Here is a 65,386-nt window from a genome sequence, read left to right as displayed (position 1 = left end):
GCCGGGGCCTATTTGTGCCGTGAAGCAGTAATGTGTAAACATTATTGTGTTTCAGTCTGAAGGACGCCGTAGCTAGTGAAATTACTGAGCAAATGAGACTTAACATCTTATGTCTCAAGGTGACGAGCGCAATTGTTGAGCCGTTCAGAATTTTTGAGTTTTCCAAGAATAATTTTAATTTGAATTATAGTTTGCAGTAATTAATGTAATTAAATCAATTTTATTTATTCTATTGTTGGTAAATTGTTTTTTTTAACCTGTTATAAGTAAAAATTGTAAAATCATTTAATTATGTATGTATTGTAATTTAATATAATTTAATTGTTATTTACTTTTTAATTTATGACATAATCTTGATTTAATTTTTAAAACATAGAAGTTTTTCGCTTTTAATGTACTTATTTGCTTTTTACATAAGAATGTTATTTGCGCCAATAATTGAGGTAGCACTCAACTTGTATTTTTGTCTATATTTTTTTTTTCATGAATTAGTGTATACTACGTTGGCGCAATAAATAGATAAATCCTGAGCGGCACTGCATTGTAATAGGCAAGGCGTTTACCATCAGCTGAACGTCCTGCTCGTCTCGTCCCTTATTTTCATAAAGAAAAGTAGGAAGTTCAAAACGAACCATATTTACATAGATGCCAAAAAACACCATAAAATTTACTTAATTCGCTCAACGTACATCCTGAATGGACTTTACATCTCAATCATAAGTAACCAGCCGAATCGAATACCATGACATTACGTCGGAGTCTCACAATAAAAATGAGCGTGCGTGAAATTAGGCCTTTATAAGTTAGGGCTAAGTAAGCGGCGTAGCGTAGAGGCCGCGTGGCCTATTGTTCAAACATTGCTGATCAGTTTTTGTTGATTTTGTACGCGATTTTGGCCTGTGAATTAATCGTGTATGATGTTACGATTGGGTTTTATTTGAATTGTAATTTATTATTACAATTGAAATATGAATAATTAGTATTTATTTCTAGTAACTGTTAGTTATTGGTTTAATTAGGATGATACGATGAATGATTTATGATACTAAATACTATTCCGGTCTCGAAGCAATAGAGTTTGGGTCATTGACCCGTGGAGTTTACACTTATACATAATAGTATGTTTACGATGGTGTGAAGCGTTTTTATATGCTAGCGATGTATTTGGGGTTAAAAACGATTAAAATAACAGTTATTGAGATAGGAATAAGATTCATATATTGTATGCAGCACCTAATAAACTAATTTGTTATGTATATTTGCAGCCATTGTAAAATACTCTATTTGATTGAAAAGAGTGACCGTTGAGTTTCTTGTATGTTTCTCTCACGAGCTCTACTTTGTCCGAATATGTGGTAGATTCAGTAATTTAAAAGAATTATTTATAGCGACGATTGAAAGCACTTTAAACTTAATTGAATAAAGTTTATTTCACTTTGACTTTCAATGGTTTGATCATGTGGAGGATTACCTTCTTAACCCTGAATAGGGCGAATGGACATTTTAAACGGATTATTACGACAGCAAATTACAAATTGAACTAATAATTAGAATTTTCTATATCATTAAATGTAAATCGATAATGTGCACTTCAAAACGACTAGACTGATTTTAACTAAACTTAGATAAACTCAGCGAGTGGTTCTAGTTCTAAATTAAGTAGGGGTCGGATTTTTTTGGCAATGCATTATAGGATTGACCTACAGTAAATCGTGGTCAGGGTTGATTCGATACCAGAATATAAAATTGGAAAATCAAATTCTACTGTCACGTGTATGAACAAGAGAATAAGATAGAAGTAAAGTTCAAATTCAATATTTTTTATTCAAAATAAGAGATAAAAAACTTACAAAATGTATGATATACATACACGATCTACGAATCCAGTCCAATCCAAACGTAAAACCAAATAATATGCATTAATATTACATAACGTTTGTTTTACCCAGTAAGATACCGATTGGCACAAGAAAAACTAATTAAAAAATATATTAAAAAGTCTATACCACTTCTACTTTTTAATACCTACGTATAATTTAATATTTAATACTTACTTTTAAATCCTACTCATTATATCTCTTTACAAACTTTATACTTTTTGTGAAGTGATGGGTTAAGTAGTTAGTACACATAATAGTTGGCTATATAAAATAAGATATTAAACCGATTATAAAACTTTTACAGCCCTTTTTGCATTTAAAGCAAATAATGTTTACGATCGGCACATCTCACTAAAATCCGTTTAGAGAAGCTATTAACTTAGAAGTTATAACCACTATTTACTGACTTATTCTGTAAACTAAACGCCGGCTCACTAATTCGAACTTTCAAAGGTCATGATAATGCTGAAAACATGATTTTACGGTTTGATTGCTTATCAAGTAAATTTTCAAAAGCAATGTAAACTATATATACGATCTCAAATTACTTATTTGAGTAATAACAGTAATTATCAACTAACAATTAGTGAAGCCTATATATACTACTCTGCCACCGACGAATAAAAAATGACATATAAAAAGGCGCGAAATCCAAATCAACGAACGACCAAACATCACTGACAAGTTCGATATTCGAAAACTTAAAATCAGAATCCGAAATCACAGCGTTCGCGAGGTGTAGCTGTGTGCGTGGCTTGCCTGTGTGTGTAGGAACATAGAAGGGTGCGTGTAGACTGTACCTCCCGTAAGCTCCGCCTCTCTGATGCTCACACGGCTGAGTTGGAATCAGATCGCTCGGCCAGTCGTAAGCGAGCCGTGACATCGCGAACGGTTCGTGGCATCCGTACCCTTCAATATTGGGCATTCGATAATTCGCGGTACGATGCCCATGGTTTAGGAAGTCGAGTTTAAGAATAAGTACGCTCCATTAGATGCAAGTTTGGACTGTTTGTTTTGTGTTGTGCAGTTTGTGAGGCGACAACGGGCGCCTTAGGTATGTCCAGGAAATCTTACTTACTATATGCAATGTAACAGTTCTTGTGACATTGTTTGACACCATTGTCAGTACAGACTTATTGAATAAGCATTCACTAAAATCAAATCACACATTTGTATTCAGTATCTGATTGAATATTTACCGAGTTATATAGGTATTTACTTAAACGGAAAATTTAACGGAAGCTTTTCCTCTTCCTTTGCATTTAACTTAGCTCGTTTCTTAAATAAAATGATATTTATATTTTGAAAATTCTTAATATCATCCCTTTCCTAATCTTTCAAAATGTTAATTTCAAAAATGTGTAATAGGTGTGTAAGAGGCAATGACTTTCGCACTACTACATCTCATCTAAGCGCTACATTTTTCGAAATGGATCAATGTATAATGTTTAACTATTTTATGTGTGTCAATCCAAACTCCATTAAATTTTTGTTTGACTTAGATTTTGAAATTGGACGTTATAAATAGACGTTAAATACTAGATCCGACGGCAGTAGGTAATAAAATCAAATTTAAAAATGAAAAAAAAAAAAATCTAAAGCCTATTTTCATTATTGAGTATATGTACAAAATTACTTAATTTAATCTACTTATAACAATTTACAATTTGTAGGCTTGATATTTATGAAATATAAATACAATTCACGATATTATTTTTGTTTATATAATAACTTACATAAATCAAAATGTCTACATCTCACTAAAATCAGTTCACTAATTTAAATCAAAAACACCTTATAAACACAGTCTTAATAATACTGTATTCAATACATTCAAAATGGCCCCAAATGAAACTTGATACTTGTTACAAGTCTTATTATATTACAATGCAGTTAGATAAATATTTAATTTCTTTTGTTGGATAATTATTGTAATTGTAAACATTTGGGCGTATTGTTGATTTTTTGTAACAAAATTGCACCTACCTAGTTTTGTTCTCTTAATTTTTTTATTTTCTATCTCTTATATTTAATCTATTTGTAATAAGGAAAAACATTTTTACTTTTTCATATTCATTTATTTTAGTTTATTTCAAAATCAATAAGTAAACTAAATACGTATACTTTTATTTCTATAACTGATTAAATAAGAAAACACCGTAAAAATGTAACAGTTTAAATAATATAATTTATATTGTGTTAAGTAATATTTAAAAAAAAATTAAGTTTATCTTTGCCAAGAGTATCTAGTGGTTTGGCTAAAACGTCTATGTCTAAAATAGTTATAGTTCGACCTATAAATAGACCTATTTGTAGTTCCATCTTCATAAAAACAGATTATTGTGTATTCGAGTCGGCATTTTCTTCTGACGTACTCCATTTATGAATAGAGTCTTTTGTAAATTGTTAAATATGTTATGTCGTCAATAAATAGCGTTCTCATGTTCCTTTGTCAATAATTCTGCGGTAACCGATACTGTGCCACAAAAGATTGTACACTCTTCAATTTGTAGAACTTTTTGCCAAGTTTATCCATTTTTCTAATTAGTAATACTACTATCTTTTGCTTGTATTTCTTGCCTATTTTTTATTAGTTTTATCTGAATATGAACAGACGAATGAAGTTTTTGTAATATGTGTTATCACAAATAAGTTTATGGAAGAATAAAGTACGTAAATGGAAAAACATTATAATAAAACTTTTGTGACGAAAATAAATATAATAAATTCTAGTGTAGGTATTCTGTTTCCAAATTGATAATTTATGGTAACGAAAGAGGTTTTTAAGCAAGCAGTTTAAGTTAGCAAATTATACTCAGCATAATCTACGATCAGATAAAAAATCTATTAATTTTATTTCACTAATTTATCCAATAACTCCATAACTAAATTTGCTATATTAACAAGCATCTCAATAATGTCAAATGCGAGTGCGGTAAGACCCAAAATGTCTGTTGACACATTTTTTGTAGAATTTTTGCAATTGTCATAAATGTGTACAAAAGTAATAAAATCGATAAATTCTGTCGTCGATTGCCGTCGCCGACAATAAGCGCCGACACTCGTGTATTATTTACACTTGAAAAGCGTGTTGACAGGAGCATTATATCTCCCGGGGAGCACTTGGACATTTTTTGTTAATGACGTTTATGACAATGCAGAAACAAGCATTGAGACAAATTCTCACATACTGTCATTACACGGTCCTAATGTGTTTGGGGGAATTGATATGTTATGTCGCAAAATACTTGACGAAAATCATGCTCAAGTATTTTATTTGGTAACGCGACTATTACACATTTATAAAATGCCTTTTAAAGTATTAAAATGCGTATAATTGTAACTGTATGTTGAATAATGTACTTACCGATAAAATGTTACCTCTTTAACAAAAAAGTAACCTCTTAATAATAAGTTAAAAAACAATGTGTAAATAAAAAGCGCATTTCAACTGATGAATAGTGATCACCGCTGTTCAAAGTATGAAGCAACAGGGTAATTACTTTTATTAAATTAAATTTGAACTTAAAATAAAATAATGATCAATACTTAATTCAAACAAAGCAATAGGTATAACTATATTTACAACACTAACATGATAACATTAAATTAATACTATCAATGGGGAGAAGAAGTGTACCAAGAATACTGGTAGCATTTTCGCGTTGGCTATCTAGGCTGATCCGTTGACTGAAATAGCTGACAGCGCTCGGGTTTCCAGTAGCTGTATTGAGGCGCAAAGATAGTACTTAGTACATTCTCCGCGCCTGTGGGCCTTACCACTTGGCCTCGGTCTCGACACCAAACGGCACAAAGATCACTGAGACTGACATATTGTATGCATATAGATAATTTAAACTTAACATCAAAATAAAACACAAAACGAGTAAAATATAACCGAATGGTTACCATATAAAATTAATTATAAATTATTAAAGTTGTTCTTAATCTGTTAAAATATAATATGCATTTCCGTGCGGGGAGATAATTACCTACAGATAAGTGCGAAAAATATTTATAAAATAAATACGCTTAAGTTAAGTATATTCGAGAATGTTTAAATAAATATTTATTCTCAGAGTACATATTTCAGGTTAAATTCGCCTTAAACAAAAATGTTTTTAGATTAATAATCATTTGTTTTCAAAGCATTTGTAAATCGTAATTCATTGCCTGACGGAAAGTTTATTTGTAGGTTTGAAAATTGCGTCAAGAACAAACAGTGAACTGTTAAACATCGCCTACGTTTTAGAACAAAATGCCTAGTTCTATAACTTGACATATCTCTGGTTTTTTTTAAATCGTTCTTAACGTAAATAATGCAAATGATAGTTACAGATAAAAAACAAAAACTATTAGTCATATTAATTGTAGATTATGTAATTTTACTCAAATTATACGATTCTGTTATATTTTTATTATTATAAGGTTTAATAAAATTTTAATAAGCTTCATTGTTGATGGCTACTACATGCTAAGACAGTACCTATACAAGGAAAGTCTTGTGTCAAAGTTTTTAACTCATACCTCAATTACCAAGTCCATCTTATCTAAGACTAAATTATGAGTTTACATGCTGGTCTTATCCTCTTAACTTTTCCCTTCCATCAGATCCAATAGTAATATCCAACTTTGTTCCTCTCATCATACCAATTTTGACTTTTTTATTCTTGCAGAACATTCAAAGATATGTTAATTTAAATTCAAATATTTTTATTTAAACTAGGATATAAAATCACTTATTGAAAGTCAAACACTACCACCCATTCCAAAAGAATGCCTCAGTCCTGAGAAGAACGAGCGCAATAAAATCAGCGGCCTTTTTTTCGTAAAAGTAATACAATTAATACAAGGTAATATCGTACAATTAAACTTATTATTGAATAGTTTGAGGGCGGTCGCTCCATTTGCAATCTGTGTTATTAAGAAAGTCATTTATGTTATAGTAACGTTTACCACACAAATGCTTTTTAACAATAATTTTGAATATCGTAATACTTTTGTTTTGAACTTTTTCTGGGATCTTGTAAAAGCATATGTAGGAGTACATCGCCCCACAAAAGACTGACTAACTCGACTTAGCCAAGTTATTTACCCATTTCGTGTCTTGATTTTAGTTATTGTATGTACCAGGTTAACTTGTGACTCAGCCGTTGACTGTTGCAGAAAGTTAGACAGACTAGAAGTGATAATTTAAAACCGGTGAGGGTGATAATTTGATCACTGCAACAGTGATACCAGCTGATAGGCTTACGTGGCAGAAATAGTTGTGTTGGCAGTCTGCAACGAAATACAGTGTGAAAAATCCAAAAATTTAAGTATTAAATTCCATTTTAATCCGTTGAATGAAAACAAACTATCATTTTCAAATCTTCTTAAGGTTACCAAAACTCGCCTCCAGTGTTACGAACCAAAGTCTTAATAAAATTATAATCCGCAATGAACATAAAATAACACCTTCCTCTCAATAACTTTGACGAAGGCATTAAGGATTAAGATAGAGCCTTTTTAACGTTAAAAAGCTTTCGGTGTCTCGTGACTTTTTTGTCGGCGTTCACTTTATTGTCTTATGACAGTTTATATTTTGATATTTAGAACCGTTCAAATCTAAAGAAGAATTATGATAATGTAAGTTGGCTTAGATAAATATATTAGTACTAGCTTTTACCCGCGACTTCGTCCGCTTTGAACAGTTACTCTGGGCACTTTTTTATCTTTTAAAAAGGCATAAAGGCGTTTATTTTCTCAAAATCGATTCCTTTAGAATTATATTTGATGTCATTTCTAATATACTAGATACTACTACTTTTAGGACACTTCAAATAATACACATAACAGACTGCTATACAGCGCATATCCCTTGTCAGTGTGGACAGTATCTTTAATAGTATTTCAAAAATGCTCGAACAAATGCTTATAAATTATTTCTTATCAAGTGCCTAAATACAAGGTTTTATGGTTTTATCTTCGAATATGACGAATTTCCATAAAAACTACAATTTCAACGTCTCCATTTATTTTTTGCAATAACAGGTAGCCTATATCCTTTTTGAAGCTATAGTCTATCTCTGTACTAAATATTATCAAAATCGGCTCGGTGGTTTATACGTGAAAGCGTAACAAACAAACTTACATTCACATTTATAATATTAAGTAGGGATTGTATAATATTCAAAGTCAGACATCACTAGTTGTAATAAAAATGATTTAGTTCAATTCAAAAATCAATTATTCATTTTGTCTATTAATGACACTTATGAATGCTCAAATTATACGTCTTACTTTAAAAAAAGTTGAGTATTTTAAATCATCAGATAATAATGAGAGAATTGTTGAAATTATTGATAAAATTTTATAAAATGTATATGTACATATTTATAAATTCTAAGATAATAATCGTTTAACAATTTTTCTGAAAACAATGTAATAATTGAAAGTTTTATTACATATAAAAGAATTCTAGTAATAATCCTTCCTCAAACTCGCTAGTTTGTAATGCTAAGAATTTTCACTTTTGCAAAAAGTAAACTTTGTAAAGTCACTTTTAACTAAGCTTTTTTTAATGAATATAGAGAGCGTGGAAGATACCCGAAAGTGTGTAATTACCGCCGCCTACATTCTTTTGTACTATCAAAATAATTACAACACCGCTATCAATCTATAAAGTGGATCTAGATTCGCTCTACTTTTTAGTATCCATATTATATAAACCTGGACTCACCAAGGTTTTACGACAGTTTGTTTGTACGTAAGTAAGAAAATTTATACAGAACTTCACTTTGACCCCACATATCCAGAAAGTGGTACACTCTGTAATGACTCTATGTAATGAAAAATCTTATCGTGGGAATGAGTATTACTGGAAAGAAGATTGAATATTATCGCATCACTAGAACGGTTGGGACAGTTGGTAAGAGCGCTAGGACGGAACCCGAGAGGTCGTGGGTTCGAGTCCCGCATCGTTCATAAATTTCGGTTACAAATTTAATTTGTATAATTATTAATCCCAGAAGTGAGGAATATCACTTTAAAAACTACAAAATAATTTAGATTATTATCACAAAATTTTTGGCATATTCCGCTCTTCTACGCAAACGAAGCCGGGTTGGCTTGCTAGTAATACATGAACATTACACACGTCATCATTAGCTCTAGCTTCGTAGTTACGTATCATGGTAGAGAGAAGCGAAGATTTTGTATTGAAACCGTCACAATACGTGATTGATTCTTTGACCGACAAACGCTGAAGGTACAGACAGCAATGACAAAATATTTTATTTATTTGTAGAAAATTCCAATCTAATAATTTTTTGTGAATTAAAGATTGATTTAATTTTAAATAAGTGTTTTGATTTGTTAATATAATGACAGCAATTACAATATTTCAACTTAGTCTTTTCTGTAATTTTTTTTACAATAAAACGACGATCAAATTTGGAAAATGATGTGAAAAGACAAATTAATAATATATCTTGATTATATATTTATGACGATACAGACATATTGAAACCACATCTACTGAATTAAGTTAATGCTAAGTACTGGATTTATATTTGATTCACGATGATGCTGATAAAGACAAATTTAAAAATAATATAGTGATTTCTTATTTAACTATAACGAATTTATTAAGTTAAAAGGAATTCAAACGTAAAACGTAATCTACAATTAAACCATCTACAAGTTACAACATACTTATACCTGATCCATCCGTACTCTGTGCTAGACAATGATAGATAAATACTTAGTACAACATATGATCACAAGCACTAAGTACAAATATTAAGAAGTAACCTACTTAAGTTACCTAAGTGCTTCTAGAGAAGTAAGTACTTACAAAGATACTAATTTTCATCTTTAAATCCAAGTCCACATATAACAATCGACGACGAATAAAACTATTTAAAACGATAGTGTGAGGAAGATAAGTGAAGGAAAGGGGAGAGTTTTTACTGAAGTTTGTTCACCGTTGTTCTTTATATTATGTGGAAAAACAAAAAGACAATCCGACACCAATAACCCACTGAGAACATTATCTAGCAGCACAAATTAGCATAAAAAAATTAATAAAATTAACTTATCAGTAAATCTTAATAACCAATAAATTGACAATGAAAACTCTGTAAATTTAAATCATTACAATTTACCTTGTAATACAAATTACAAAACACCTAGAACTTAAATTACATTACCTACTTGTTATGCTATCAGTACACGTTTTGATAATAACAAATCGGCTGCTGTTTTTTGTGTGCTGTACTCGAAAGACATGCCGACAACCTCCGAATTTTGTTTGTGTTTCATTCAATTGTAATATGTCTTTATTGCATATCTATAATGTGTATATATTGTGCTACTAACAAAAACTTCTACTTAAATAAATTCTTTCTAAGTCTCATCTAAATATAAAGCATTCAGTACTCGTTATTGATATTTGTGTTTTCTTTTAATTTTCTCCTTATTTATATAAAAACAATTAAATGCGATTAAAATTAATTTAGTTATAACTAAAAACTTACATTATTTTTTTATTTGCAGCACTACATTCACGAGCAATTTAATTCTTCTAATTAACAGTGTTAACTGTACACATAAAACAAGCAGTAACTTATATTATGTTACAGTCAAAGACTGAAAACGGCCCCTGTTCAAAAAAACTATGGCCTTTATAAAAGCGCTCACGACGCGATGTGGCATTAACGGAATGAATTCTTCTTGCACCTCTCCGCAGTGGCGATTCGTCAAATTGGTTACTTTAATTTGAACGCAGCATCATCTAAAAATCCTACTTAGCGAAATTCATCATACCTATTGCTATATATGGTCACAACAAGCCTTTGTTCTATTGCCACAATGCGTCGTGAACGTTTTCATAAAAGCCATAATACGAAATTCGTCATTAAAACACGTAAGAGTTTCGGTCCTTGAATAGAACTTATGTAATGATATTTAATAACAGTAAACCGAATAAAACAATTAATAAAATGCCATCCTACCGAGTGACTATAATGCTTTATTCCACATACTAACATTTATTAAAACCAATGGTTGCGAGACAATTAAGGCACGCCAACGTTTGACAAAACACCACCGTATATAATCAAGTTAATTCCATCAACAACGTACACAGACAGAACGAAACATAAAACGATTTCGTACACATAAAGGTAGAAACATCAAACGTACATTATGACACTTGACAATTCAAAGAACGTAAGTACTGGCTCTAAAAACGCAACCATATCACTGTTAATTATGTATAGACTTTAACATGTGAAAGCGCCCTTTTCTGGTTTTATGTTTTTTTTTTTTAGAAAAACTCAGTGAAAAGGAAGATGCTTTGACGTTTGGTACTTAGCCGAGAGTGCTCGAATGTACGTTTTGTGTTGCGAGCGGTACGCACGTGCGTTCGGCGGTACGATACTTTGATGCTGTAACTAATACATTACTTCTTTGATTTATTATATCTATGTTTTCTTTTGTGTCAACCATCGTTGGACAAGTAGGCAACTCATTTGATGGAAAGAATATTACACATTTGTGTCTATTTATAAGGGTTGAACTATTGAATTTATATACTAATAATACTAAATTTTGCTCGTTACTGAGCCTGTGATTGTAAAACGAATTACTTCATATTAAAATTTTGGTTTGTCAGCAAAGTTCAATTCAAATCAATCCAACACAATTTTATAACCAAAAATTTTAATTAACTTTCAGGAATTTGAGATGATTTATTTTTGAAACGATTCATTTATATTAGCAATTAGTTATAACATCAACGTCATCAGTTAGTAATAATATCAAATATCATACAGGAACACGTCGATCAGTATCATAGTTATATGTGACAGAGCTAAAATATATAGTATACACACACACACACACACACACACACACATACAGGATCAGTTTGCGCTTCTATGGTTATTTTAAATTTGTAATTCTCTTTTGGCCATATTATTATTATTAACTACATATATTATAGACTTTTGTCACAGCGACTTTGTGTTAATGTGTTTAAAATAAAAAACATCTCAAAAATGCGTTTTCAACTTTTTATTAATTGTTTTGGTCAATAAAATACGAAATTACACATTTTTACAAATTTAGTCCAAAAAACAAACTAAAAAGCAATACTTAAGTAAAAAAGTAAAAAAAGAACATTACAAAAACTTCTAACAATAAATGAAAAAAAATTCGCTACGAGACGCTTAACAAGGATGGTGTGTAATCAGCAAATGACTAAAAACAAGAGTAATTCGATTCAGAAACAGTTTAAAAGTCCACAGATTTAAAAGATAAACTATTCCCGGATTCGATTACAGAATCTATTCGATTGACTAAAGAGCGAAACATTAGCGGCACCTGCACTCTATCGGGGAATCAAAGCTGCGACTAATGAGGTGTAACAAAACCCCCCAGACATACCGTCTTAGAAACTCGTTGAAAAACATCCACGAGTCGGGACTTATTGCGTGTACTTTTTACACGTTTTGCACTCGTTCCGTGAAAGTTTTCGGTACAGTTTAAAGTTGGCTTTGGAAGTTCAACTATGTTTCACGTTTCATAATTAAAAGTAGTCGGCTAAACGACTTCGTCTCGATAAAATTTCATACATTTTATTGTGCAATACTTCGTTTTAACAGCAAGGTTTTTAAACAACTTATATTAACTTCATCTGTAGTAGTAGTATCTAGTTATATTCACTTCAAACTGAAATTTCGTACACCTATCAAGGAGGAAATACAATGCAATATTTTCATTACATTTTGTATAAGCAACAACAAATAGGATAATTTAAATTATTAAGTAAAATTGTTATAAAAGTTACTAAAAAATAAAATTAATATACGAAAAAAATATGATTTATAAGTAAGAAATAATTATTTATTGAAAGGGAAAGCGATGTAAAGACTCCTTCCTGGTTCTGGACTCTTATAATAAAAAAAAAAACTGATTGGAAATTATATTGATAAATAACAAACCCTCCATATTTAAAAATAATTTTCTACTTTTTTATGGAATGGCTTAAAGTTGTTCTTGAAGCGTTTTTTTAGTGTCTGTTTTGTTTTTGCCGTTCCTGGGTTCCAAATACTTAACAATTTAAAACCAGTGTCTCGATTGTTTTTTTTTTATGTAGCCATATTTATTTCCATATTGTATTTTTCTTAAAAGTATAATAATATAAAACAGCCGATATGTACCCTATGTTCACTATGTTATTAATAATCGTATTATATCGTAAAGTTATTCTAAATTGAAAAGATTTTGTGTCTATCTTACCTTTGTTACTACAGAATTACATGACAGGGAAAAGTAATTTTAAACATGGAGTAACTTGACATTGCGTTTTTAATAAGACAGCAAATGTATATTTTAAAATATATGTATCAGCTAAAAGTCTATATAAAAACTACTATCTTCTCGCCTCGCGCTAAAAGCTATTTCGGTCAACGGATCAGCCTAGCTATCAAAAGCGGAAATTCTGTCAGTATTCTTGCTACACCCCGTAGTGATCGTTTTAATTTAATGTAATCATAGTATTGTAAATATAATTAAAAGATTTGTTTTGTTTGAATACATTTATTAAATCTACAATGAAACTTACAAAGTTGAATAAATTTATTAAATCTACAATGAAACTTACAAAGTTAATCTCGACAGTTTTAGTGCAAATTTGTAAAGTTATAATAATTAATGTCGATATGATTATATAATTAGGTAGAAATTTTGCCCAACCATATTAATAATTTTTAAATTTATTTTATTACAATTTTAAGTTAAAGCCCTTAAATACCACATAATTTAACCTTAAAATTGACTCGCTTAAATAAACAGTTAAAGCAGTTTGCATGCTAACGCTACTTTGACAAACATAAAAATACAACGGTTACTTCTCAAGGATAACTTAAAGATAAATTCATAGTTAAGTTTAACTAAGATTCATCTTTGATGACGTTGATATCTATTATAACCGCTATCTGATTTTGTTGTCATTTTTTTTAACCTTGAATCACAGGATGTTATTAAGGACTTATCTAATATTTATGATAATTATGGAGTCATCATCATCATCATCAGCCGGAAGACATCCACTGCTGTACAAAGGGCTCCTCCAAGGATCGCTATGACGATCGGTACTGCGCTGCCCTCATCCAACGTATTCCTGCGATCTTGACCAGATCGTCGGTCCATCTTATGGGGGGCCTACCAACACAACGTCTTCCAGTACGTGGTCGCCATTCGAGGACTTTACTGCCCCAACGGCCAGCTGTCCGTCGAGCTATGTGCCCTGCCCACTTCAGTGCCCACCTGGGAGTCGGGTGTATGCGTGATAAAAATTATCTATACATATAATAAAACAATCACAAACTAAAATCTGTACTTTGAATAAATTTTAAGGAATACTAGCTGTGTATTGTACGAACAATACTGAAGCCAAAACAGTAGCTGTTTTATGGATGAGGAGCATAAGGGGCACCTGATGGTAGGTGATCACCGCAGCCCAAGTCTCTTATAACATAAGGAATCACAAGAGTGTTACCAACCTTATAAAACGTCGAATATACCAACATATGAATTCATTTGTATACTGGGCAAAACGATAAACTACTGAATACATTTAATTCTTATTTTAAATGAATTAATTTGGTATCCACGCAAAAATAAATAAATGCCACACACGACTTATGTCGCGGAAGCTGCTATAAATACAACTTCGCAAGGTATTTATTTTTTACAAATACTTTTTTTATACGATATATATACTTCTAGAACATGATCCCAGATAATGTGCAAAACAAATTAATTGTATAAGCCGTAAGGTATTTAGTATTTCACGTTCGAGTGTTTCTGTTGCATCACTTTACATATATTGTAGTTAAAATGATTTGTAAAACGATGTCGCTGGTAAATATGATTTAAAGAGTGGCAATAAGTTTCTTGCCACTTCTTCTCATTAATGTTCAACCTTTTCTGAAGTGGCGGTAAATGTAAAAATAAGAAAACTTAAAATTCATAAGTGTCAGTTCCTTGACCTTCATGAATAGAATGATTTTGATTTGAGTTAGTTTGTTTTTGTGGGTAAAAACAACCCTTAATTTTAATAGAAACAAGTAATTAAGTCCAATATAAAATCACATTTTACACACCCCAGTGAATAAAGTTTCTAGAAAAACATCATACATCAAAAACGTCCTCAGGGACGCTAAAGGCATTACACGAAGTAGCAGGTACTCAGGATGTATTTGATCTTTTCAAGTTGCCAATCGAATCCCTCCGTGTCATAATAGCTGGGAGGTTCACCGAATTGAAGAACCTTTGGCTCACGTCAAAGTGAATGCGTGAAGTTCTTCTTTAGTAGTTTCACAGATGAAAAGATTGTAACGTTTTTAACTAATTGAAACTAAGCAAAAAAATGGAATATAAAATATGTACTTAGATAATTTGTACGTGGAAAAATAAATTGCGGTGAACTGTAAGCTTCTATTTGCGGCAACGTACGCACACTTAAACAAATGACTTACGTATCGTGAGTGTAAGACGTAGCTGTCATGTACACTAAAGTAATAAACCTGGCCTGTTCTCATGCGCTGCCTAACAGGGAGAGACTCTATCTAGACGTAAAAATGATCTAAGATAAAATAATTTGAAAACAAAGAAGACATAAAAGGCATTTATTTTCTCAAAAATTCCTTTCTTATATTTTTTGGTTGAATATTGAGAAAATGTACAAAACAAATGTGTTACGAAATTCAACAGAATTATTAAAACACGTTTGTGTGGTAAAGGTTATTATAATATAAATGACTTTCTTAGTAATACTACTGTTTGGAAATGGAGCGACCGCCCACAAGCTATTAAATAATAAATTTTATTGTAAGATATTACATTGCCACGATATTTTCATGAAAAAAAAAGAAACTCGCTGAGTTTCTTGCCTAGTTCTTCTCAGGTCTGATACATATATATGGGTGGTAGTTTAGACGTTCAATTAGATTGATTTTATCAAAAAAAAAATTTTTTAACTACAGTCCATTAATTTTTCCTTTACTTATATAAATTATCTTTTCTAAACATACAGAAAAACTGAATGTAATTCTGATTTGTGTAAAGGTATTATTTTTTCTCGTTTTCTTTTTTGAAGTGAATACTTCTTTAGCATCGTTGTGATTTGAAAGTCGATGAAACGAAAAACCGAGACATTAAAAAGACACAGACACATAAACTCATAAGATTTAACGTGAGAGAAAATGAGGTAGGAAGTATCATACAGTGTTTTGGTACCAGGCGATCATAGTTTAAGAACAGTTTGTCTTATGTATGACTATATAGCACAAGGAGAACTTAATTATGGCAGCGGTGATGGTAATGTCTTTCATAGCGGTTGAAATCGTGTGTCATCCTAGTAACATGTACCAGGACTTCATATGCAGTTTAGAGGTTCATGCACAGGCATGTTGTCATATTTTGTGGTACAGGCGTGTTGGATTTTGATGTTGTATTTATATATATATATATATAGTACAAGTTAGCAACATAAACGTGTCTTAAGACGTCAACATCGACCGATGTAGTACGAATATGATGTATCACAGCCAATCAACGTGTTATCGGTAGCTGCGATCGGTACTAGCGGTTCCTTTGTGGCCCGTCCGATGCTCGGATCCAGTTACGAGGCTGAACTTGTTTCTAATTAATATAATTAGCTTGCCATAGATATGTGAATACACAGATTGATTCCAATTCACTATGTATCGTTTAAGGTATTGAGTTGTTTTATTTTTTGTGGAAACTAAAGTTCTGCTATCGAATAGTAAGAATTTCGTGATAAACCTCGAAATTGAATTTGTAACTAAAACTTATGAAAGATGCGGGAGTCGAACAAGAGACCTCTCGGGTTCCGTCCAAGCGCTCTTCCAAGTGAACCAACAGTTCGAGTGGCGTATGTTACGTAAATTGGTATGTCTTGTTCAACTTTCAGGTTGTGGCTCGGACGAAAACCGAGAGGTCGCGAGTTTGAGTCCCGTATCATTCATGAATTTTTGGTTACAAATTTAATTAAATTAATCCCAGAAGTGAGGGCTATCACTTTAAAAGTAACATACCTCGAAAGTCGAAAGGTCACAGTCCCCTGAATAATTAATATTCTAAATCATTAACATGCAACACACACATTTTATCTTCAGGCCTCGGGGGTATTATCGCATTACGCTACGCTATAGGTTGCTTACTAAAGTAAATACTTACGACATGAATTGTCTTTGCTATGGGCGATGATAACATAACATCAAGGTGGCCCCTCTGCTCCTTCCGTCACTTATATCCATGATATTACGTATATTTTTCAACTTATAACTTCTTTTGGCGCGCCGTGCATTTTGAATGAGACTGGACCGTCATGCTCGGATATGTAACGTAAAATCCGACTTGAGTCAAGTAAGGGAGACTCGCTCAATGAGCATATGTATATTTCATATTATTAAGCTCGCATTATCTTATAATTCACTTCTGACGTGTAATTTTAAGTACACGTTTTTTTTCATAATTTTTTCAGTATAACATAATTATATACTTATGAGTACCATAACGGCGCCTTTTATCTCGTGAAGTAGTAATGTGTAAACATTATTGTGTTTCGGTCTGAAGGGCGCCGTACCTAGTGAAAGTACTGAGCAATAAGACTTAACCTTTTATGTCTCAAGGTGACGAGCGCAATTGTAGTGCAGCTCAGAATTTTTGGGTTTTTCAAGAATCCTGAGCGGCACTGCATCGTAATGGGCAGGACGTATTAATTACCAACAGCTGAACGTCCTGCTCGTCTCGTCCCTTAATTCCATAAAATGAAATTGCACAAATAACGCTAATTGTGCGATGTTTAATTTTCCCCCCGTACCCCTTCTCGCCAATGAGTTCCATAATTTGACTCGTGCGCATCCAGTGAGAACGATCAAAATCTGTCTATTATCGTAACCAATCTTGATCCATTATAATATTTTGATAGCTTGAGTAACTCTACCTGTCATTCTGTTACTTTTTCATAAGTAAACTATCCTAATGATTTTGATGAAAGTGAGAATGTGTGATTGTAATAATTTTTCAAAGTTCTAGGGTTAGATTATAACCGAAATCAACGTAGACGAGGGTAAAAACTTATTAAAAATTTAAGTAGGTAATTTTAAGTAACTGCGCTTTATACGTTGATCAAAATTTAATTCATTCAGAAACAAAATTCACTTATCCATTTAGGTCATATTATTCATACTATAACCAATTACTAACACTAAGGAAAAGTTGAGCTTTAATGAGAAAGAGTGACAATAAATATATTGCCGTTCTTATAAATCAAGATTAACACACTCCAAATAAATTTCGAACATCTTATAACCATTTGAAACCAATTCAAATCTGTTGACTGAGTAATATTAGCAAAGATTAAGACACTTTCATGAATAACATAACCCAAATAATATATTTAACTGTACACGAAAGCCGTTTACCACCATGACTCAACATCAAATAAAACTCAAACAGACAGATTGACGTACAGATCCTACTACTGTGCGGCCCCGCCCTGGGTGGTACTGCCACTATCGAACCATCACTTCATTACACCGATCATTATCGTATCACGAAACTATTCCTACTATGCAACAATAGATGGCGCTTTCCCCAACATTCAGCGTATCAAGCAATTATCCCTCTCTCCCTTTCACTCCATCAAAAGCCTTGATTGTAATTGATGAAACCTTCGATTTACATCTACAAAGTCATCTTTCTTTGCAGGTCACGAGGCTTCGCGGCGCAGAGACATTCGTTTTCACAGCACGCAATTTACAATGAGAATTTCTAGTCATTTATAGATAGATATACATTGTTATTAATAAATAGTTCTATTAACTTTATAAATTAAACAATTAGCCTTTTAATAATTAAAATATATTGATCTGTACAAATTTATAGATTGTTGTTATTTGTGGGTAGCTTGGGAAAAATTTGAGGGTTGTAATGATTTTATGGTAGTGTAGAGTAATTAATTGTGGGAGGTATTAGGGGGATATTTCCGGGGGGGTTGCTTGAAGGCTTCGGGGTGGCGTTACACGGGGGGTGGGGCCGGGCTGCGCCTGCGCCGGCGCACGCGGCCACCCTGGTGGGGGGGCTGGTGGCGCCGCCGCGGGAGCCCACCACGGCGGCAGAGGCCTTTTGGAAAATGCCACACAAAGGTAAGATTTCAATATTTTATTAAGCATGTTTTAAATAAAACACATTTCAAAGGATTAAGTCGCGTGTAATTAATACCTATTTGTAAAAACCCAGTCGAAATCAGGTTAAACCTTTCGGAAATTTGCCATATCAGATAAAAAAACAGGCAATTCAACTAAATTTTATATACGTACGTATAGATAAGTTATATATAATTCTAAAATCTATCTGGGCGTATAGAATAGAGATTTAGGGTCTACAAAAAATTCAAACATGTAAATACTGCAAAGAATCCGAAATAAATATCAAAGTCATCACAAATGCACCTACCAGTTAATTACACATGACTCGTAGAGCGTAGAGTGAGGATACACAACTCTGACATATGATGGACATACACGCAAATAACCTTGCTTAACAGGTCAGGAAGCAAATTAGTGGTAGAAAACTCAAAAGACATATGGAACTTCCTACAGTAAATAAAAACACCTTCGTCGTTGGAAAGACAGTTCCAAATAGTAGAAATCTTGAAGACATCTATCTCATCTAGCATAAGCACATTTCAATAAAATTTTTCAGTATTTTTCTCCAAAAACCGTCTTTCTACAGCAAATACCACCTCCTGGGCAACAAGTGGCGCTAAACTTAATAATCACAACTATGACAAATACTATTTCGACTCCTACCAACCGCGGTCTTCAAGGAAACGTGCACTGAAAAGGTCACGAAACATCCTGATAGCTTAAATAATAATAAAAAAGGAACTTAAATCACAGTTACAATTACACGCATTTTAATCCATTAACAAGTGTTTCATTTAAATGTTAATGGTTTGTGAAGCCGATCACAGTTTCAAAGGAGAAAAAATAAAGTAGTGAATTTTACATATTTTACATAATACCATCGACAATTAGTGTAAAATCGTCTTTAGTAGCATGGAATCTGTAACAGTAAACCTAGTAGGCACGCTACAAACTTCTGTGTACGCTAACAAGTCGCCAAGTTAGGAGCTACGAAGCGTTCAAGTTGACAACTTAGTTCGAAGACCGACCAGTTACAAAATACTTGCGTGGTCGACTCCTCTGTAGCTATTTATTACGAACAAAATTGTTCTTGTGTGAATTAAATTAGATTCAACTATACATTTAAAGCCTTAAACTTAGATAATTTATACGTCTAGATAGAGCCTCTTGCTGCTAGAGAACCGATGAAAACAGGCAAAATTTATTACTTTAGTGTGCGTGACAAGCTACGTCGTGCACTCGCGATTTGTGTGTCACTTTGTGTTAGTGTTGCTCAAAATAGAATTTAACTGTCATCCTCAATTGTTTTCAAAGCTTTCACAGCTGTCTATCTAGACGTATAAATTAAAAAAAAGATTTTAGGACATATACTTGTCTGTAGAGTTTGCTCAACGTAATTTATTTAATTTGTATAAAAAATTATAATATAACATAAAGTGCTTTACTATTCTAAAATGGAAAAAAAATTGCCTCTCAAAATGCAAAGTTCATTTATCTGACACTAGTTGTTACGCGCGATTTCGTCCGGATTTACCAGTGTATCCATATTAGTTGGTGTTTCAATGCTGCCACATAAAAGGCATAAAAGGCATTTATTTTCTCAAAATTGATTCCTTTAGAATTCTTTTTGATGTCATTTCTTATACTACTAGATACTACTACCGCTTCGGAAACAAATGGCGCTCTGAGAGAGAAGAAGCGGCGCAAGAAACTCTCCCAGCATTCTTCTTTTTGCGCTCTTTTCAATAAAAATATACAATATTGTACAGTCGCTATAAAATAATCACAATCTAGTCCCAGGCTGTCCGATCATTTAGATATTCAGCAGTGGAGTAATAGGATTTACGACAGAGCCATTTTTTTATAAAACATTTAAATTTATTTATAGATAATGCCTGAACAGTGGCTGGGACTTTATTGTAGAAGTGTATACATTTACCCTTAAAGCTATTATATATCTTATGACATCATCATATCACATACATAATAAACAAAACAATCATAATATATCTATCATCGTTAAGGCAGCGTCGGTAAGAAACCATTTCGTTTGACCATTTTTTCTCTGAATCACTTTGCAAATCCGACTATCACGAAAAAAAATTTACATTTTTCGGATTAATATATATAGCCTATAACACTCACAAATAATGTGACTTTCTATTGGTAACATAATTTTCAAAATCGATTCAGTAGATCCAGAGTTTACCCCCTACAACCGCACAAATTTTACCTCTTTATAATATTGGTATAGATTTTGATTATTGGCCATCTCTTGTTTGATATTGTTAAAAAAACAAAAAATTATTTATTTATTAATATGTAATACATGTTATTTCAGCACTTATACTCTATGTAAGCTTTCACTACGCCAAAATTTATAGTAGGTACTAGTTGTGATTAAAAATATTATTGTAAAATAATAATAAATTTCTGCACTTTTTTTTATGAAATAGGAGGACAAACGAGCGTACGGGTCACCTGTTGTTAAGTGATCACCGCCGCCCACAATCTCTTGCAACACCAGAGGAATCACAGGAGCGTTGCGGGCCTTTAAGGAAGGTGTACGCGCTTTTTTTGAAGGTACCCATGTCGTATCAAGGAAGTTCATTCCACAGCTTTGTAGAACGTGGAAGAAAGCTCCTTGAAAAGCGTACTGTGGAGGACCGCCAGACATCCAGATGGTGAGGATGATATCCTAACTTGTGGCGTGTCGTCGAAGGTGGAATTCGGCGGCAAGAATCAGGTTAAACAGCTCTTCGGAACACTCCCCATGATAAATGCGGTAGAAGACACACAATGAAGCGACTTCTCTACGCAACGCCAAGTGATCCAGCCGTCACAGAGCGCTGGGTCCCCCATAATTCGAGCTGCTCTACGTTGCACGCGGTCAAATGGATCGAGCTGATACTGGGGTGCGCCAGACCAGAGATGACAGCAATACTCCATGTGTGGCCGGACCTGCGCTTTGTAGAGCGCTAGTATGTGGGCCGGCTTGAAGTATTGCCGTGCTCTATTAAAGACGCCCAATTTCTTTGACTGCATCGCACTATCACTTAACAGTATAATATACTCGTGTAGATTATGCGGGATTATCTATGACAGGAACTCTATGTTTGTGACGTCAAGTTACCAGATACTTCAAAAAATCACTAATTATAAGTATTGTTGTATACTGAGGGCTGCTTGCAGGAACTAAGTATGACATGGTTCCATCGCTGTAACAACGTGTTTCAGTTTCTGTCTGTCTATAATTGGCTCTTTGATCAAGCTAATCTTCTAAACGGCTAATTTTTATAGTTGGAACGTTCACTCTCAGAAAGCTCTTGTAATAAAACGACGACTGACGATGACCTGTATAGCCGAGTGGTTAGCGATCCTACCTACAAAGCTGGAGGTCCCGGGTTCGAATCCCGGTAGGTGCAAGCATTTATATGATGAATATGGATGTTTGTTTCCGAGTCATGGATGGATAACACAGGCTATATATGCCTAATTTGGGGCAAGATAATTTGTATAAAAAGTGTGGCAATAAAAAAAAGTGTTATTATATTTATATATATAAATTTGTAAGTATTATTTTCAAAGTGATATAATATGTTAAACATTTTTGTAAGTACAATGAACCCTTTGTTTTAAGTATTATTAAAGCATTTATTTTATATGCTGTCATCAAGTTATTTTGTGGAATACCTTCCAGTTATTATTACACGCTTTTTAGCCTTTAAACTGTATGTTTATGAAATTGAAATTAAAAAAATATTTATTAATTAAGTTAATAAATGACACGTATGAATGTCAAAGTAATACATTTCACCATATAGCAACACTTCGGAAAAGTTGAGTTTTGATGAGAAGAAGTTGCAATAAAATCATTATCACTCTTTTTGTTGCTACAAAAATGCTGAAAAACAAGTTAATATGTAAATAATACCCAAAATCCTCAAAAGAGTTACGTGTACAATAGATGTAACGATCCGTTGTAAATAAATATATCTTTAATAATGTTTCATCGTGAAATATAAAAATATATTACCTTTTGAAAATATACTTAAGGTATTTTAATATCAGCGTACTACGCTCGAAGTAAGATAACAAAATTATCGTGCATAGAGCCAACCAAATGGAGCATGCGACATTCGTGTCACATTAACTCTAGATAGAGACAAATAGAGCAGAAAATGACCGGCAAGAGGGAGATGAACGGTGTTTTCTTTGTTCCATCGTTAAACTAATTTTAATGATTCAGTTCTATCTACGTCGGGTAATGGTTGAATTTTGTAAAACTAGTTTGAATATATTCCTGTAGTGTGGAAATGGAAATCTGTTTTAATGCTTACACACCGTTTATTTATTTTAAAAGTACGCCACTGAAATTACTAAAATACGTTTAAAACAAGGTATTAAGTATTCTGCAATATTTTGAAGTTGGTGTGCCAATTTAAATACGACATTCAGTACCTACATAAAAATTAAAATAATAATATTGACACACATTTAGAAAAATTTTCTTGCCAAGCTAGGCATAGCCTGTAAGTACCTACTATAACGATATATTCAATATATATAACTTCAAGCTCTGTTCCAAAAGGCTATATGGACCGTCATATAAAATAAATGTGTTTCTACTTTATAAACTGTTATAAAACAAACATATTTTAAAAATAAAAATTATAAAAAAGCAGTTAGATAAAAAGCCCTTCTAAGACTATACCATTTTTTATAAAGATAACTAAGTTAAAAAGAAAATTTGCTTAAATCCCTGATGATCAGCTTAAGGGCTGCTTAGCAGCTTCAAGTACAGTTAAGTTGGAATAAGTAATACAAAACATACAAACACTTAGCAGAGATTACAAAACGTTAAACAATGTATCGTCAATGTTCTTAAGTAATCAATTGTTTCTTTACCTTGACTTTATTTAGTTTTTGTGCCCAAAAGGGTAAAAGGGTTTATTAAAATACATCACTAGTCTTTAATGAATATTTTGTTTTGTTCTAGAAAATACAGAATTATAAAGTTTACATTTTGAAGTTATACTTATTAATGAAAATGTGTTAATGTCAACTAGTGATGTATGTATTAATAAGATTGTAAATTGAACACTTGTCAATGATTTGCTAATTTCGTGAGATAATCTTTTTGAAATTGTTTTTATGCTGTGTTAGCGATAATACACATCTATATAAGTATATAAAAAATTATACTGATGATTTTTAAATAGTTAATTAATAATAACAATAACTACAAATTTAGGTATTTTTGATGTGGTAGAGTTCTATAAAACAAACATCTGACACAAAGCCATTTTGCCACACTTAAACAAACCTCGCGTACAAAGTCGCGGGCATCCTACAGTATTGCATAAAACTATAAAGTTTTAACAGACAATAAACCAAGAATATGTAAAACGTTGACTATATCGCTGACAACAATGTCAATACAATAATAATTCTGAAGTTTTCCGAATGTCAGGCAGGCTTGCAAATAAACGCGTAAAAATAAAATGTCTATTTGTAAACATTTTGCATATTCTTGTTTTATTCACAAATATAAATTCATACCAAGTTTATTTACAGGGCCGTTAGTATCTTAGTGTAAAAGATATGCGATAGAAATAAGAAACGGTCGTTGTAACAAAAGTCATTCGTCAGGAACCTTTTAGTGAGAAATATGTCAACAGAAAGTGTTGCTTGCCATTTGTCAGTTTTTTGCGGATTATGGGCGTGGTGGGACGATGTTGCCATAAATTATGTCATGGCGAAACAAACGAGCTCGTATCATACACTACACAACTATCAGATATGTTTTGTAACAAAATTATACGAGGTTTTGTTGCTGGCAGCGATCTTTAATCCGATGCTTGCCCAATGTTGGCTTTACTGATTTTTCAATCGGTGAAGATAAAATAGTTCATATATTTTAAAAATATATTGAAAAACTAAGACTAAAATGTGATAATTTTTATTTTGCATGTATGTTCGTCACTCCCATAAGAACTTCAAATACCACAGCTCATAGAGTTATTGATCTTTTATGGACTCCTTCTTTAACTAAGCCTCATCCCTCAGCGCAAGTGCAACGTGATCAGAACTTTATTGCATTACGCTACGCCTTAGTTTTTTATGCTGACATTGAAAGTATATTGATTTAGTATTTAAAACAATACCAATGAGTTTCGCCTTAGGTCGTTTTGTGAGGTCTTTCAGATCATATTCAAAGTAATTAATCGATTTAGGTCAAACCGAAAAACCTAATATAAAGCCCTTAGATACCAGTGGGAGGCTCCTTTGTACAGGATGCCAGCTAGGTTATGGGTATCACAACGGCGCCTATTTCTGCCGTGAAGCAGTAATGTGTAAACATTACTGTGTTTTGGTCTGAAGGGCGCCGTAGCTAGTGAAATTACTGGGCAAATGAGACTTAACATCTTATGTCTCAAGGTGACGAGCGCAATTTGTTGTGCCGCTCAGAATTTTTGGGTTTTTCAAGAATCCTGAGCGGCACTACATTGTAATGGGCAGAGCGTATTAATTTCCATCAGCTGAACGTCATGCTCGTCTCGTCCCTTTTTTCATAAAAAAAAAGATAATTTATACATCTAGATAGAGCATCTTAGTTTTAGACAACAGGCCAGGTTTATTACTTTAGTGTGAGTGACAAGCTACGTCTTACGCTTACGTTAACAGTTTGCCGATATTTTTTTCAACGTATTCACAACTGTCATAGTCTAACTAGAAACTAAACATAAAATTTATTATCTTAGATAAAACCATGAAATACTCTTAAAAATATAAGAATTACCTTATTTATGTTTTGTTATTATAACAAAAATAAGAAAGAAACCGTTAACATTTCAAGTTCAAATTAAAATCTCTAATCTTGATTACATTATATTCTAAGTCGTGATAGCTTTAAGCCGTTTTCATTTTATTGATATGTATATAAAACTAATACAAACAAGATGCATTAAAATTAATAGCGACCCCATTTTGTAAACCGGATTCGATTCAAAATGGCGTTTATCTTCGTAATTTAACTTCCCCACTGATGACTCAAAAACAGATACAAAATAATAATAAGTAGGGCTGTCTGTGACACCAGGTGTCTCCGATCAGGGTTACCACCCTTATGTATTTTATTATGTACTACTTAAGCGTTTGATTAATGTTCAGTGATCCCTATTGTGATACGAATGCAAAAAACCGTTTAATGTTGCCAGCAAATATAGTACCTATTATTTTGTAATTTTTTTTTTTACTTTGGTTATAATTTATTTAATTTTTATTTATAATATACCATTTTCTAGTTTACATAATGCAGCTATGCACGTTAATATTATACGATTAAGAGCAGTTATTAAGTTAATTTCTGCAACTTTTACAATCGAAACAATATCAGTAGTATAATATTTAAAAGGAATTTATGAAGCAATATGTAAATTTCCTTAATTTTGTTAAAATTTCTATATATACAAGAAAATATACCGAATATATATTCATATTTAATATTTTCAGCACAGATCCAGTCCTAGATTAATCTTTTTGTTGTCAAACTGTGAAGAGCAAATTACCCGTTCCAGCTTCAATATTTAAAATACCGAAATTCAAACAGTTCCAACCACGTTCGTTTCTTGATAACTAATATAAATATAAAGTTGTTTAGAAAAATCACTAACTATATATTGAATAGTATAATGATACAAAAATATAGTTAAAATAATATATGTACATGTAAGAGATATATAAAGGAAAAAAATGATTCTGTTTATATCCGTTTTTGAAAATGAGTCAAGTCAACACATCATAATGCTCTCTGTTATGTATCCGTAAAATATAAAACTACACATAAATTTATAGAGTAGTGGCCATAAAAACGGGGATTAAAAATAAATCGCTCGAATAAATTTCACCTCTGAAATTAAAACGCGCCCTCGTGACACGCGCTCTACCGACAGATGCTGAAACTCCGGGACAAGTTATAAGCTGAAGCGGGATAATACAGTCTCATGACACGCCTTTTAATATACAAGTTTACACAAAAAATCATATTATCTTGATTTTATTTAGACTTTCTAAATCGAAGCTAGAAATGCTTGTTTTTATTATATTTCTTTTCAAAATAGCATAAAAGTATGTTATAATATGTGTATTTGTGTTTTTATCTATGTGTTTTTACTATTCTAGTATTCATGAGTTATATATGGTGTAAAGTTAAAAGCTTAGTCCAAGATGATATTATTGTATTAAAATTTTTTGGAAAATATTTGTACAATTTACTAATTACCACCACTTTAGAAGAGTTGAATTAATTAAAATTATGTGATGATAGAGTTTGGTAACTATTGCAAAATTTATAACTTAAATAAATTAATGTTCTTAGACTTAGTTTCTATTTAGCAATCAAAATTCCTTGCTAACCCTAATTAGTCTTGGATTCAGAGATAAGAAAGAGTTTCCTTGTATTCTAATTATCAATCTGAAGGTATCGTGGTATCTAACTGACTATAATTTTGTAGGATGGCCAAGCGTCGGCAAAATGACCGCCTGAATTTCCTTCGCTTCACTGCATGATCTTATCTCATTATTTCCACATGGTTGAGAAATATATCTGTGGTTTTTAATATCACCATAGATGTTCGACTCTGGCAGTTAATGCTTTGAGACACTATTGGTAGATCATCAAATTGTAAATACTTGGAAGCGTTTACTGATTTAAATACTGTACTTTTCACACGTGGTGATTGATATATATTATAATTATGTTTATGTATAAAATGATTTAAAGTTAACAACGTAAGATTTTTTTTATATTTCTATAAAATAGAGGAATCCGTTCAATTGAAACATTTAGAAAGTCAAAAAATCTGTAGTATTTTCTTATTTACTCAGATGACAATAATAATATGCTTAATTTCGATTTGATTATCGCATTGCATAAATATCTACTATATCGCTAATTTTCTTTCACTTAACCCTCTCACAGTGCATGTAGGGGCCACGTTTGGCCATTGTTCTTTTAACAGTCGTTTGCTTGTTAGTCCATGGACCACGGGCCATGGCTGACGACGAAAGGTACTCCAAGAGGTGCCAACAACAAGCCTGCTAAAATCACCGGTAATTGGGAATGTCAGTAATTATTACTGGGGTTGTTGGACTGAGAAGAGGTTGTTTAATCGTTCAATTTATTAACTTACGTGTAAGAATTTTTTAAGTAGAAAACTGCTTAGCTTGGAAATGAATTACGAATATAAAAATATCATTTTTATACTATTCAAAAAACAATACACGTCAAAGAAATTGGTCATGATTTTTTTCTGGTTATTTTTTTTTATTCTTAAGGCTTACCGCTGGAAAAAAATCCTATTACTAAGGTTTTTCATCATCTAAATATTCTGATTTTGACAATAAAGAGTATTTCTGACGCAAAACCCTTGCCTTTCATCTAGCAGTCGTCAGGTATGTTTTCGGTTCCAACCCATATGAACGTTTTTTCGTGAGAAAACTTACACACCGCTGCGAAGAAATTCCGAAGTTGTGTGTGAAGTTCGCCAACTGGCAGTGGGTTTACAAGGGAGCCTAGAACCTAGGGCGATGTCACGCAACATAGGCGCACAGTAAATGTTGAATTGCGGAAAATAGCCCGTAATTACCTTTACAATAGGTATGTTTTTCTATTTATTCACAGTAATGTTTGTAGGGCCACATGAAATAGTATATTATTTTTGAATGATATGTCTAGGATTCGTCCCATATTTTTTTGTATTCATCCGATGAAAACCGCTTAGTTCAAGTACCGCCTTAACGAAGTCAATTAATTTCTTCTTAGTTTTAATAATTTCATTAAGAAACATTTACCGTTTACTTTGAGTAAAGTTCTTAACATGTTAAAATTTCGTTGAAATTAATTGCACAATAAATTGCAAATGATTGATACCTGTTTGATTCGCTAAGTTAGACGGGCACGTAGTTGTACCAATGCATAGGTCATAGTCTTTTGACTCTTAATATTACACCGGAGATACGTACTTTTAACCGAGGTATAAAGAAAATAATATCTTGAAAAAATAACACATTGTCACGAGAAACATTTATTCTTTGATCCAACATTAATTAATATTCCTATTAATTATGCCTATAATAAATAATATATATAGATACAAATAATAATTGACAAAAATACGCCATAAGCCAATCCCAAAAGCTCAAATTCAATAAAACACAATTTGAATCCTATCGAAGCGTCAGCTAAATTAAATTACTGAACCACAGAGGCCCAAAACAATGAGTTTCTAACCCCCACATTGCTTAATCATAGCCGGCCCTAATTCGCCCACAAATTGCACCCAATTGTTCACTTTTTACCACAGTTGCGTGAGGGTTAAAAAGGAATTGTCTGGTGATGAGTGAACAGACTCTATTCAGGTGTAGTGGTGTGAAAGTGATGCTAAAATATGTGATAATGACAGATGGATAGTATTTGTTTATCTTGAGATGCTTGGGACGAATATTCCATATCATCTCTCTCAGGCTAAGTCAGATGGCACTGCATGAAGATGACTGCTTTGAGCAGTTTGTACTGAAACTTTGCCCGTTGATTCCAGAGGCGTGGAGATGGTACAAAGGGTCTCAACGTAATTCAATAAAGCTTCTAGAATATTCTAGCTGTTATTTCGATCAACAGAAGAGCCTTGCTGTCCAGCGCGAAAATACTGCCGATGTTCTTGGTACTACTACGTATATTTTGCTACCTTTAATTGGTCACTTATGAAATATGTATATGATTATACTATTAGCTGGATTTAAGGATTCCCTGACAATGTCATAGTCGTCATCTTACACTATTGATCTACCAAAACTTTTAAATATATTTAAAGTACCTATTCCGAAAATGGCTCTTCAAATTTTTGATGAAATTTACTAGACGAGGATTTTTGGAGACGAAAATCAAAACACGACTTAGAGTTTTCACACTCGTCGTTTTCTAGGTGGCTATCTGTATCTTCGCAGGAATCTTCGTATCTTTCGCTTACAGCCAACTTTTTTATTTAAACCTCTTAAGCCTAGTAGACTTGTTACACGATTTTCTACGTAGACTGTTCGGTCAATCTCATAGGGTATTTTTATAAATAAAGGCAAAATTTTTCTACCTTATTGGTCGAGTACTGAACATATTTCGGAGAGTTTCTTGCGCCCCTTCTTCTCTCTCAGAGCACCATATGCTTACGAAGCGGTGGTAGTATCTATTACATTCAAATTCAAATTCAAAAATCATTCATGCTAGGAAAGTTCTATAAACGAATCCAGTGGGAGGCTCCTTCGCACAGGTTGCCGGCTAGATTATGGGTACTACAACGGCGCCTATTTCTGCCGTAAAGCAGTAATGTGTAAGCATTACTGTGTTTCGGTCTGAAGGGCGCCGTAGCTAGTGAAATTACTGGGCAAATGAGACTTAACATCTTATGCCTCAAGGTAGTGCCGCTCAGAATTATTGGGTTTTTTAAGAAACCCGAGCGCTACTGCATTGTAATGGGCTGGGCGTATCAATTACAATCAGCATTACGTCATGCTCGTCTCGTCCCTTAGGTCAGCAGTCTCCTTGACAATTATACCTACGTCTGGGCAAGCGCTAGTGTTGGTACCAGTCACAGCGGCGTACAGCGTGGCACTCAATAGGTTTGTCTTCCCAAGATTGCTTAGCGGTCGTGTACATCGTGTGTATGTGTGCGTGCGTTGGTTTGGTCGCTCTATTATGAAATAACAGTACTGTTCTATTACTGTATTGTGGCGGTGACTCACCAGAGTGGTTTAAACGTCATCCTCTACATAATCGTATATTACGCAACGAGGGAGAAAAGTAGGTCATTCTCACCCAGTCGGGTGGCAATGTCCCACTTATCTCACGTGGTGCGTATAAGACTTCTTTTTCCCACCTGAATGAAAAGCTCTTTTTAGTCTCTGGTACGAGGGACAAAAGTCGTCTTGCCGGGAGAGAATCGGCCAGTTTCGCCTCTCGTACCAGGGACTAAAAGATAGCTTTTCATCGAGGTGGGGAAAAAAATATATTTTTCGGCTTTTTGTTTGTTTCATATACAGTATATTTATTCGATGCTTGATAAGGTCATTTTACGCTCTTGTGATTCCTCAGGTGTTATAATAAAAAGAGGAGCTATAATAATAATAATAATAATAATAATAATAATAATAATAATAATAATAATAATAATAATAATAATAATAATAATAATAATAATAATAATAATAATAATAATAATAATAATAATAATAATAATAATAATAATAATAATAATAATAATAATAATAATAATAATAATAATAAATCATTTTATTTTCAGGCATTACCCATACATATACAAACAATCTTAACTTAAATTAAATTACATAATACTGTTGAGTTTAATTTGATATTAATTAAATTACAGATAAAATTACAGTTTAAAATTTAGTTATGGGTGGCGGAAATCACATACCATCATCAATGTTACTGCTGTTCAAAAAATTGTCTTGACAACCGTTTTTTTTTAATTATCTTAATCTTAGATAATTCAAACATCTAGATAGAACCTCTTGCTGTTTGGCAACGCATGACAACCGGCCAGGTTTATTACTTAAGTGTGCATGACAAGCTACGTCTCACACTAGCGATACGTTAGCGTGCGTGCGTTGCTGAAAATAGAGGCTAACAGTTTGCCACTATATTTTTATAAGTGTTCACAGCTGTCACAGTCTATCTATACGTATAGATTATCTAAGATTTTATTCATAGACTTAGAATATACCTACTAGCGAATATATGACCTGACAGCCCGATAATACGTGCCTTGATTTTTCAATGTGTGCATAAGCTAGTGGCTAATTCCAAGCGTGGTTGACAGTTTGTGACTTGTCAATCAAAATCTATTTGAAGAATTTTATATATTTTTTCTGTTTTGCTGTAGGTATCTCGGTTAGAGGTGTTCTTCTCTCTCGCAAGCTAAATTCAAATTCAAATATTTTTATTCAAAATAGGATGTGGCATCACTTATTGAAATTCAAAAACTACCACCCATTCCAAAATGAATGCCTCAGACCAGAGAAGAATGGGCGCAACAAACTCAGGGGGCTTTTTTTCATCAAAAAAATATGTTTACAAAGTAAAATTGTACAATTAAACTTATTATTTAATAGTCTGAGGGCGGTCGCTCCATTCCCAATCTATGGAATCATTGAAAAAGTCATTTATGTAACAGTAAGTATGTTATAGTAGTATAAACGCTGGTGTATTGTAAGTCTACGATTCTAGTAATTTTATTTAAAAACAGCGAAGCCGCACAGATAATAATGCTATTTCATTTTAAAACTGACAAAAAGCGGATTTAACCCATGTAACGGTTGTCTCAAATACAAAAGGTTGTAGAGAATCTTTTATAGAACGAGATAAAAAAATTGCGGTTTTCTTTGCCACAGCGGATACCCCTTTTTATAACCATGATTTTTGCAAAGCGGATTATTTTTTAAACAGGCTAATTTTTTTAACACCGTGAGTAGAATAGTCCGGGTTTTCGAGATGGGTATTTAATAGTTTTTATATAGAGCCTCTTCAAAACGCAGAATGTACTTGAGTTGGGGATAAGCAGTATAAAAGAAATGACGAAGGAGAATGATTTTAATATAGATTGCTAGTGGCGGCATCGTGAAAACGATAGCTGGTCGAAGGACACATGGACCAGCCTGCAACTTCTGATCGCAGGATAATTCTAATATCATGAACTTGAATGAGGTAGTTTTGTTGTAAAATATAAGCTATTATTTTAGATTAATTTTTAGCTTATATTTGAAATATCGGTCCAGTCGTTAGGAGGAGTTCACTAACATACACATGAGCAGGAGAATTATATTATAATACCATCTAATTACTTAATAAATATTCTTGTTTGCTTGTGCTGTGAACCATTACTGGCTGCAGCGCTGATTTTCAGCATCTACCTGGTTAACTGTCGGAGTGCCAGTAAGCCAGTTCACCAGTGGGAGGCTCCTTTGCACAGGAAGCTGGCTAGATTATGGGTACCACATCGGCGCCTATTTCTGCCGTGAAGCAGTAATATGTAAAATGTAAACAGTACTGTGTTTCGGTCTGAAGGGCGCCGTAGCTAGTGAAATTACTGGGCAAATGAGTGATGTTTTTCAAGAATCCTGAGCGGCACTGCATTGTAATGGGTAAGGCGTATCAATTACCATCAGCTAAACGTTCTGCGCGTCGTTGTCGACTCTCGTCCCTTATTTTCATAAAAAAAAACAATATAATTTAAAAAAGAAAAAAAAACACATTGAAACAGGTACATGTCTGCCTTTCATCTAATTTTGTAAACATATATATAATACTATAAATATAATGAATGTATTTAAATTAAAGTTGTGTACAATGTCAGATACATTCGACATACGACTTAGATTGGTTCTTGTACTTTTGTAAAATTGTTTAAATACAAATACTGATTTCAAGTTACTTATAGGTGGTGGTATATTGTTCCAACTCTTACGGCTGTTCCCAATATACTATCTACAGATAGAGATACATTACTACCTTCTACTGTCAATAATCTGAAGCTGTCTCAATATACCCGATAAGTCATTCTTATCGCCTTATATTGGAACGCGTGAATTGCAATAATTTCCATACAAACTTCTATCGCTGGTAAGCTATCCCATTGATAGACAGCGTGTACAGGTAACTCACCTTGAGTTACCGTCGATAAGTTCATTGGGATAGAAAAGTCAACGATAGTTACGATATTTATCTCAAGTAAGAGATAGACTGAATATTGGGAACGGCCGTTCGTCGCATTGTATTTAAAACTACCTCTAAAAACCGCTGTGTAGTGCTTTGGAAAGCTTAAAATGACCTGTGTAATAATGTGATGCTCTTTTCACAGATGAGTTGATGCACAGCGCGGCGATGGGTGGTGGTGGGTTGTTTGGTTGTTCGTCTGCTGGCCACAGTGGAATCAATCAGCTTGGTGGAGTCTACGTCAACGGGAGACCCCTACCAGACTCCACCAGACAGAAGATCGTGGAGCTGGCGCACTCTGGCGCGCGGCCCTGTGACATCAGCCGGATACTGCAGGTCTCTAACGGATGTGTCTCCAAGATACTCGGCAGGTTTGTGTTATACAGTAGTTTATGAGATATCGCACTTATCACGGGGAGTGTTCCGAAGAGCTTTTTCACCTGATTCCTTCTTCTGATCCTTGGCGCAGGTCCGTCCACATATGGAGTATTTCTGTCATCTCTGGTCTGGCGCACCCCAGTATCACCTCGATCCATTTGACCGCGAGCAACACAGTGCAGCTCGAATTGTTGGGGACCCAGTCCTCTGTTCTGTTGGATAACTTGGCGTTGCGTAGAAACGTCGCTTCATTGTGCGTCTTCTACCGCATGTATTACGGGGAGTGTTCTGAAGAGCTGTTTTACCTTATTCCTACCGCCGAATGCCACCTTCGCACGACAAGCTCCATATTAGAATATCCTTCCCACCATCTGGATGTGTGGCGTTCCTTCACAGAGCGGTTGTCAAGGAGCTTTGTTCCACGTACAACAAAGCTGTGGAATGAGCTTCCTTGTGCTGTTTTCCGGGACGATACGACATGGGTACCTTCAAAAAAAGCGCGTACACCTTCCTTAAAAGGCCGACAACGCTCCTGTGATTTTGACGATATTAAACACTTTAAATGATCATATTAAATAAATAACGGATAACACAGGTAAATAACTTTACGTTCTAATGGCATTACAATATATTAAGATTAAAAAATAGTACCGGAAAAGAAAAATTGTTTTATTAAAAAATATTATTTTATTTAGTTACCGTAATTATTATATTAAAGTGGATTATTTAAAGGATAACATAACCTTAAAGCTTAACATAATCATATTATTACAATCCAAAAGTAAACGCACCCATAATACCAAACCCGGCTTCATTTAAATGAATTAACACAAAAACCCCATTGTCGCGAACAATAAGTAAGAATTGATTGTCTAAGATCAGGTCAAATTCTTGTTGACACGCGTACACAAATTGACAGAATTCCCATAACGCCTGCTGAGGAACCTTACAAAGGCCGAACAATACGTAAGAATATTCGACTTAATCAATATAAATTTAGTTTAAATTCCCATACAGGCATTGTTTTTCTTTGAATGAACTCTACAGGATAGGTGGGAAGTGGGAACGCACGTTGGGTGCCGATTGGGGTGCGGACTAATATAAGTAGGGAATTATTGTTTGATTGCGATTTTATCGCTTGTCGGTAACTATAAGCCCGCTGCCCTTCTGCTTAATGAAAATGAGTTTAAATATAATCCGCAATGGATTGTGCTTTCGTTTTCTGAAAGGTTTTGCATTTAATACAAGATGTTATCTATAAAACTAACAAGTGCATTTCAAATGCAGTGAATAACGTTTCATTTGGCATAAACTCGATCGATAGTTGGTATATCATTTATCGCATAAATATCTACTAACTAAAAATTGTAGTTGAGAAAATATTCTTCTATAGACAATTTGTGACACAGTCAATTCTCCACCTGTTAATCTAAATTTGTATAAGGTTTATAATTATGAATTACCTATGTATATTTCTATGTTTTCGTCGTGAAAGATCGTTTCAAAATTCTTTATCTTCTTAAATAAGAGTATTGAACGAAAAACACCAATATCTAGGGATATAAAGTATCCTAAAATACATTATCGTAGCTAAACAATAACGTACTATACACTTTATATAAGGACATATCATTCGCAGTCTGATAGCGGAACGGCAAAAGTGTGCTTAAAAACAATGTAAGCACACTCTTCTTCTTAGTCGTGTGTCAACTGCCACTGTCCGAATTAAATCTGAATAAATGTTTTACATTGCTGCTTATTGACCAAGAATGTTTTAAACAACTGGAATAAATGCGGCAATGTATAGCTTATTATGGCTTAATTTGTGGCATGTTCCGTATGTCGGCTTTGTTTGTTTGGATGTTATTATTATTTATGACAGTAATAACGATCATCATGTTCACGAAGCATCCTTACACAAACAATGAATTTAAGCTCTAAAGGTTGATGCATCCAATATACGATAATTTATATTATTTAAACATTGTTCATATTTTGGATGCAGCACCTTACAAACTAATTTGTTTTGTAGATTACAGCCATTGTAAAATACTCTATTTGATTGAAAAGCGTGGCCCTTGAGTTTCTTGTATGTTCTTCTCACGAAATCAACTTTTTTTTCGAACGTGTGGTACATTGAGTAATTAAAAGAAATATTTGTAGAGACAATTGAAAAGCGCTTAGCTTAAGCCCAATTGAATAAAGTATACTTGACTTTGACATTGTTTTTACACGACGTGATTTGTGTATATGTATAGAACCTCATTGTACCTAAATGAAAAGATCATCTACCTACCCTTGCTGTAATGTCTATTAAACTAAGCTAAGGAACTGTTACTAAATTAAAGTATGATAAATTCAACATCACCAATACTGGGCAAATCAGATTTAATATCTTACGTCTCAAAGCGACGAGCGCAATTGTAGTGTCACTCAGAATTTTTGGGTTTTTCAAGAATCGGAGAGTGACCGGCACTGCATTGTAATGAGCAGGGCTTATCAATTATCAGATGGACGTCCTGCTAGTCTCGTCCCTTATTAAAAAAAAAACATTTACACTTGTTTCGCCGTCAAACACTACATCAGATCATTGGCGTAAGTTCAAACTTTGTTAATCGCAATCTTTAACTGATCGTATATTCACTTTTGAATAAAGAATACTTGAATGCCAAAGCTATTTGTAATGCCAAATAATATGAACAAAACGTCAAAAGTCAATCGCAAACAATGACGTAATGTTAAAGACGTCAATCAAAAGAGCTAGAAATTTAATTCAGGGTGTACCTTTCAGGGCTGTCCCACGACCGCCCCTAAATAAAAAACAAAATAAAAACATTATTTTGTCGTAATTGGCACCCCTGTGGCGGCAATCGCTTGACGTCGGTTAAGAGATCTTCTCGAAAAGTGAATTTCTGTTAGGGCTGCGACGCCCTTTGGCCCTTGATATTATTTTGTAATATCACTTCACTAAGAAAGCTTTCGGAGTAGACATAGCTGGCATCCAATTAAGTACGTAATATCCTATTATGTTACGGTAATCTCATTAAATTGTCAAATCCTGTCATTACTTCTTTTGAGTATAAGAATGGACGAATGATGACTTAATGTTAGTGAAGTATAATAAAATTAATTTGGTGGGATTCACAATTGAGCCCGAAACATATTAACATCAAATCCACCGCCTTAAAATTTGCAAAACACTGGCTTGTCGAAATTGATTTCTCTTCAGTCCCTCTACTGTATTATCTCAAGAAATATTACTTAAATTCAAGCATATAAATTGTTTACTGTGCTTAAAAAAATTTATTTTGCGGGCATCTCAATGTTCGCTAATACTACAGTTTTACAACTGGGAACTTTAAAATATTACTATTAATAAACTAGCTCTTGGCCAACTCTTCCTAACACTTCAAAGTTTTCTACAATGTAATTTGAAGAAATGTTAGTGAATAAAAACCCTTAGAATTAGATTTAGCTCTAACCTAGATACCAACCTATTATAATAAGAAAGAAAACAAAATCTATCAAAGTGTGATTTATTTTGTCTCTAAGCCTTGCTACTTGGCATTCTTTTGCTAAAATAGTTTTGTAAATAGTAGATTCCTAATGTTGAAATAAATCATTTTAATTTCATTATCATAAGTATATTATTGATAATCTTGAAACAAATCCTAGATTAATTTGTGTTTTTGCCCGTTACTTATTGAACAAAACTTGTATCGATTTTACAAAATCGATTCATTTCAGCCAAAATCCATTCACAAACAATTTATTAGCTCCGCTTACTGCATCATCACATTTTCGATTACCTACTCCATAATCGAGTCCGAAAACATCGATTGTAATTCTCGCTTTAATCGTATCTCGATCCTATCAAACAGCAATTGCTACAAAGAGCTTTTTCCCACACACCCTTGGCATTCTTATCGGGCCAATTAAGGAAAAAGGGTAGTTCCTTAGGGCTTATAGAAAGGGCAAACGTAGCAGGACTCCTAATTAAAGAGATCCCCTGCTATGAGCTTGCATCTCAATTTTTAGGTTTAGCATAATATCAGATTTTTTTTTTACTGCAGTCTTCGGCTAACGTTAGCTTAAGATATTTCTAAGGCATAGACATATTATAGACACATTTTAGTGTCCAGTACTAATTTAGATAAATTGACAACCAGTACTTATGGGAACTTATTTGCATATATTTTTGTAATTATACTTTAAATACTTAATAAATTTTTCATAAATAAGCTTGAATCTTTCACTTTTAGTTCCTCTTCGATTACCATATAAACCCCTGGGTCTTTTGCGTTTCCCGTTAGCTCGTACTAATCTGAAAATACACTCACCTATATCTAGACTATGCCAAACATATAATTCTCTCGATGTATCTTTAGACACATTTAACACATTGCATTTAAGACTGCTGTTCGGAAATTTTTGGATAATGTTAAATAGTATTTATGTTAGCTATAATTCTTCAGCTATTATAGTTCATGTAGTCTTGAACTTAATGTACTTGATATCCATTTTTATTATTATATTTTGATACTTGAATTCCATGTTATGGTACCTATATTAAGTGCACTTAAAATTTTATTTAGACATTTACTTATTTTAAGATTACTTTTAGTGTAACTGTAACTGGATGATCTTAAATAAATAATTGAATTACACTGAAGTGACTCAGTTAATCGAACACATCTGATGGATCGTCTAATTTATAAATGTGCTGACATCAATCATATAGATGTAAATATTATATTCTTTAGTTATCTTATACTAAAAAGGCATGGTTACACATATACCTAATAAAGTAACAATACTTTCAATTGCCTATAATTCTAATTGTTTAGTATGCATATAACCGATACAACATAATACAATAAAATATAAGCCTAGTGCCTAATAATACCTTGTGCTATCACATCTAATTTATTTTAGAATCTATAGCCGAAATCCTATTAATCAAAGTAGTTTCAGATGAAATTTTTCAAAATAAATTCCTGTTTGCGATACAAAAAGGAACTATATCTATATTCATAATAATCTAAAAAGATTTTTACCGTAAACATCATTTTAAAAAGAAAAAGTCTTTAATAATCGTGTACAAATAACTTTAGTTGTTAGTGAATAAATTGATAAGGAATCACAAATCGGCAGCTTAATAGATTGTGACCACTTGAATCGTGGCTGATATCATCGAATGCAATTTAACTGCGGGGCGCATTATCCGTTTACAATCTAACCCCCTACAATCTCATCTAACTTAGCAATTATTTAAACAGTATTTTAATATACATTTGTTTGGGCATTCTTTCTAATTTTAGAAGAATCAGTTCTATCAGAGTCCGTTTGAACTTTCCGAACTCTTTCATCTATATTCTTTACATGAACATGAATCACCTCTGTCACTACATCTTCTTTAAGCCCCCATTTTTATCTAATAACACTGTTTCTCATTTTGTCCTCGTTAGCAAATATTTCATTCACTACTGCAATTTCTTCTTCTTCTTCTTCGCGTGCCTCTCCGACTAGCGAAGGTTGGCGGTCAGCTTTGTAGTTTCAATTGTTTGTCCTTCGCGAGGCAAAATAGTTCTGCCGCACTCGCGATGCCAGTCCACTCTCGGATGTTGCGCAGCCAAGACTTTTTTCTGCGACATACGCCTCTTCTTCCGGCAAATTTTCCCATCATTATGAGTTGTAGGAGTTTGTATCTCCGGTGCCTAAGCACGTGCCCCAAATATGCTACTTTCCTCATCTTGATAATTTGCATGAGTTCGCGTTTTTGATTTACGCGGCGCAGAACTTCCACATTTGTGACCTTGTGGCCCCAAATTATGGCCAACATACGTATATGCAATGCAATTAGTAGATAGTTAACATTTTCAATATCAAAATCAATTTTATATATTACAAAATTTATAAAGAATCTTAAACATTGATTGCCAAAATTGTTCTTTAAGACAACTCCTATAATTCATTAGAAAAAATTGTGCGTATATCCGAAGTATTGATTCTGTGTTTAGCCACGTGGCAGGAACCGTTAGAAATCATTGAATTGAATAAAAAATGTTGCAATGATGTCAACCCTCAAATAAACACTATCGAATAGGACTCACCGTGTCATCTGTCGACAGAATCACTCCTCTATTGTCGAAGACTATTAGGTTGAAGAGTGCGCCTGTAGCGATTTGTAATCGCTTTTGCTCTGGGCGATGTTTTCGGAATAGGGTCTCGCCTTGTTTTGTAAATAAAGATTGAGGTCACAGAACGTTTAATAGATATTTATTGCGATAAACTGAGCTTTGATGATATTTAAGCAATATTACCTAAGACTTTTATATATATACGTTCTAATTTAATAGGCTTTAAGTTAAGCGTTTCCAAAACGAGTTTGATTAGTTTTCCACGTTTAGTAAAAACACGTGTAAACACGTAAAAACTAGTGACAAATAAATTCAATTATTATATATATATATATTATAAACCACAGATAGTGATGTTGGTGTTGCACGATGATTCAATGCTTGCAGCAAAAATAAAATAGATTGAAAACGTGGTTTTAGTTACATTGACGTCACCATTTTACAGGTTTTTAATTGTTAATAGGTTACTGTCGAGTAAAATGTCTTTACATAAATAGAAAGATGATTACTTTGTATCTTCTCATTAAAAAGCGAAAAATCTCGGATCGTTTAATTCGGATGAAACTTAAAGTGACATGTTTGCATACTCAAGATCTGAATGTGGCGCCCATCCACATTTTCTCATATAACTTACTTCCACGTATAATCATCCTTTTTTTTCGTAAGAAGTAAAATACATTTACGTATTTACGCCGAATGCTTAAAAAGCAGGGCCCATATTATGTCAGGCTTGGGTGTCCATATACGCGGACACCCCCTACCGACTGAAACCCTTGCCTACATTTTATCGCTGCATTTGTTTCATAAATGCTTTCGTTTTTTGCTTCATCATACTTCGTGATAACATTTATATTTCTTATCTCACAAACGTCTCCGACAAATAGCAATATTTACCCACAAAGACTAATAATATTTATCGAAAATTGTATCTTCGTCCCGAATATCGACACATGTCGATCGCAACAATAGCGAACATCCGATACCAGAATAAAATTCTGCTCGTTTCCAGATTAAGTCCGTATTTATAGAGATTTAAGGTCTACATTCAATTGTGTTTAGTGCGAGTACAACGAAAATTTAACCAGAGTTAGTGTGCAATTCTTTTCAAAAATTAAACTCTTATGTTGTGGAACATAAGATCGAGTTTCGAATGTGTTGAGAGTAAATATTTTGGTAAAATTGTAAATGTGTTTGTATAGGTACTTGAAGTGAGGGGGTAGTTTTGGATTATGTCGGTAATTGTACCCTAATACAGTTCGAGTGGATAGGAAGCTGTTCAAATGTTTTCAATACGAGCTTAGTCTGTTATCTAAATTTTCATTTTATGTTAGTACGTATAGAAAAAAAAAACATCCAGTACGCTTTTAACATATTTAAAATTAACAAAAGCAAGCGAAATCTATAATTAATTTCATACGAGTCTCTCAAATGGTGGTGAAATAATTAAAATATCACCTACTTTTTATTCCCAATAATTGTATTAAGTTTTATAAATCAATTATCTAACGGAATTTTATTATATTCACAGATTTCAAGCTATATGAGTGAAAGTGCGTCAACAATTTGAAAATAAAAATGTTTTTTTTAGTTACGAATACTTACAAAATTAACATAGATTTATTTTTATTCGTAAAACGATGAAAATGTAAATCTTGATATAAAAGAGAGGCAATGAGTTTCTTGCTACTTCTTCTCATTAGCTCAACCCTTTACGAAGTAGCGGTAGATTCAATAGAAAAAAAATATTTCTTTTTGACATTCATAAGTGTCATAACCGTGACCTGCATGAATAAAGTGATTTTGATTTGATTTGATTTGATTAGATTATATAATAAGTGGTTCATACATTGTTTGGCTTACATTTTAGACTTTCAAGTTATACATGGTATTATTATTTAAGTTAGACATTTGCGCAGGTACTACGAGACGGGGTCTATCAAGCCTCGCGCGATAGGCGGCTCCAAGCCTAGAGTGGCCACCACACCCGTGGTGCAGAAGATAGCTGACTACAAGAGGGAGTGCCCGTCGATCTTCGCGTGGGAGATAAGAGACCGTCTGTTGAGTGAAAACGTGTGCAATAATGATAACATCCCTAGTGTAAGTAACTTAATTTCTTCATTAATATTAGGTAAAAAAAGAACAAAGACGTAATGTTATGGCACGGCAAGGGAAGAAAGAGGTAAAGCCAACAGCACAAATGACCCAAAAATACTTATATAATATTTACCAGTTCGATTGAGTAGAAATAGAAATATATTTACTAACCATAGGGAGTGATAATAACATAAAATATTGTAACAGTACTTGGTAAACGTCATGAAGAACTACATCAGTTCAAAAAGGGGCTATGACTTGGGAAGAAGAACTGATAACTCCTAGCCTATATATTATACAATTTTAGGTGGCCTGCGCAGAACCAGACAGTAACCATGTATCATCTCCTATATAATTTTTTATACCATAGTAAGCCTTCTATATTTCTATTGTATATATTCCACAATCAAACAACGAGGCGTTTATTTTGCCGAAAGTGATTAGCAATCTTTTTTATTTAACGGACAATTTCCTGCAGACATTCTGAAGAGCCAACATTTCCTCTGCAGCTTGAAGGAATTTCACAGAATGATCTGCGGCAGATTATGATCAGGTTTTTCTTCAATCAGAAATATCCCGCGAACTTTTATAATTATAATAATTATAGTTGTAGTTTGGTTTATTTAAGGCTGTCAATAGTAATATAGGTAGTTATAGGTCAAATGGTTACTTTGATTTTTGCACACATGTCAGTGTAGGTAACCATGCTATTGTTATAAACCTATTTCCTAGTAAATTTAACTCAATCGGACCGGCATTTTGTTTAACCACTTTTTGTTTATTTTAAACAATTCTTCAATTATAACAGTCATCCCTATGAGTTTGAATTAGAAATGTATTTTCTGATTGAATATTTTTTACAAAAACCAAGAAAAACTGAAGAAAATGTAGCAGTCACTCTTTAAAAAAACAACTGATAATAATTAATGCTACAATTACGAAAAATTTCCAAAGAAACTATCTGCGTAATTTTTTTCTTTAGCAAACTATGACTTTTTTAAAATAATAACGAATTGAATATATATTTCGTAGACACAATCCAAGATTTAAAGACGTCACAACATTGTACATATTTAATTAAATTCGGACCATTGTAACGCCCTTCAAATAAGCCGGTCCCATTAACAATGCACCTTTAATCCAATTTTGCGACATTCTGGCCTTCGAACATATGTTTCGGTCCAGCATTGTGCAGAGCCCTTTGAAGACATTGACCATTGAGTGTAGGAATTATGATTTCTGTGACTCAATGGATCCATACAAATAGTCCTATTGAGACCAGTTAATAAATTTTGACAGTCGTTTATTTGACAAAGATATTGTGTGACTCTCGATGGGTCGATAAAAGTATCTATCATTTATTGATAAAATTAACTGCGGCTTAAAAGGTTCTTTGAATTTTCACAGTAAAAAGTTCAGTACAAGGCTAAACTTTATAGTTAATTCTTACACATTTTATGGGATTTCATCTAACATTTTTGCGAACCAAATGAGAATGTCTAAATTAAAATGGCTGTACAAATACTACATGGCCGTTACATTCGTATTATGAGCTATTGCAAATGTCGATAAGAGAAGCCTACTAAAGTAGTTGAAAAATTTTAATGGGACAACAATCACATTTGTAAAAACGGATTGGACGATTAGGTTCAAGTTAAAATCACCTTCATGGCTTTTTCAGCAGACCATATTCACCTATAGTTATATTATCAAATATCGAATAAGTTTGTTGGGTTTTGTGTGTATTTTTGGCACGCTTAAAATTTTTGCGAGTTTGTTGCGCCCATTCTTCTCATGTCTGAGGCATTCATTTTGGAATGGGTGGTAGTTTTTGACTTTCAATAAGTGATGTCACATCCTATTTTGAAAAAAATATTTGAATTTCGGGCTATTAGGTCGTGTATATTGGTATTCGCTTGTTTAAGTCATTTCGAAGTTAGTCAAAGAGGAAAGTTCCTTAAAAAATTCGAGAAATATTATTTAAATGAGGTTCTTCATACTTATTGGTAGCTATTTACTATTTAAATATCACGCACGCATCTGTAAAGCATTTCAGTATAATTTTTAATTACAACGAGGCAGGTAACGTGAAATATTTCCTACAAATAAAGCCGTATCCATTGACACGAGAGCTAATCGATCGTGGCGTTGGACATCTGCCGAATGCGAGCAAAAAAAACATAAAAGTAAGACCTTTTTGCCCTCGCGAGGCCAATTTTTCTGTTAATAATGTCAAAATTTGATGCTTGGTCGATATTATATCTGTTGAGTGTTTATTTGATTTTGTCACAATAGAGTTTTTGATCTATTGATTCTGTCCTTGCAATTTTATTAAAGAAAAAGTTCGTTTGTAAGTATGTCTAGCAACTACACTCTAGTTTGTTAGTTAATAATACTCGGTCGATATTATTAACTAATTCGATAAGTGTCTTGGCCACTACACGAGGTATCCTCAGGAGACAGTTCGGATCTGGCAAACTACAGGTCTATTGCTATTACCTCCCTGCTCTTCGAAATCATGGAGAGCATAATTAGCCGTCAGCTCTTGGTATACCTAGAGGGTCACCAGTTGATCAACGACCGACAATACGGGTTTCGTCATGGTCGGTCGGCAGGTGATTTTCTGGTATACCTAACACATAGATGGGCTGCGGCTATTGAAAGCAAGGGGGAAGGCCTGGCAGTTAGCCTGGATATAGCAAAGGCCTTTGATCGTGTATGGCACAAAGCGCTGCTCTCAAAACTTCCATCATTTGGGCTTCCCGAGAGCTTGTGCAAGTGGACCTCCAGCTTCCTTACTGGGCGCAGCATACAGGTCGTTGTCGACGGACATTGCTCGAACCCGAAGCCCGTGAATGTTGGAGTGCCCCAAGGCTGTATGCTATCTCCCACGCTGTTTCTTCTGCATATCAATGATATGTTGGACACCTCCAACATTCATTGCTATGCAAACGACAGCACTGGTGATGCCGTATACACGGGCCATGCAGGTCTCTCTCGGGAAAACGTCGACCAGTGCCGGTAGAAACTTGTGTCTTCTATCGAGTCCTCTCTCTCGAGAAGGTCGCGGAATGGGGTAAATTGAACCTTGTCCAATTTAACCCCAGAAGACTCAAGTTTGCGCGTTTACCACAAAAAAAAAACACATTTGTCGTATCACCGCTCTTCGACAACACTTCCCTTAAAGCCTCGCCTAGTATCGGAATACTGGGTCTCGAAATCTCGAGCGATAGCCAATTTCGTGGTCATCTGGAGGGCAAAGCCAAATTGGCTTCAAAGAAACTGGGCGTTATTAATAGAGCACGGCAATACTTCAAGCCGGCCCACATACTAGCGCTCTACAAAGCGCAGGTCCGGCCACACATGGAGTATTGCTGTCATCTCTGGTCTGGCGCACCCCAGTATCAGCTCGATCCATTTGACCGCGTGCAACGCAGAGCAGCTCGAATTGTCGGGACCGAGTGCTCTGTGAACGGCTGGATCACTTGGCGTTGCGTAGAGACTTTCGCTTCATTGTGTGTCTTCTACCGCATTTATCACAGGGAGTGTTCCTAAGAGCTGTTTAACCTGATTCCTGCCGCCGAATTCCACCTTCGCATGACTCGCCACAAGTTAGCATATCTTCCTCACCATCTGGATGTGTGGCGGTCCTCCACAGTGCGGTTTTCAAGGAGCTTTCTTCCACGTACTACAAAGCTGTGGAATAAGCTTCCTTGTGCGGTGTTTCCGGGACGATACGACATGGGTACCTTCAAAAAAAGCGCGTACACCTTCCTTAAAGGCCGGCAACGCTCCTGTGATTCCTCTGGTGTTGCAAGAGATTGTGGGCGGCGGTGATCATTTAACAACAGGTGACCCGTACACTCGTTTCTATTCCATAAAAAAAAAAATGTTGATTCGTTGAACTCTTGAACGGGATTCAACTCTCTACACTAAAGATAACTCATGACAGTATAAGGCAATTGACGGGCGATAATTTCATGAAGACAACTTTGTCCAGAGGACTGAATAGCTGTATATAAGTGGGAGGCTCCTTTGCACAGGTCGCCGGCTAGATTATGTATTATGGGTACTACAACGGTGCCTTTTTCTGCCGTCAACCAGAAATCAGTAATCATTATTGTCTTTCGGTCTGAAGGACTTCGTAGCTAGTACAAGTGGGCAAATGACACTTAACATCTTAAGGCCACTTACAATTTTTAGGTTTTTTAAGAATCCTGATGCGCACCGCATTCTAACGGGCAAGGCGTATCAAGTATCAACTAACATCAGCTTAACGTTCTTCTCGTCTCGTGTCATAAAAAAAATAGGCACCTACATTTTATAGTGTAATAGTTCAAATTTAAATTCAAATGCGTTAGAGGGTTCGAATTCAATACCTTGACTAATGAAATAGAACTAGACGAATACTTGACTAAAGAAAGTGACGCAAGTAATAGGGAGCCAATTCGGTCATAATAAGCCAACCGCTGACATTTCGCTGCTAGCTAACAAGAATCGCAATAAAGACTTCCAACAATAGACTATTATTCAATTTTTTTAAATATAAAATGATCGTAAATATTCGATAGCCAACTGGTATTTTTATTTCTTCAAAATAATTCCACTTTATACTAAGAAAATTGTGTCAAATTTAAATGAAAATACTAATTATGACATGACCATCATGTTCACGAATCAACCTTACAAACAATGAATTCAAGCTGTAAAGTTTGATACTGTATCAAATAAACGATAATTTTTATTTTAAATAATATTACATATTATTTTTTTATGAAATATGTGATATTTAAAACGCTTTTAACTTTGAAAACGATGCATATATTGGATGTAGTACACGTTACAATGCGTAATTTGTTATGTATATTACAGCCATTGTAAAATACTCTATTTGATTGAAAAGAATGGCCGTTGAGTTTCTTCTATGTTCTTCTCACGAGGGCATTTAAGAGAGATATTTATCGTCACGATTCAAAAGCGCTTTGTTTAAGCCTTATCAAATAAAGTTATTATTTTACTTTTACGTAAATAAATATCATAATCAATTTCCATAAATTGTATATACCTACGTAAAGGATTTATGGATAGACACCTAATTTATAAGAGTCCTTACATCCAATATAGAATATGACTTGAACAATAACCAAATGTATATACCAATAAAAGGGAAAACACGCCACCCTCTCTAGCAAGATTCGGCGCCGAAGGGCTATTTTTATAACTGTCGCACCGCTGAGCAAATAGGTGAAGCAGTAGCTATCACACGTATGTCAGAAAGAGATAGGTGTTTATTGTCAGTTGCGTTTCGTAGTCATAACGGTCGAATGGGCGTGAAGTTTCTTACAGTGCGAGTGAACAAAAATAACGTGTATTGATTGTGCGGAGAAGAAAGGCGTAAGTGCGTTTAGCACGAGAGACACGGTTTTAGCTCTTGTGCTATGTATTTATATTCTATAACATGTATATATATAGTACTAATAGTTTGATGTTTTGAATTATTCTTAATACATTAACTACTTTCTACATAAGTGATTAAATTATTTTATAAATCAATAGTAGGAGAACCAAAGTCGACATAGCCCAGATGGTTGTGAATCTGATGTGGCAGTGGGCAGGGTACATAGCTCGACGGAAAGATGGCCGTCGGGGCAGTAAAGCCCTCGAATGGCAACCACGTACCGGAAGACGAAGTGTTGGTAGGCCCTACACAAGATGGATCAACGATCTGGTCAGGATCGCCGGAATACGTTGGATGAGGGCAGCGCAGGACCGACCGTTATGGCGATCTTTGGGGGAGGTCTTTGTCCAGCAGTGGACGTTTTCCGGTTGAAATGATGATGCTGATGATAAAAGAAAGAAATCAAATAAATCAAACTACGAACGGCAAAGTTAACTTTTTTTGGAAAGAGTACGTAATCGATTTATCGTTGTACCAGTCCACTCCTGTATTTTTACTTGCTATATTATTATAAAAACAATCAAAGTAAGTGATTACCTCGGTTCATAATCATGTCAGTCATACTCGAGCCGAGATCTATATAGCGTACTTGAACTTGGCTTCGACGTAAGTAAATTACGTAAAACTTAGCTGAGTGTGATAAAATGAGAACTTGAATTTTTCATTGGACTATCGTAGATTAAGAAAAACGTACAAAATCAAAGATTACGCTAATCTTGGACTCAGCTAAGTATCACGAAGGTAAAGTCTGAACAAAGTCTTAGGCGCATTCAATGACATCGCTGAAGACCGATTGCGGTATTATAGTATTTATTGAATAGGTCTTAGTTTTGTAATAGTTGCCTATAAGCCTTAAACTAACGTAATGGCATTAGCTACAGATACTTACTTATACATTAACAATAATGAAGTTAAAAGCTTACCGGATGCTGTATACAATATTTTATAGTCTTTCCAATGAGTGGTTCAAAAGATACGGTAATTCAATATCATCATTTATAGAATATTAACATAGTTTAATATTCATTCTTAACGCTATTTAAATACAACACTAACTTTTCGCAGAATTAATAATGAAAAGTAATCTTGCCTGAGATCTCAAGGCTGCGAAAACATAGCCTTTTAACTTAAATCGTATTTGAAGCCGAACACATGCATTTATTTCTTAAAATATATAACGCCTCATCGAAAAGTTCGTCGTATACTATCGTAAGTTCGAAAACTGTCCCAAATACTGTATACGGACAAAGTTGCTTACGGGGCTGAAAATAACAACTTTATATTTTATTACATTTTTATTCAATAAATTAAAGAAAAACATGTATAAGTCTTAATATGTATATGCGCAATAGGTTTTTCCTGATGATAAGGGATATCATCTCTTTATCATCTTAATGTGTGATCTATTTCGTACCATTGCAGACCGAAATCTAACGTAAAGTAGCGTTTTAAATTTAAGTTATGTTATTTTCTCAAATGACAATTGAGTGGGTAACAGGTATTGAATGTTTGTAACATGGGTTGTAGCCAGCTGTAGTCAACTGGCTTAGTCTTACTGAATGATTGCAGTAATAACAAGCATTCGAATATTAAGTTTTGCTTTAAATATACCTTCGTGTCTATTGAGAAGTATGAAAGGGTGCTGTTTTATCGCAGACTCCTGTTCTCTTACTCGTGGTTTATAGTTGGGCACATTTTGCGTACAGGGTTTCAGTTAAACTAGCGCAGCTGCTGCTAGAAGTTTTGAAGCTACATGTTTTCGACGAGTTTATCCCGTTAGCCAGGCCAATTTTGTAAATCCAGGACGAGTGACCGTTTCGTCTTAAGCCAGAAAGCATTTGTACATGGGGCTATTTATTACGCTGATAGTAACATATTTTGTTGTATATGTATGTGGATAGGGTCCAAATATTTCCCAGGTCATGTTAATATATATAAAAAATAAAAATAATAATACTAAACCTTAATCATCGTAGGTTCTATTTACAACAATATATTACAACATAATTAAAGTAATTAATTAAGATTGAGATTTGAGATATTTTTGTACATATTCTTCTAAGAAAAACCACCAGTTAAACTGTCTTAATTCTTTATTTTGTACGGGAATTTGAGAGCTTAAAAATTCAATCAGATAGTTCTGCTGCCATATTATTTTCATAACTCTCTCTGTGAAACTCTGCTCTGTGAACGGATGGATCACTTAGCGTTGCGTAGAGTCGTCGCTTCGTTGTATGTTCTCTACCGCATTTATCACGGGGAGTGTTCCGAAGAGCTGTTTAACCTGATCCCTGCCGCCAAATTCCACATTCGCACGACAGCCACAAGTTAGGATATCATACCCACCATCTGGATGTGTGGCGGTCCTCCAAAGTGCGGTTTTCAAGGAGCTTTCTTCCACATACTACAAAGTTGTGGAATGAGCTTCCTTGTGCGGTTTTTCCGGGACGATACGACATGTGTACCTTCAAAAAAAAAGCGCGTACACCCTCCTTAAAGGCCGGCAATGCTCCTGTGATTCCTCTGGTGTTGCAAAAGATTGTGGGCGGCGGTGATCATTTACACCAGGAGACCCGTACGCTCGTTTGTCCTCCTATTCTATAAAAAAAATTACAATTTAACACAAATTGCGAATTCTTTATTTCTTTGTTTATAATGTTGTAAATTCATTAAATAATAACAATATAAAAACTATAAATCGATTAAAATTATTCTATAAAATGCATTCAGCAATACTTCGATATTGAACATACCGGCTTCACAGAACTTAAAATAACTCATTGAGGCGGAAACATACGTCATTTTTCTCTTCACGCGTTTTAATGCCACGTTTCACGCGTGAGTGCACAAAACATCTGTTGTCCTGCTCACACCCACGAGGTCCCTGTAAGCAACTGTCGAGTTATGTTCCCCTCTCGTTCAGTGGATTAACGTCAACTGCTTATGGCACAGGAATTGATGGCAGAGTCCAGTACAGATATTGAAATGGGAGGAATATATTCACAAAGGAATGATGTAATCACGTATACAAAAATACGTGTGTGAATGGCACTTTTGTCTCTGAATTTTTTAATTTGTTTGATTCGAGACTCGAGTGGTAATACTATAAATTATTTATTGTTTAATTAATCCGGGTAGAGTTGTGATCTTTAACAATTCTTCTAACTTCTTAACTTTTTCTGCTTGGATAAGGTTTTTTAAATTTAGTTATTTTTTAGTTGATTAATTAAATTTAGTTAAATCTTTTGTTAAGTAATAAAAATAATAATATTAACACACTTTTATACAAATTATCTTGCTCCAAACTAGACATAGCCTGTACTATGTTACAAGACAACGATCACATATATTATAATACAATTTACTTAAACATGCATAAATACAATCCATGATTCGGAGAAAAAAATGAAAACAAGATTGATTTTAAAACAGTAAAAAAGATTGATAGAAGTAAACAACCTAACATTCTGCCTTTACACAAAATGCATGAAGAATCTAGTGAACACGAATAAATCCGAAAAAACAAAACTTCATTTAATTGAAACTAAACTTAATATGTTTCATTATTGTCTCAGCAATATTTGAAATTATAAAAATATAAAACAACAAAATTGCTTACTATTTACACTGAAACGGTTTCACCTGTAATGCCTTTTATGCCAACATCAATAGCAGCTTATACACACATTATATTATATTATATATACTTATATCCAGCGCTATTCATTAAACAAGATAACATATAACAAGAATCCACTAGAATATTTCAAGTCTCAATCACAAAACATCAATAATAGGTTATTATGTTATAAAATTGAGTAGGGCATGTAATTTGACACCGCTATGACGTCACAGAGCGGCTACCTACCCGCAGTTTGGAGGCTTCGTTGCTTGCTTCACCACTGAACTACGCACTAATAGTGATAAACTATTATTTAATGAATGAATAGCGATCATATCGGGGATTATTGAGATATATAATATCAAAGATTTAAACTTAAATAAATTTTGCTAAACGCACTGTTGAGATTCATAAATGACGCAGAAACGTTCTTCCAAATATCGTCTTTTCGACCAAGAACCGCACTGAGCTTATATTTAAATAATTTGATTCAAACTTTAACTGAAATTGAAAAAAGGTATTGAAAATTTTCAACTTATTTCTCTTGTTTTTTTGATATTAGATTCGCATGTTTTTTTGATATTAAATTTGCAAGCGTACCTAAAATACTTTGACCTTGTTTGCTAATTAGGAACACCAGGATCTTTAAAAAATATCGCCTTAAATAAACTTCAATGGTGAAGCCTCATAAAAAAATTTAACTTTATTCAACGAATTCTCTGTGTTACCTACTTATTTAAAAAAAATTAAAAGGTTTCTGTCCAAGCAAATTCTACTTTTGAAATTACTATAGGTATTACCAAATCTCTAAATAATAAAAAATAAAGTATTAGGTATTTATATTCTTCCATTCTACATATTTATTGGTATACTTACGCAGACTGACAATAAAACAAACAACAAACCCTGAAATGATCGAACCAAATCTCAGCCTCCTCGGGGCATTGCAAAAAATGCCCCAAAACCACACCCCAATTTCCACAGGGGACCATTCGGGGTTAAGCGGAGACGCTAAAATGTTTATAGATAATACCGATGTAGGTTATAGTAAGTCTAATTCCAGAGGGTTGCCCCCTTACTGTTGGAATTCTATTCAAACTATCGCTCTTTGTCGAGTGGTTGTTCGCTAATAGATTTTTACGCAATGCAAAAAGGATTCATTCACTTATTTCATTCCATGACTCTGTTGCTATTCATGGCTTAAACAAAACATACTCAGCGTAATCAATATAACGTAGTATTTACATTCTCTTTGGTTATTAATATTAAAACTTCACTACTAGCTCCAGCATCAGAACCATAAACACATAAAAAAAAAGTAGAATGTTATGAGACTGTCATTGTCAAATATATTAATGACAATTTGGTTGTTTGCATGACAAAAATCTATTTTCTGTGGATTAATCGTAATTTGTATTATGACTACGTTGACCACGTCTTTACATTCTGTTCACTCTTTCGCATTCAATAAAATCGAAATGGATTCCATTTCAATTCGAGTAATTGTTTTTATGTCTGAGAGAAATTTTCTAATCAATTATTCTAATACCCAAAATCGTAATAATATACATTAGGCAGTTGAACTTTAATATATTTTGTTATTAAATTAATGGTATGAGCTTATTAGTAAGATGTTAGTAATAAAGAAAACGATTAAGTGAAATGAAATTTTCCGTTCTAGTTAGAATACGATAGTCCTTGTTAATTTTACAACTGATTAAATAAACAGGATAAATGAAAGCGACCGGGCGATAGAGCCTTTGTTTTAGCTTGTCACAAGGACCACCTAGGCTGGCGGGTCTCAGCACTATCGCTGATCTATGACCGTGTCTATGGCTAATGACGTGTGTGCGCGCATCCTAACGTGACACCTGTCAACTGTCAGTGAGACGACAGAACGCCCGCAAGAAATGATCCATTACGGTGTCGAGACAGTTTAAAATTTATACTGACGTAAAATATGATGAATTTATTTGCAAAACTCAAGTATTTGTTACAAGTAACTGTTTGTTTATTATTTAAAAAATCCATTGATAGAATCAATAAACGGTCGGTCACAATAAAACTTTTTGCTCGTATTCACGCTAGTCAACTGAAGAAGTGACGTAATATTGGCAGGGTGTTGACATGATATTTTCCTTAGATAATTTATGCGACTAGTGTGACTGTGACTGCTGTGAAAATCTAGCGGTTAACAGTCATCCTCTATTTTGATGAATGCAAGCACACTAACACAAAGTGTCATACAAATTGCGATTGTAAGACGTAGCCTATCACGCGCACTAAAGCTAAAACTGCCTACCAGCAAAAGGCTCCATTATCTACCTAATCTAATATATAATTATCTAAGTTATTTTCCGCAACTAAGTAAGGTCTTTGTCATTTAGAGAAATCCTTCAACATTGACTGCACTTATTTAAAAACGATAATAATAAAAATTATATTTATATATATTATTATTAGTAGCATATAAATACTTTTTCCCTTAGTTAATTTTTTCCCTTAGTTAATTAATTATGTATATGTTAAGGTCAACTTATCTATTATTACACCACATTATTATGTTTTTGCTATGGAAGAGCGGGGCCTCCTACTACAGGCAACTCTTTGCTTAAAAGGAGACCCCAACACTGATTGTATTTTGTATTTTGTTGTAATAATAAATAAATATTTGATTTGAAAATATTTGATTTTGAAATACTAATTAATGAATAAAATAAAAACAATATAAGCGGATGAATGAAATTCAACATTTCCAAAATCGGTTATTTTTATTTCGTATCCGATTTGTAACAAACTTCAATTGGAAGCAAATCAATAATCTGTTTGCGTCGAAGCCTGCTGTTAAAGAATTCTGTTCACTACAATTATAGCGACGACGCGCGTGTTCGACCAACTCAACAACGAAAGTTAATAATTACCAAGTGAACATTGACTTTTAAGTATATTTATAAGAACGATAGGCTTGCAATATAGATAGATAGATAGACACTTTATTGCATACCATACAGACTTAAAAATAAAAAAAAATATATAATAATTAAAGATCTTAAGCTAATTACAGTCATAGGTACGCAATGGGCGGTCTAATCATTTGAAGCGATCTCTTCCAGACAACCCAAAATACAATACAGGATACAATAAGTAATTATAACAGGTATCTTGAAAATAACGTCTGTGAATATTCCTTTACATAATTAAAGTTATGTAATAATTATAATAATATTACATACATTCTTATGTTTAATGTAAAAAAGAAAAAGAAAAAAAAGAGATAATTTACATACCTATACTTATACAAAAATAAATACAAAATAATACTAATAAATACAATATAAATACAATAACTTCATATTGATAATTTAAGTTTTGAGCACGCTTAATATAGAGTGGTAAACTATTCCACAACTTCACTGCAATTACAGCAAAAGACTTCTCGTAGAATTAAGTATTATGGGGACGACAGAGTAAGATGAGGTTGTTGGCAGATCTGATAGATTTAGTAAAGGTAAAACGTTCTTTTAGATATGATAGAGACAAAGGATCGAATATAATATGGAACAGCATATGAAGGATATGCGTATTCCGGCGAAGGTGGATTAGCAGCCACTTGAGCTTCATACGATAATCGAAAATGTGGTCATATTTACGTAGACCAAAAATAATATATATATATAAATATAATATACAAAATAAAATTTACTATTCTAAGTCTTTATGGGTAGCCGAGTGGTAGTCATTTACCAGTGGGAGGCTCCTTTGCACAAGATGCAGAATAGATATGGGTACCACAACGGCGCCTATTTCGGCCGTGAATCAGTAATATGTAAAAATTACTCTGTTTCGGTCTGAAGGGCGCCGTCGTTAGTGAAATGGGCAAATGAGACGTCCTGCTCGTCTCGTACCTTATTTTCATAAAAAAAGACACTAACTTTCTTATACTTAAAATTATTTTTAAAAATACCAATTCGAGAAGCGAACCCTAAACCGTCAACTACCGTAATTGTAACAGTATCCGATCTCGTGACGGTCTTACCAACGAACCGGAGCGGTATTCGGTTACATACAAAATTCGGTAACTGACATAATGTGTCTTTCGACGTAAACAGAGTGTTAATACTCGTTATTTTAATAAAAATAATCTTAGGATATCGAGGTTGTTGATCCCAGCATGAATATTGATTGAACTGAAATATCGCTTTATTTCGTAAAATTCTTTGAAGATTGGTTTTTAATCCTCATTTAACACTATAGTATAAAGAGAAACAGCAAACAGCTGCCCCAAAGAAAAGAAAAAAATATGTATTCGTTGTGTTTCCGAGTCGTTAAAGAAGGGTTAATTTATAGTTACTGTGGCCGATTTTGATTGACACATCGTAATTTGTCAGCCACTCTCGGAATTAGCTCCATAGAATATTAAACTACCTAAGGTACAACATTGACAAATCAAAATATTATATATCACGCATTATCGGGCTGTCGTGTGGTCTATACGCTAATATAAGTATATGGAGCTGACGGGCCTCTCTTCAACCTACACATTTCTGTGCATTTTTAAAAAAGTTTTCAGTCACAAAATAATGTCCTATTTACAAGGAGCTAAATTTCAATAATTGATTAAAGTTATGTATGTTGAAAAACAGTATCTGTAAGTGAATATGCCAAATATCCTTAGTATGTGCACTATACTTAGATAGCTATAAAGCGGAAGGGTACTTGTTTTGTATCGTGTAACCTTGGGGTAGGTTAATGACTCAGTTCTTGTAAATTTAAATACATTATTTCATTTATGTTAATTCCTTGCTTAGTGCAAGCAAAACTCGATGTTTTCTATTTAAATCGCACGTATAGTGCTTGTGAATAGTTGCTATTGTTAAATGATCACCGCCGTCCACATTCTCTTGCAACACCTGAGGAATCACATGAGCGTTGCCGGCCTTTAAAAAGGTGTACGCGCTTTTCTTTAAAGTACCCTTGTAATGTCGTATTGTTCTGGAAACACCACACAATGAACTTCATTGCACAGCTTGGTTGTTCGTGGGAGAAAGGTCTTTGAAAACCGCACTATGGAGGAACGCCGCACATCCAGATGGTGGGGATGATATCCTAATTTGTGGCGTGTAATACGAAGGTGGAATTCAGCTTACTCATTGTGGCTCAGTATTAGAATATAAATAAAATGACAAACGATGATGGTAATCCAAAAATAAGTAACCCAAAACCATCTACTAGTTACGCATCGAATAATCATCAAGCTCCATCTCAATACGTTCAGTGTGGCACGGCAGTACTTAGATTCTAGCCCACGTTCAAGCGCTCTGCAAAGTGCAGGTGCGGCGACATATGGAGTATTTCTATCAACTCTGGTCTGGTGCACCCCAGTATCAGCTCGAACCATTTATATATATATAGAAAGATGTTTTTAGAAAGCACTTCATCGATTTTAGTCACAAGGACAACCGTATTTATAGTTTAAAATAAACTCAGTTCGGAAATGGAACCCGGATGTTTTGCATTGCACTTCTCCGGACGATAACTATGCTATTTCTTAAATTATCTTAATTTTCCTCTATCCGTATTGATATTTAAGCATCACATCGCCAATCAACATTTTTTTAAATAGAACATACTTATGACCTTTTAGAAGCAAGCATACCACATCAGAGACCACTGAAGTGTGTGAAGGGTCAAAAACTTTCATCTGTGAGACCCCGCGGAGGGGTGAGAGAAAACGGATTTGATAAGGACCAAATTTGAAGGGGTCTGATTTTTAAATATTTATATTTCGTTCAACTTCAGCCATTATACTTTTGTGTGAATTTACTTTTTAACAGACGATGTAAATGTGAAGGTTCTTAATTTTATACGTCTTACTATAGGGTAAAAGGGTCCAGTTTCAGTTACACTAATAATTTAATAATTATGTATCACAAGCACATATTATTAAGGACTTCTTCTACTTTTTTAATTAATTACCATAGTAATGATAATCTGTAAAATATTATTATTAGCGTTATTATTTCATTATAATTCAACAATACAATCAGACAATACATGTACATAGTTTAGAGTATCTATTAATTTGTAAAATAGAAATGCTGTAATCTATACTTAATAATATTATAAAGCTCAGTGTTTGTTTGTTTGTTTGAACGCGCTAATCTCTGGTACTACTAGTCCGATTTGAATGATTCTTTCAGTGTTGGGTAGTTCATTTATCGAGGAAGGCTACAGGCTATGTTTTTTTTTTCAAAATTAGGGATCCGTAATAAAATTGCTATTTTGTAACACAAGGTGTAAATTCGAAAACCTATTTTTGCGGTCGCTGCAAAAACTATTGACAATAGAACAAAATGATGTACAGGCTATAATATAGGCAATATTTTATTACTTATAAAACTATCGCGTGAATTATACTTTATATGGCAAAACAACGTTTGCCGGGTCAGCTAGTGTTTGCATAAATAAATACTTGTCTTGCAATAGATGAGCAGGATGATAAAAAATACCTTTAAAATTAATTATTGTTGTAGTCAAAAAAAGGATGCGATTACTAATTCCGACAGTAATCACGACCATCATATTCACGAAGGATCCTTAAACAGAGAATAAATTCAAGCTCTAAAAGTTGATTCATCCAATATATAATAATTTATATATTTATACAGTTTATTCTTTATTACTCTTATAATTCATATATTGGATGAGGCACTTTTCAAACTAATTGGTTATGTATATTACAGCCATTGTAAAATACTCTATTTGATTGAAAAGAGTGGCCGTTGAGTTTCTTGTATGATCTTCTCGCGAGTTCTACTTTTTCCGAATATATATCCCTGGTGTTACGGATGTCCAATGTCGGTCACTTCACTACATTCCATCACGTAAGCCTCTCTTCGCCCACTTTTATATATAAGTCTTGTAAGACATCAGTTCTGCCTACAAAAATAAAACCCATTTACTGACACTATATTTCTTACTAGAATTCCTGATTTCAATAATAGTTCCAAATGAATTGGAATTTTAATGAATTAATTAAAAAAAAGCATTTTTGGAGGCTGGAAAGGTTTTTGAACTTTTATTTATGTTTGGAATTAATTATGAAAGAAAAAAATTCAGCTATATTTCTAATTATCAACGTTAGACATACGAAAAAGCTTAATAGTGCAATCCTTACTTAAGAACTGTTAGTATGTAAATTTTTTTTGTTTATGAAAATAAGGGACGAGACGAGCAGGACGTTAAGCTGATGGCAATTGATACGCCCTTCCCAGTACAATGCAGTGCTGCTAAGGATTATTGAAAAACTCCAAAAATTCTTAGCGGCACTATATTTGCGCTCATCACCTTGAGACATTAGATGTTAAGTCTCATTTGTCCAGTAATTTCACTAGCATATAAAAATATTTTAATACGAGTTCGTTCTATTCAAAATTCATTTCTTAAACATTCCTACATGGCAGTTATATGATATTCTTTTTTTTTTTAATTTTCCTTAGCACTTTAAAAAAAAAATCTAAGGAAAACATTAAAAATGCTTACTTTACGAGTTATCAGAGAATAAATAATTTTAAGTTCAAAATATATACCCAGAACTCATCCGATTCAGTTGATTTGCTTAAAAATTAAACCCATTTACAAATTACTTTCAAGAATTGGTTATTTGGGTATCAGATGAAATGGACTTGGAATCCATTTTGAAGAGTACTCCGGATCGTTAATCCTTTGTATCACTAATGAAATAAACCTTCTCCTAATGTCATGGCTTATAAACGTCAAAAAACTTTTGGCTAAATTATATTAAGCACTATCCTGTTTCTATAATTTTAAAAAGTATAATAATAAAACCGGTTTTTTCTTGCAAAAACTACGGAACCGATCGGAATAATACTTATACCATAAGATGCAACGTGTTTCGGAGAAGGGTTGAGTATATGTTTGTTGGTGATTATTGCAATTGGAACCTAAATTTTTTTTTTACTTAGAAACACCTTTATAATCGCAATACAAATAATTCAGTCAATAACATTAATTCATACAATGAGCTAGGGGTACTTAAATTGATAATATAGCCTGTATGTTGTCCCGACCTAAATTAAATCTAATTCTAGTTTTTTTGCGTTTTGCTCGGACATACGCACACACAAACAAACAAAAAGATCAACAGAAAAGAATTCGTAGAATTTGTAGAAGCAAGTAGTTAAAAAAATTAAATGTGTTTTTTTTTAATTTGTTACGCTTTTTATATATTATGCACATTATATTATAAGAGTACGTACCATTTTATACGAGAAAAGTGTAATACTAATTCCAATTGGTGTAATTGCCAATTTATCTCTCATAATGTTCATTCCTCTTAAATCTGGTAAGCTATTTGTAAGATCCAAATTCTTCTAAGAATTTGAAAACAATCGTTTATTTCAAAGCCTTCGACAACTTCCCAATAAGTTGTCTTATGACACTTGTATTGGAAATGTCTCGCAACCTATAGCGGATTCTTAACAATAAAGAAATAAACAACAATTATTTTAAAACAAAATTTATCTACACCCATGCTTTAAATCCTCTATTAAAGATTCTGAAACAGTTAGCTTATTGCCAACATTAAAGCACCCAATGTTCTAATAACCATTACATCACCCAAAAGAGTGTTGTAATGTTGTACTGAATTTCATAACACACTCCTATGTTCTTTTTTTATCCCTTCATGCGCAAAGAGTTTCAACATACAGCCACATTCTTATTGCTCGATGCGTGGTATCTGTATGAATTTAAAAAAAAGAACATTTTCGTTTACGCGCGCTCCACACTCCCAGAACGTCGCACGCCGTAAAAAAAAAAGTAGGTTATTCGAATCCCCGCCATTTTTCTTCGATATTTTTATTGTTTTGTTTACAAAAAATGAGCGATTCATTTAAACGCTGCAAAAGAACATTATATTCAAGTGAATTTTAATTTATGCACTATACAAAATGTAAATTACTACTAAAATAAATAATTGTTTAATTATTACTTATTTTATTTGTATATAATCAGTAATGTAATATTAGGTTACTACTAGGACTGGTGTTTTAATGTAAGCAGTAAGCTAACTGTTCCAGAATCTTTAAGAGGATTCATATTCTGGGTGTAGATAAAGTCTTGTATGCAACTGTTGATAATTAGGTATTAAAACACTCATGTGATACTATTATCACATTCCATGATAAATCCACATTCGTGTTTTAATACCCCTTATTACACAACAGTTGCATAGATAACTCTAACAAAACAGAACAATTTAAAACAAATCTGAAATCCTAGATAACTTATACGTCTACGTAGAGTCTCTCGCTGTTAGACAACCGATATAAAGAGGCTAGGTTTATACCTTTAGTGTACGTGACAAGCTACGTCTGCGATTTGTATGACACTTTGTGTAAGTGCGTTAATTTCTCAAAATAGTGGTTAATTCTAAATTCATTTTTTTTATATACCAAACGATTTCGCAGCGATAGGAAGACTGAGATATTTAATTATTATAGTACTATTATAAGAAGATAATGAAAGATTATATTATAAGTTACTAGAGTTTAACAGAATATCTCGTTGCCATTAGCAACACGAAAACAGATAGGCATTATTACCCAGGGACCGCGGTGTTGCCTACATGTAAAATAATCATATACATTACGTCTGTGTGGGTCAGGTTTTTACGCATGCGTGCTTTTTCACCGAAAGTACATAGATATTGGGGTTTTTAGGCCCTCGAGGGGAGCGGCAGAGACATGCCCTAATCTGTCCCTTTGAGAGACCCGATTGGAATTTAGTAATGATATTAAATTTTAAATTACACGTGTTTGACAGTAAAAGGGTTGTATCCAATTTATTCTCAATTAGATAGTTGTGGGTTGGGTTTACTATGCGACAGGGTACTTGCAAAGATGGTTTTTTAAAAAGGTAAGGTAAGGTAATGTAAGATTTAAACATCTACAGAGAGTGTTTCTGTAAAATGGAAATCAAATTCTAAATTTCATTGACCAACGATAATTTATGGCTAATACAGAATTTAGGAACATTGGTCTCAAATAAGTATTTAACAGTTATTTATATATAGTATCGATATTTTTAAGTAATAATATAATAATAATATATTTATTTGCAAAAAACATAGTATACAATGGTGTTTAAATTTAAATAAATAATAAGAGCTTACATGTTTTGCCAGCACTATTCCTAGCATGCAAATATTTAAACACAATGAATATAATCAGAATTTCATTTCCATAAAGTCCTTAATACTATAAAAATTATAATCATTTAGCCAACTATATAGCTTATTCTTGAATAATCTAGAATTTAAATTTTTTATGCTACTCGGTAACTTATTATAAATACGAACACAATTACATACACAACTTTTATTATATTTGGTAATTTTTGGAGCATCATGAAGAACGAGTCTTTGTGGATCACGTCGTTTCCGCGGATTTAGATCATTAGCTGATTTAAACAATTCTTTATTTTTTTTTACAAACATACATATCTCGAAGATGTAAAGCGACGGCAATGTCCCCATAATATAAGCCCGTAGCGCAGTACCGATTCTACATGTGCGTGATAAGTCATTATAGCAGTTTTTAAGCTTGTTACTCTTTTGACTTGCTTAAGCGCATATACGAACTTATTTATTCTCTTACATATATTATCTAATTGCTCTTTCCAATTGAAGTTCTCATCTATTATTACTCCTAGAAACTTTGTATGTGCTTCTTCTTTAATTGTCGTTATTTTCAGTTGTATATTGTATTTAGGATTATAACATTTATTGAAATTGATATATACGGATTTATTAAGATTTATTTTCAAATTATTTATATCAAGTAAACAAATAAACTTACCATCATATAATGAAATACATAAAATAAAAGTAGTTGTAAAAATATTTTTAAATATATTATTGAACTTTTAGTAATGGACGTTTCGTGTAATTAAAGACGTCTATAATATTTAAAAAATTGCAAATATCGGCTTAAACCAGATGTCATTTAAAAAAAATGCTAGAACTAAAGTGATGAAAATTGTATCTCTACTTCTGAATTATTTACATAAAAAAAATTATTAATTAAATGCATATAAAACCTCCTTTGTATAAGATTTCCATAGTAGAACAGAAAAGTTTTGGGTGCCCGTTTTTTATTGCAAATGGCTTAGATCATTTATACGTCTAAATAGACTGTGATAGTTGTGAGTACGACGAAAAAAATTGAGGTTGACAGTTGACCTCTATATTGAACAATGCTCGTACTCTAACACAAAGTGACAAACAAATCGCGTATGGAAGACGTAGCTTGTCACGCACACCTAATAAACCTCGCCTGTTTTCATCAGTTGTCTATCAGCAAGAGGCTCTATCTAGACGTGTAAACTAGCTAAGTCAAATGGGTATTTAAAATTAATCCCTGACATGCAGATGTAGTAATGTGAAATATTTTGACAGGTATCATCAATAAACCGTGTGTTGAGGAATCTAGCATCACAGAAAGAACAGGCAGCGTCCGCACAGAACGATAGTGTTTACGAGAAGCTGAGGATGTTCAATGGCCAGGCAGCCACCGGGTGGTGGTACCCTGGGCTCCCCACAGCACCCGCAGCTCCTACCATCCCACCCCCGTTGCCTCCGCAGTTAAACAGACCCGCGGAAGAGCTTAAAAGAGGTAAGAAGATCTTCAACAATAAAAACATACAGGCTATATAAAAAACGTGAAATTTCATATTTTTTTTTGATAAATCAAATTTAACTTCACAGCGATTCGGATCATCCATAAATTTTGGTAATAATGTAAAACCCGCTTCAGCGTATAACATGAATGCTCCCAAGTTCTGGCCAAGGTTGTTTCTCATGTAGACCCAAAGTGCTGTTTTTTAACCTCCAAATTTAACCTCCTCGCCATTCGTTGAGAACAACTTAAAATATTATCCTGAAATATGGGCGCCATTTTCTGTTATACTTGAATTATACACAAATATAAGTAAGGTTACTTGAATTTTATTCAATTCTTTGTGGCGTATTTTCATTTGTGTATGAATTAACATAATTATAACTCTGATCCGTGTTTTTATAATAAAATTAATTTTGTAGAGAATTATTATGAGGTGTTTTAGGAAAGAGTTGTTAGATTTATGTTGTTTGAAAATTGTAATAATTTTTATAATACATTTTTGTATTACATAAAAATAATATTTTTAGCTATTAGCTTTAAATGGAGGTTAAGTTAAAGTAAAAATGAAAACTTAATATTGAGATATACGTTAATATATATAGGCATATTCACATGATATCTACATTTTGGTATTTAGTACAAAAAGGAAGTCACATTCAAGATAAGTTAAAACGAGGTCAATATTTAACAACGTGATAAATGATCATTCTCCAGCCACTTTGTGGAATCAATTATCCACTGCAGTTTTCCCGAACCGTTAAAACTTTGGGACCTTCAAGATTGGATCATAGTTCCAACTTAAAGGCCGGCTATGCATCTTTTGACCGCTGGTGATGTGGATGTGCATGGGCGTCTGCTTCACCACTTTTCATCGCGTGAGCCTCTTGCCCATATGCCCCTTCTTATTCAAAAACAATATTGTGGAAGCTCAACCGAAGTTCATTCAAAATTGGATATTAGTGGAAGAAAGAAACGCCCCGTAAGTGGAGCGTTCTAATTAGTCTTTTATGTAATAAGAGTCCAACCGAGCGTACGTATCATCTCAGTACCAATACCGCTCATAATCTCTTATGTCACCAGAGGAATGACAGTACTTACGTTGCCGGCCTTTGACCCTTTAGCCGAAAGACTTCCACCGCTGGACAAAGGCTTCCCCTAAAGATCTCCACGATCAGTCTTGCGCTGCCCTTATTCCACCTATTCCGGCAATCTTGACCAGGTCATCGATCCATCTTGTGGCCTACGAATACATCGTCCCTTACGTAGTCGCCATTCGAGGACTTTATTCCCCAACGCCTATTTGTCCTTCGAACTATATTCCCTGCTGATTTCGCAACCATCCGGACTATGTCGGTAACTTTGAGTTCTCCTTCAGATGTCCTGATTTCTGTTTCAATTTCGCAGGGAAACTCCGAGCATAGCGATCTCCATTGCCCTCTTAGCGACCATAACCTTCCTCAAAGGGCCCACCGTTAGATCACCCTGGAAAGATTAAGAAGTTTTTCCATAGTTAAGCTGTAGAAGAGAGTTCCATAACTAACCGTTAGAGTAACGCCACAGTTCTAGATGGTGAGGTGGTCAAACATATCCTCGAAACACTACCATAATGAAAACGTCCTGTATGGCAGCCGGCAATGTTTAACATAAGCATAATATAGTTTATGAAGCGGCATTGCGGTAAAACGCGAATAATTGAACGAGTATCCGCCGCGCACTGGTTTAGGAATACAAACATTCCGGTATTCCATCAGTTACACAAACGCTCAATTAAGTATTTACTAATCAGTCGGTGATTTGACTCAGAGTCGGTTTAATTTGTGATAGACCAATTGATAAAAAAAAAACAAAAATAAATATAAAATCATTAAGGTATAATTTTTGTTTTATGAGTGACGACATGAGCAAGACATTCTCCTGATGATGATACCTACTCCCGGACTAGGAGTGCCGCTAGGGATTCTTGAAACACCCATTGCAATTACGCAGTAATTTAACCAGATACACCTCCAACAACCGGAATCCCGTACTTAGAAGTCTTTGAACACCGGCTAAATTATTAACTGTTAAAGTTAAATCACGTTAGAAGGATGGATAAAAAT

General features: G+C 33.6%; 1 protein-coding gene across 1 annotated transcript; it reads left to right on the top strand.

Moving 5' to 3' along the window:
* Positions 1–19,057: 19,057 nt before the first annotated feature.
* LOC126978139 (paired box protein Pax-6) lies at positions 19,058–64,770 on the top strand. The gene is made up of 5 exons (XM_050826885.1): positions 19,058–19,105; positions 34,039–34,264; positions 42,328–42,508; positions 63,065–63,281; positions 64,692–64,770. Exons 1-5 carry the CDS (start codon positions 19,093–19,095, stop codon positions 64,706–64,708), a joined length of 654 nt encoding a protein of 217 aa, XP_050682842.1. The 5' UTR covers positions 19,058–19,092; the 3' UTR covers positions 64,709–64,770.
* Positions 64,771–65,386: the final 616 nt, after the last annotated feature.

This window comes from Leptidea sinapis, chromosome 47 (assembly GCF_905404315.1).
Source record: "Leptidea sinapis chromosome 47, ilLepSina1.1, whole genome shotgun sequence".
Classification (NCBI taxonomy): domain Eukaryota; kingdom Metazoa; phylum Arthropoda; class Insecta; order Lepidoptera; family Pieridae; genus Leptidea; species Leptidea sinapis.
This window is presented reverse-complemented; position numbering and strand designations above follow the sequence as displayed.

Coding starts and splice junctions, on each gene's coding strand:
- LOC126978139 (XM_050826885.1), top strand. Junction 34,265..42,327: donor GTCTCCAAGATACTCGGCAG/GTTTGTGTTATA, acceptor ACATTTGCGCAG/GTACTACGAGACGGGGTCTA. Junction 42,509..63,064: donor ATAATGATAACATCCCTAGT/GTAAGTAACTTA, acceptor ATATTTTGACAG/GTATCATCAATAAACCGTGT.